Genomic DNA, 72089 nt, shown 5'->3' on the forward strand with positions numbered 1-72089 from the left:
AAGATCCATTTAATCTCAATGTCTCGCCGATCATTGGGCAAGTCAATCAAAGTCCATACTTTGTTTTCATACATGGATCTTATCTCAGATCTCATGGCCTCAAGCCATTTTGCGGAATCTGGGCTCACCATCGCTTCTTCATAGTTCGTAGGTTCGTCATGGTCTAGTAACATAACTTCCAGAACAGGATTACCGTACCACTCTGGTGCGGATCTTACTCTGTAAGACCTACAAGATTCTGTAGTAACTTAATCTGAAGTTTCATGATCATCATCATTAACTTCCTCACTAATTGGTGTAGTAGTCACAGGAACAGATTTCTGTGATGAACTACTTTCAAATGAGGGAGCAGGTACAGTTACCTCATCAAGTTCTACTTTCCTCCCACTCACTTCTTTCGAGAGAAACTCCTTCTCTAGAAAGGATCCATTCTTAGCAACGAATGTTTTGCCTTTGGATTTGTGATAGAAGGAGTACCCAACAGTTTTCTTTGGGTATTCTATGAAGATGCACTTCTCCGATTTGGGTTCGAGCTTATCAGGTTGAAAACCTTTTTCATATAAGCATCGCAACTCCAAACTTTAAGAAACGACAGCTTAGGTTTACTTCTAAACCATAGTTCATACGATGTCGTCTCAACGGATTTAGATGGTGCCCTTTTAACGTGAATGCATCTGTCTCTAATGCATAACCCCAAAACGATAATGGTAAATCAGTAAGAGACATCATAGATCGCCCCATATCCAATAAAGTGCGGTTACGACGTTCGGACACACCATAACGTTGTGGTGTTCCAGGTGGCGTGAGCTGTGAAACTATTCCACATTGTTTTAGTTGAACACCAAACTTGTAACTCAAATATTCGTCTCCACGATCAGATCGCGGAAACTTTATTTTCTTGTTACGATGATTTTTCCACTTCACTCTGAATTTTTTTGAACCTTTCAACTATTTCAGACTTATGTTTCATCAAGTAGATATACCCATATCTGCTCAAATCATCTATGAAGGTCAGAAAATAACGATACTTGCCACGAGCATCAACACTCATTGGATCGCATACATCGGTATGTATTATTTCCAATAAGTCAGTAGCTCGTTCCATTGTTCCGGAGAACGGAGTTTTTAGTCATCTTTCCCAAAAGGCACGGTTCGCAAGCATCAAATGATTCATAACCAAGTGATTCCGAAAATCCATCTTTTATGGAGTTTCTTCATGCGCTTTACACCAATATGACCTAAACGGCAGTGCCACAAATAAGTTGCACTATCATTATTAACTTTACATCTTTCGGTTTCAATATTATGAATATGTGTATCGCACGATCGAGATCCAACAAACAATTTTCATTGGGTGTATGACCATAGAAGGTTTTATTCATGTAAACAGAACACTAATTATTCTCTAACTTACATGAATAACCGTATTGCAATAAACATGATCAAATCATATTCATGCTCAACGCAAACACCAAATAACATTTATTTAGGTTCAACACTAATCTCGAAAGTATAGGGAGTGTGCGATGATGATCATATCAATCTTGGAACCACTTCCAACACACATCGTCACTTTACCCTCAACTAGTTTTTGTTTATTCTGTAACTCCTGTTTCGAGTTACTAATCTTAGCAACCGAACAAGTATCAAATACTCAGGGGTTACTATAAACACTAGTAAGGCACACATCAATAACCTGTATATCAAATATACCCTTGTTCACTTTGCCATCCTTCTTATCCACCAAATATTCAAGGCATTTCCGCTTCTAGTGACCATTTCCTTTGCAGTATAATCACTCAGTTTCAGGCTTTGGTCCAGCTTTGGGCTTCTTCGCGGGAGTGAAAACTTGCTTGCCATTCTGCTTGAAGTTCCCTTTCTTTCCCTTTACCCTTTTCTTGAAACTAGTGGTCTTGTCAATCATCAACACTTGATGCTCTTTTCTTGATTTCTACCTTCATCGATTTCAGCATCACGAAGAGCTCGGGAATTGTTTTTGTCATCCCTTGCATACTATAGTTCATCACAAAGTTCTACTAACTTGGTGATGGTGACTAGAGAATTCTGTCAATCACTATCTTATTTGGAAGATTAATTCCCACTTGATTCAAGCGATTGTAGTACCCAGACAATCTGAGCATGTGCTCACTAGTTGAGCGATTCTCCTCCATCTTTTAGCTATAGAACTTGTTGGAGACTTCATATCTCTCAACTTGGGTATTTGCTTGAAATATTAACTTCAACTCCTGGAACATCTCATATGGTCCATGACGTTCAAAACGTCTTTGAAGTCCCGATTCTAAGCCATAAAGCATGGTGCACAAAACTGTTGGAAATATGCCCTAGAGGCAATAATAAAAGTGTTATTATTATATTTCTTAGTTCATGATAATAGTCTTTTATTCATGCTATAACTGTATTATCCGGAAATCGTAATACACGTGTGAATACATAGACCACAATATGTCCCTGGTGAGCCTCTAGTTGACTAGCTCGTTGTGATCAACAGATAGTCATGGTTTCCTGGCTATGGACATTGGATGTCGTTGATAACGGGATCACATCATTAGGAGAATGATGTGATGGACAAGACCCAATCCTAAGCCTAGCACAAAGATCGTGTAGTTTGTTTGCTAGAGCTTTGCCAATGTCAAGTATCTCTTCCTTTGACCATGAGAGCGTGTAACTCCTGGATACCGTAGGAGTGCTTTGGGTGTATCAAACGTCACAACGTAACTGGGTGACTATAAAGGTGCAATACAGGTATCTCCGAAAGTATCTATTGTTTTATGCGGATCGAGACTGGGATTTGTCACTCCGTGTAAACGGAGAGGTATCTCTGGGCCCACTTGGTAGGACATCATCATATGCGCAATGTGACCAAGGAGTTGATCACGGGATGGTGTGTTACGGAACGAGTAAAGTGACTTGCCGGTAACGAGATTGAACAAGGTATTGGATACCGACGATCGAGTCTCGGGCAAGTAACATACCGATAGACAAAGGGAATTGAATACGGGATTGATTAAGTCCTTGACATCGTGGTTCATCCGATGAGATCATCGTGGAACATGTGGGAGCCATCATGGGTATCCAGATCCCGCTGTTGGTTATTGACCGGAGAACGTCTCGGTCATGTCTGCATGTCTCCTGAACCCGTAGGGTCTACACACTTAAGGTTCGATGACGCTAGGGTTATAAAGGAAGCTTGTATGTGGTTACCGAATGTTGTTCGGAGTCCCGGATGAGATCCCGGATGTCACGAGGAGTTCCGGAATGGTCCGGAGGTAAAGATTTATATATGGGAAGTCCTGTTTTGGTCACCGGAAAAGTTTCGGGCGATATCGGTAATGTACCGGGACCACCGGGAGGGTCCCGGGGGTCCACCAAGTGGGGCCACCTGCCCCAGAAGGCTGCGTGGGCCAAGTGTGGGAGGGGACCAGCCCCTAGGTGGGCTGGTGCGCCCCCACAAAGGGTTCCAAGGCGCAAGGGAGAGTGGGAGGGGGCAAACCCTAGTCCAGATGGGCCTTAAGGCCCACCTAGTGTGCGCCTCCCCTCTCTCCCCCTCTTGGCCGCCTCCCCAAGTCCCATCTAGGGCTGGCCGCACCCCTTGGGGTGGGAAACCCTAAAGGGGGCGCCGCCCCCTTCTCCCCTATATAAATAGAGGCCTGGGGCTGCCCATAACACATGAGAACTTCTCCTCTCGTTGGTGCAGCCCTGCCTCTCCTCCTCCTCCTCTCCCGTGGTGCTTGGCGAAGCCCTGCTGGATTGCCACGCTCCTCCATCACCACCACGCTGTTGTGCTGCTGTTGGATGGAGTCTTCCTCAACCTCTCCCTCTCTCCTTGCTGGATCAAGGCGTGGGAGACGTCACCGGGCTGTACGTGTGTTGAACGCGGAGGTGCCGTGCGTTCGGCACTTGATCATCGGTGATTTGAATCACGACGAGTACGACTTCATCAACCCCGTTCACTTGAACGCTTCCACTTAGCGATCTACAAGGGTATGTAGATGCACTCTCCTTCCCCTCGTTGCTAGTTTCTCCATAGATAGATCTTGGTGATACGTAGGAAAATTTTGAATTTCTGCTACGTTCCCCAACAAAAACTATCAAGTAGTCATCATATTGAGCTAGCCAAACGTTCATAACGTTTGCATCTGCTCCTGCAATAGGTCTGTCACCTAGCGGTGCATTAAGGACATAATTCTTCTGCGCAGCAATGAGGATAAACCTCAGATCACGGATCCAATCCGCATCATTGCTACTAACATCTTTCAACACAATTTTCTCTAAGAACATATCAAAATAAACATATGAAAGCAACAACGCAAGCTATTGATCTACAACATAATTTGCAAAATACTACCAGGACTAAGTTCATGATAAATTAAAGTTCAGTTAATCATATTAATTAAGAACTCCCACTTAGATAGACATCCCTCTAATCCTCTAAGTGATTACGTGATCCATATCAACTACACCATGTCCGATCATCACGTGAGATGGAGTAGTTTCCACGGTGAACATCACTATGTTGATCATATCTACTATATGATTCACGCTTGACCTTTCGGTCTCTGTGTTCCGAGGCCATATCTGTATATGCTAGGCTCGTCAAGTTTAACCTGAGTATTCCGCGTGCGCAACTGTTTTGCACCCGTTGTATTTGAACGTAGAGCCTATCACACCCGATCATCACGTGGTGTCTCAGCACGAAGAACTTTCGCAATGGTGCATACTCAGGGAGAACACTTCTTGATTATTAAGTGAGAGATCATCTTAAAATGCTACCGTCAATCAAAGCAAGATAAGATGCATAAAGGATAAACATCACATGCAATCAATATAAGTGATATGATATGGCCATCATCATCTTGTGCTTGTGATCTCCATCTTCGAAGCACCGTCGTGATCACCATCGTCACCGGCGCGACACCTTGATCTCCATCATAGCATCGTTGTTGTTACGCCATCTATTGCTTCTACGACTATCGCTACCGCTTAGTGATAAAGTAAAGCAATTACAGGGCGTTTGCATTTCATACAATAAAGCGACAACCATATGGCTCCTGCCAGTTGCCGATAACTTCGGTTACAAAACATGATCATCTCATACAATAAAATATAGCATCACGTCTTGACCATATCACATCACAACATGCCCTGCAAAAACAAGTTAGACGTCCTCTACTTTGTTGTTGCAATTTTTACGTGGCTGCTATGGGCTTAGCAAGAACCGTTCTTACCTACGCATCAAAACCACAACGATAGTGTGTCAAGTTGGTGTTGTTTTAACCTTCGCAAGGACCGGGCGTAGCCACACTCAGTTCAACTAAAGTGAGAGAGACAGACACCCGCCAGTCACCTTTAAGCAACGAGTGCTCGTAGCGGTGAAACCAGTCTCGCGTAAGCGTACGCGTAATGTCGGTCCGGGCCGCTTCATCTCACAATGCTGCTGAACCAAAGTATGACATGCCGGTAAGCAGTATGACTTATATCGCCCACAACTCACTTGTGTTCTACTCGTGCATATAACATCAATGCATAAAACTTAGGCTCGGATGCCACTGTTGGGGAACGTAGTAATTTCAAAAAATTTCCTACGTACATGCAAGATCATGGTGATGGCATAGCAACGAGAGGGGAGAGTGTGCGTCCACGTACCCTCGTAGACCGTAAGCGGAAGCGTTATGACAACGCGGTTGATGTAGTCGTACGTCTTCATGATCCGACCGATCCAAGCACCGAACGTACGACACCTCCGAGTTCAGCACATGTTCAGCTCGATGACGATCCCCGTGCTCCGATCCAGCAAAGCTTCGGGGATGAGTTCCGTCAGCACGACGGCGTGGTGACGATGATGATGCTCTACCGGCGCAGGGCTTCGCCTAAACTCCGCAACGATATGACCGAGGTGGAATATGGTGGAGGGGGGCACCGCACACGACTAAGGAACGATCCGTAGATCAACTTGTGTGTTATGGGGTGCCCCCTGCCCCCGTATATAAAGGAGGGAGGGGGAGGTGCACCCGGCCCCCTTGGGGTGCGCCTGGAGGAGTCCTACTCCCACCGGGAGTAGGACTCCCCCCTCTTGCCTTGGTGGAGAAGGAAAGGGGGGAGGGGAAAGAGGAAAGGGGGGCGCCGCCCCCCGCTTCCTTGTCCTATTCGGACTAGGGGGGGAGGGGGCGCGCGGCCTGCCCTGGCCGGCCCTCCTCTTCTCCCTCATGGCCCACTAAGGCCCATTAACCCCCGGGAGGGTTTCGGTAACCCCCCGGTGTTTCGGTAAAATCCCGATTTCACCCGGAACCTTTCCGATGTCCAAACACAGGCTTCCAATATATCAATCTTTATGTCTCGACCATTTCGAGACTCCTCGTCATGTCCGTGATCACATCCGGGACTCCGAACAAACTTCGGTACATCAAAACTTATAAACTCATAATAAAACTGTCATCGTAAAGCGTGCGGACCCTACGGGTTCGAGAACTATGTAGACATGACCTAGAACCATTCTCGGTCAATAACCAATAGCGGGACCTGGATGCCCATATTGGTTCCTACATATTCTACGAAGATCTTTATTGGTCAAACCGCATAACAATATACGTTGTTCCCTTTGTCATCGGTATGTTACTTGCCCGAGATTTGATCGTCGGTATCCAATACCTAGTTCAATCTCGTTACCGGCAAGTCTCTTTACTCATTCCGTAATGCATCATCCCGTAACCAACTCATTTGGTCACATTGCTTGCAAGGCTTATAATGATGTGCATTACCGAGAGGGCCCAGAGATACCTCTCCGACAATCGGAGTGACAAAAACCTAATCTCGAAATACGCCAACTCAACATGTACCTTCAGAGACACCTGTAGTACTCCTTTATAATCACCCAGTTACGTTGTGACGTTTGGTAGCACCCAAAGTGTTCCTCCGGTAAACGGGAGTTGCATAATCTCATAGTTACAGGAACATGTATAAGTCATGAAGAAAGCAATAGCAATATACTAAATGATCAAGTGCTAGGCTAACGGAATGGGTCATGTCAATCACATCATTCTCCTAATGATGTGATCCCATTAATCAAATGACAACACATGTCTATGGTTAGGAAACATAACCATCTTTGATTAATGAGCTAGTCAAGTAGAGGCATACTAGTGACACTATGTTTGTCTATGTATTCACACATGTATTATGTTTCCGGTTAATACAATTCTAGCATGAATAATAAACATTTATCATGAAATAAGGAAATAAATAATAACTTTATTATTGCCTCTAGGGCATATTTCCTTCAGGTTTCACAATTAATACCACCTGGAACACCATAGTGTGATGGTGTGTCCGAACATCATAGTTGCACCCTATTGGATATGGTGCGTACCATGATGTCTCTTATCGAATTACCACTATCATTCATGGGTTAGGCATTAGAGATAACCGCACTCACTTTAATAGGGCACCACGTAATTCTATTGAGACGACACTGTTTGAACTATGGTTTGGAGAAACCTAAGTCATCGTTTCTTAAAAGTTTGGGGCTGCGACGCTTATGTGAAAGAGTTTCAGGTTGATAAGCTCGAACCCAAAGCGGATAAAATGCATCTTCATAGGACACCCAAAACAGTTGGGTATACCTCCTAATTCAGATCCGAAAGCAATAGGGATTGTTTCTTGAATCGAGTCCTTTCTCGAGGAAAAGTTTGTCTCAAAAAGTTGAGTGGGAGGATGGTGGAGACTTGATATGGTTATTGAACCGTCACTACAACTAGTGTGTAGCAGGGCACAGGAAGTTGTTCCTGTGGTACCTACACCAATTGAAGTAGAAGCTTATGATAGTGATCATGAAACTTTGGATCAAGTCACTATCGTACCTCGTAGGGTGACAAGGATGCGTACTGCTTCAGAGTGGTACAGTAATCCTATCTTGAAGGTCATGTTGCTAGACAACAATGAACCTACGAGCTATGGAGAAGCGATGGTGGGCCCAAATTCCGACAAATGGTTAGAAGCCATGAAATCCGAGATAGGATCCATGTATCAGAACAAAGCATGGACTTTGGTGGACTTACCCAATGATCGGCAAGCCATTGAGATAAATGGATCTTTAAGAAGAAGACAGACGTGGATGGTAATGTCACCATCTATGAAGCTCGACTTGTGGCGAAGAGTTTTCACAAGTTCAAGGAGTTGACTACGATGAGATTTTCTCATCCGTAGTGATGCTTAAAGTCCGTCGGAATCATGTTAGCACAAGCTGCATTTATGAAATCTGGCAGATGGATGTCAAAACGAGTTTCCTTACCAGTTTTCGTAAGGAAAGGTTGTATGCGATACAATCAGAAAGCTTTTGTCGATCCTAAGGATGCTAAAAGGTATGCTAGCTCTAGCGATCCTTCTAAGGACTGGAGTAAGCATCTCGGAGTTGGAACGTACGCTTTGATGAGATGATCAAAGATTTTGGATTTATACAAAGTTTATGAGAAACTTGTATTTCCAAAGAAGTGAGTGGGAGCACTATAGAATTTCTGATGAGTATATGTTGTTGACATGTTGATGATCAGAAATGATGTAGAATTAAAGCATATAGGGTTATTTGAAAAGTGTTTTTCAATAGAAAAACTGGATTAAGCTACTTGAACATTGAGCATCAAGATCTATGAGGATAGATCAAAGACGCTTAATGGTACTTTCAAATGAGCATATACCTTGACATGATCTTGAAGGTGTTCAAGATGAATCAGTCAAAGAAGGAGTTCTTGCCTGAGATGTAAGGTATGAAGTTAAGAGTTAAAGCTCGACCATGGCAGAAGAGAGAGAAAGGACGAATGTCGTCCCCTATGTTTCAGACGTAGGCTCTATAGTATGCTATGCTGTGTACCGCACCGGAAGTGTGCCTTGCCATGAGTCAGTCAAGGGGTACAAGAATGATCCAGGAATGGATCATTGGACAGTGGTCAAAATTGTCCTTGGAGTAAAATAAGGACATGTTTCTCGATTATGGAGGTGATAAAGAGTTCAGCATAAAGGGTTACGTCGATGCAAGCTTTAACACCTATCCGAATGACTCTGAGTAGCAAACCGGATACGTATAGTGGAGCAACCATTTGGAATAGCTCCAAGTGGAGCGTGGAAGCAACATTTACAATATGACCTAGAGATTTGTGAAGTACATACGGATCTGAATGTTGCAGACCCGTTTACTAAAACCTCTCTCACAAGCAAAACTTGACCAAACCCCAGAATTCATCGAGTCTTAATCACATGATGATGTGAACTAGTTTACTGACACTAGTAAACTCTTTGGATGTTGGTCACATAGTGATGTGACCTGTGAGTGTTAATCACATGGCGATGTGAACTAGATTATTGACTCTAGTGCAAGTGGGAGACTGTTGGAAATATGCCCTAGAGGCAATAATAAATTAGTTGTTATTATATTTCCTTGTTCATGATAATCGTTTATTATCCATGCTATAATTGTATTGATAGGAAACTCAGATACATGTGTGGGTACATAGACAACACCATGTCCCTAGTAAGCCTCTAGTTGACTAGCTCGTTGATCAATAGATGGTTACGGTTTCCTGACCATGGACATTGGATGTCATTGATAACGGGATCACATCATTAGCAGAATGATGTGATGGACAAGACCCAATCCTAAGCCTAGCACAAAGATCGTAGTTCGTATGCTAAAGATTTTCTAATGTCAAGTATCTTTTCCTTAGACCATGAGATTGTGCAACTCCCGGATACCATAGGAATGCTTTGGGTGTACCAAACGTCACAACGTAACTGGGTGGCTATAAAGGTGCACTACAGGTATCTCCGAAAGTGTCTGTTGGGTTGGCACGAATCGAGACTGGGATTTGTCACTCCGTGTAAACGGAGAGATATCTCTGGGCCCACTCGGTAGGACATCATCATAATGTGCACAATGTGACCAAGGGGTTGATCACGAGATGATGTGTTACGGAACGAGTAAAGAGACTTGCCGGTAACGAGATTGAACAAGGTATCGGCATACCGACGATCGAATCTCGGGCAAGTACAATACCGCTAGACAAAGGGAATTGTATACGGGATTGATTGAATCCTTGACATCGTGGTTCATCCGATGAGATCATCGTGGAACATGTGGGAGCCAACATGGGTATCCAGATCCCGCTGTTGGTTATTGACCGGAGAACGTCTTGGTCATGTCTGCATGATTCTCGAACCCGTAGGGTCTACACACTTAAGGTTCGATGACGCTAGGGTTATAAAGGAAGTTTGTATGTGGTTACCGAATGTTGTTCGCAGTCCCGGATGAGATCCCGGACGTCACGAGGAGTTCCGGAATGGTCCGGAGGTAAAGATTTATATATGGAAAGTTGTTGTTCGGGTTCCGGGAAAAGTTCGGGTTTTTTCGGTATTGTACCGGGAAGCTTCCAGAAGGTTCTGGAGGATTCCGGAGGGGTCCGGAGGTCCGGAAATTGCTCCACCACGTCCAATACAGTAGCATGGGCTGCAAGGGGGCGCCCTAGCCTTAATGGGCCAGGGGCACCAGCCCCCCAAGGCCCATGCGCATGGGAAGGGGAAAACCCTAAGGAGGAGGGCCTCCACTTGACTTGGGAGGCACTCCTCCCCCCCTTGGCCACCGCCCCCTCCTCAGATTGGATCTGAGGGGGCCGGCCCCCCTCTCCCTTGCCCCTATATATATGTGGGGGGTGGGAGGGCAGCCGCACCACAAGTTCTGGCGCAGCCCTCCCCCTCTCCCAAGTACTCCTCCTCTCCCGCGGTGCTTGGCGAAGCCCTGCAGGATTGCCACGCTCCTCCATCACCACCACGCCATTGTGCTGCTGCTGGATGGAGTCTTCCTCAACCTCTCCCTCTCTCCTTGCTGGATCAAGGCATGGGAGACGTCACTGGGCTGTACGTGCGTTGAACGCGGAGGTGCCGTCCGTTTGGCACTAGGATCTCCGGTGATTTGGATCACGACGAGTACGACTCCTTCAACCCCGTTCTCTTGAACGCTTCCGCTTAGCGATCTACAAGGGTATATAGATGCACTCTCCTTCCCCTCGTTGCTGGTTTCTCCATAGATAAATCTTGGTGACATGTAGGAAAATTTTGAATTTCTGCTACGTTCCCCAACACCAACAACTCCTACAAAGTACTTCTAGTTTCATACTTGTACTAGGTAAAGCGAACGTCAAGCGTGCGTAGAGTCGTATCAGTGGCCGATAGGACTTGAGAGAGTATTTGTTCTACTTTTAGCTCCTCGTTGGGTTCAACACTCTTGTTTATCGAAAGAGGCTACAACTATCCCCTATACTTGTGGGTTATCAGAGACCAGGGTTCGATCCCTGGTTCCTTCCCCTTTTTACTCCTTATAGGAAGCGCGCCTCCTCCTCCCGCACGAAGTAATGGCTATGTGGGTGGTGGCGCCCCTTGTTTTTTATTCCGTTTTTTCTTTCTGCTTTTGTTTTTCCTTTTTTAAATTAATTCAGGATTTTCAAAAGAACCAAATTTTAAAAATTTATGAGTTTTAAAAATATACATTGAGAAATCATAACCTTTGTGTGAATTCAAAAAATATTTGAAAAATCATAAAATGTACATGATTTCAAAAAATTGTACGCACCTTATAAAAAATTTAATGATTTCAAATATATGTTCATGAAATAAACTTTTTTAAAATAATCATGTATTTAAAACATATCTGGGAATTTTAAAAATGTACATGAATTTTTTGAAAATGTTCACAAAAATTAAAACCGATCCATGAAGAATGAACAAAATGAATCGTCCCTTGCATAGAAGTTTTATTAGGGGATCTATAGAGGTCGTTCTATGATTTTATTTAGTCCCTGGCGTCAGATAAAAAAAGATTTCCATGTTTTGTACAATATATTTTTTGTAAGCTATATAAAAATGACTAAAAGTCTATTTTGACACACCTTCCTATGGGTTAGTTTTTGTAAGCTATATAAAAATGACTAAATCTCTATTATGCCTTCATACACAACTATGTTTATTTTGGTGCCATAGTACTCGTTATGGTAAACACCGCTATCCTAGGCCAAGACGAGACACATGATTCATCAGTCTAGCTTAGGCAGGGTCCATCAATGCAGTTTGCTCAGCAATTTTTTTATTGTGGCGCTTTAAGAAATCAAATCATGATCAGACCATCACATTTTTAGTTTTTGAAATGACTTTTTTAAAGTCCCTTATCTCATCATGACATCACTCAAACACCGTTTGTAAAACGACATTTTAAAAGTCCTTATCTCATCCAGACTTTGATTCAGACCTTTTTTACATCCACCACACCTGCATAATCTGATAGTTTTTCTCCCGTTGCAACACACAAGCATATTTATTAGTGTGAATCAGTTTTAGTATACATTTACTCTTTTAGCAATGATATTTTATATATTTTTCAAAATGTTGTGTGAAATAACTCATATTCAAAGTTATACGCTTATAAGTGAGTGAATGCTTTGACCATATTAGTTCTTTAGCTATAAATTGTTTGTAAATTAGGGCCCCCATTTTGTATATCGCATCGGGGTCCCGAATTTATGAAGACGGCCCTGGTGCTCTTGTTGCAAGTTTATCAGCTCCAAGCTTCCTATTCGAAAAGAAAAAATGGGGGATTTTCAATCATTTGATTGTTCTAAATACAAATCTTTTTAAATTAGCACTATTATTATAATTTCAATACATTTTCTACAGATTAGTACGTTCTTACTAGTAAGAAACAACTTTATAAATTTTAATGCAAATGCAAAGAAACAATTAATTAACTTTAATCAATGCTTTCACTTCGCCATCTAGTCGAACCAAGCGCGACCCATCCGGCCTGGCCTGCCTTATCAGGCTTGTCCATCCCAGAAAGCAACGGCCAGGATTCCCCGAAGCCCTCCGCCCTCACCACCCCACCACCAAGCCTCTCCACCACGCCGCATCGGCGACTCAATCCAACGCCACCTTGCCTTGCCGCAAAACCCCACCGCGCCCGCCCCTGTCTATATATACGCCATTCCACCGGCTTCGCCCCCAAGCCGAAGGTAACCTCACAAGCGACACGCCGTCCTCGAGGCCGCGGGCGCCGCGCGAACCCTAGCCGCCACTACGATCGCCCGCACCGGTAAGGTCCCCCCACCGCCGATTCGGATCGGCTCCGATGCTTCGATCCGTGCGCCCCGATCGCCATTTCTGGGGTTTTAGGGTGCGGGTTTTGGCGTCTGATTTGGTTTTATGTTGCGCGATGCAGGGGGCTGCGCTATATGCTTCCGACGAAGAGAGCGGACGGCGCTGAGGACAGCGGCGACGCGGCGGCGAAGAAGGCACGGGTAGGGGAATCGGCGGCGGAGGCGGGGTCGGAGGCCATGGTTGCCGGGGAGCCGGTCGGCGGGGGCAGTAACGGGAACGGGGTGGCGGAGATCGATGAGGACCTTCACAGCAGGCAGCTCGCCGTGTACGGGAGGGAGACGATGCGGCTGCTATTTGCGTCCAACGTGCTCGTCTCCGGCTTAAACGGGCTTGGGGCTGAGACCGGTGCGTGCCTCCTTCAATATGTGATTTAGTGCTTTATTTAGGAGTACATGGATATCTAATGTTGGCGTTGGTGGCGTTACTGTTGCGTTCTTATTTTGCTGCTCTTAAGTATTTGTTGGTAATTTGGAATCTGTAATTACTTGCTTAGTTGCTGGATTGAGAAACATGGATCTGCGATTACTTCAATTTATCCCATATATATGTGCAGACAGGGCTGAGTTGCTGGATAGAGAAATACATTTTGTATAGCTATCTGATTATCTGATGTCTTATATTTGTTCAAACAGAGTGAACCCTTAAATTACTGACATATGCTGCTATGATCATCAGACTGTTTGCTGCATCCTCTGTTTGTTGTGTTACATAGAGAAATGCAAATCAAATGTGTCCCTTTTCTGCTTGTTATGCAGATTGAATTATATTTTTCTGCCTAGAATTCCCAAGGCATGCCTTTATTGTAATACAAAAAGGCTGACTACTTCTATTCACTATGTGTTGTTGATTGTTTTGTGATCCTACTTCATGTTTACATTGGTAGCTTTTGTAATTGCCACTAGAAATAGGCGAGAAAATGGTACACACAGTTGATAGAATTACTGGTTTTGCAAACTGTGATAAGCGCTGAACTGCTTGTTGCCTTAGTGAAACTGTTTAATGTAATAGTTATGGAGCTGCAGCTACTAGTTCTGACTTATCGACTGACTGACATTATGGAAATCAGATTTGGGTGTCAGAATGATCTAGCCCAACATGTATTTTTCTGGCACTTTAGGCATGGATCTCTTGCAAGTCCTTTTAGAGGGGAGTGAGCACCCAGCGATTCTGTGGAATCAAACCTGAGATGTCCGAGGGACACACGCTGCATGTAGCAACCGAGCTATGGTATGCAGCACCGGTAACAGGACAAAAACCAATCTGAGTACCCTGGTTTGATAGGCGGTAGTTGCACAAGCAGATGAGCCTCCTGGAAAAGGAAATGCACAAGCAGATAAGCCTCCTGGAAAAGGAAAAATCTAGTTATTATACTGAGTTGGTAAAATTAGTGGATTGTTATTCTGTTCTTTTGCTCCTGTTCAGCCCAGGAACACGAGCTATGTAGCTAGCATTTTTATGTCTAATTGGGCAAGTAATATGGTTATAAATGAGCAATTATTTGCCTTTCTTCTCCTGCTCAGCCCAGGAACCTGAGTTATTTAGCATTTTCATGTCTCATGGGCAAAGTAATATGGTCCGTAATGAGCAATTATTTTCCTTTTTCCTGTTTGCCCATGCACACATCCTAATGCATGGTTTGTTTATTGTTATTTGTATGGTATTATCATACTCCTATGCGTGTGGGATTACATGATTTTTATAACTAATATATTTCTTCTATACAGCAAAGAATCTTGCTCTGGCGGGTGTTAAATCTGTCACCCTACATGATGTAGAAAATGTGGATATGTGGGACCTATCTGGCAATTTCTTTCTATCTGAGGATGATATTGGGAAGAACAGGGCTGCTGCTTGCGTTGAAAAGCTGCAAGAACTTAACAATGCTGTTCTTATATCTGCTCTGAAGGAAGAACTGACTACTGAACACCTTTCTAAGTTCCAGGTCTGTTAACTGTATTCTGTGTTAAATTTTGTTAGTACCATTCTTGTTCAATAGCAGTGACCATCGAGGTTAATAAAATAACTTTACTTATTTGAACTGTGCCTGAAATCAAGTGGGATGGTATTATGTGTTTAAGCTAATTTCTGTTTCGGATGGTAATAAGTAAATTCGCGCAGACCATATTCTGCATTTGATGTCAATATACTGACGAGTAATTGTTCCTCCTAATAGTGCCAAACTATTTTTCTTTCATAATACCCAGTAGAACTCCCCCTTTTTTTAGCTGAGAACTCATTTGTTTCACTGCATGTGTCATAGCTGATATATGGATGATCTATATATGCAGTGTACTTACTTGATCTTGTCAAGTGACCTGCATTCAGCTGTCCAGTTAGTAAGCTTGTGGGACTGAAGCTAATGTGAATAACTAAAGCTACATAGTTGGTCATCATCACACACTAATTAGTTGATAACATTTGCTGAATTTTTTGTTGCGGCATGTTTGTGTTTTATTATGAAACATGTACTCCTTAATGCGTATATGCTGACCGTGCCTCTTATTTGCAGGCTGTTGTTTTCACCAACTTAAGTCTAGACAAGGCGGTTGAATTTAATGATTACTGTCGTAGCCACCAGCCTCCAATTCCATTCATCAAAACAGAAGTCTGTGGTCTTTTTGGTAGCGTATTTTGTGACTTTGGGCCTAAGTTTACTGTTCTTGATGTTGATGGTGAAGATCCCCATACTGGTATAATTGCATCCATCAGCAATGACAATCCTGCAATGGTTTCCTGCGTTGATGATGAGCGCCTTGAATTCCAAGATGGTGATCTTGTTGTTTTCACAGAGGTCAGTGGGATGACAGAACTGAATGATGGCAAGCCCAGGAAGATAGTAGATGCAAGGCCATTTTCATTTTGCATCGAGGAGGATACACGTAACTTTGGCATTTATGCAAAAGGTGGGATTGTCACACAGGTGAAAGAACCAATGATCTTAGAGTTCAAGAGTCTGAGAGAATGTATAAAAGAACCAGGGAACTTCCTTTTGAGTGATTTCTCAAAGTACCAGCGTCCTCCGCTGCTTCACTTCGCATTTCTAGCCTTGGATAATTTCAGACAAAAGTTTGGGCGCTTCCCTGTTGCTGGTTGTGACCAGGATGCTCAAAAATTTGTGGAGTTTACTGCTTCTATTAACGAGGCTGCAATTGATTACAAGATGGATGAACTTGATGAGAAGCTGCTGCAACATTTTGCAAGTGGTTCTAGAGCTGTTCTGAACCCAATGGCTGCAATGTTTGGTGGTATTGTTGGTCAAGAAGTTGTGAAGGCTTGTTCCGGGAAATTTCACCCGCAGTACCAGGTCTGTGTGTCATGAACTGTAAAATATTTACGTTTATGATGTTCTGTTGGTTTTTGTCTGATTTTCTTCTCTTTTTTGCCAGTTCTTCTATTTTGACTCGTTAGAATCTCTGCCAACCTATGCATTGGACCCTAAAGACTTGAAGCCATTGAATAGCCGCTACGATGCTCAGATTTCTGTTTTTGGTTCTAAGCTTCAGAAGAAGATGCGGGACTCTAATATTTTTGTTGTGGGATCTGGTGCTCTTGGATGTGAATTCTTGAAGAACTTTGCTTTAATGGGGGTTTCTTGTGGCCGTAAAGGGAAGCTAACTATAACAGATGATGATGTCATTGAGAAAAGCAACTTGAGCCGGCAATTCCTGTTTCGTGATTGGAACATTGGACAGGCAAAATCTACAGTAGCCGCTACAGCTGCTAGTGCTATCAACTCCAGCCTCCATATTGATGCTCTTCAGAATCGTGCCTGTCCAGAGACTGAACATGTTTTCAATGATGCATTCTGGGAGGGCCTTGATGCTGTCATCAATGCACTTGATAATGTCAACGCTAGGATGTACATGGACATGCGATGCCTGTACTTCCAGAAACCACTCTTGGAATCTGGAACACTGGGTCCGAAATGTAATACACAGATGGTGATTCCTCACCTTACTGAAAACTATGGAGCTTCACGTGATCCTCCTGAGAAACAGGCACCAATGTGCACAGTTCATTCTTTTCCACACAATATTGACCATTGTCTAACATGGGCTCGCTCAGAGTTTGAGGGTCTGCTAGAGAAAACTCCAAATGAAGTGAACTCATTTATGTCTAATCCTGCTGAATATGCTGCTGCTATGAGAAAGGCAGGTGATGCTCAAGCCAGGGAATTGTTGGAGCGTGTACGTGAATGCCTTGACAAGGAGCGATGTGATAAATTTGAAGACTGCATAGCCTGGGCAAGACTGAAGTACGATATATCTCTTCTACATGCCCCTTTTGAATACAACAATTTGTTATTGGCTTTCTTCCACTTTCTTTTCGTCTTCCGCTATTTGAAGTTAAAATGGTTTCATTTTGATTATATTGCCATCAAATAGGACAGTATTTTTTGTGCTCCAGATGTCATGTCATAACATCTGGTTTCTTTTGGCAGGTTTGAAGATTACTTCTCTAATCGTGTGAAGCAGCTAACGTTCACATTTCCTGAAGATGCTGCCACTAGCACTGGTGCTCCTTTCTGGTCAGCCCCTAAGCGTTTCCCTTGCCCGGTGCAATTCTCAGCTGTTGATTCATCTCACATTCAATTTATACTGGCTGCTTCCATATTGAGAGCCGTGTCTTTCGGGATCCCCATACCGGACTGGGCGAAGAACATGGGTAATCTGGCTGATATAGTAAGTAAGGTTGCAGTGCCTGAATTTGAGCCAAAGAGTGGGGTTAAGATTGAAACAGATGAGAAGGCCACTAACCTCTCCAGTGCATCAGTTGACGATGCCGCTGTTATCGAAGACCTTTTAACCAAGCTGGAAGCATGTGCCAAGAAACTACCTTCAGGATTCCAAATGAAGCCCATTCAGTTTGAGAAGGTTAGCCTCTTTTTAACTACTTCTGATGTGTTAGAATAAGACTGTTTTCCCTTGCCCAGGCTGTTTAAGAACATCCTTAGTCGTTTCACACTAGAAAACAAACATACATCACTAATGCACATAGGTGCATTTTTGGTAAGCAAAAACATCAACAGGGATTATGTAATTCAGTCACGTTTCTTTCTGTTATGCATTGAGTTACAGAACTTAGTTGCTAGTACCTGTCTTCTCCCTTGTTGCTAGTAGTAATATATTCTCCACTTCTGCCCAGATACATTGAGGATAAGTAACTTCACAGTTCTTTAAGAACAAGTGTTTTCTGTATGCGCCTCTCCACTTATCCTTCCATGTTGGTCTATATTCTATTTGTGTGCGCTTCTGTTTTATGTGCTGGTACCGTAAAGATGGTCAATACTGTGATTGCCTGTGTCAAATAGCTGCTGTTGACTATATTCTTAATAACTTACTTCCTTATTTCTGGTATGAGGCATGAGGCATGCAATTATAACTTATGGGCATTTGTTTAATTTCAGTTCTCAAAATATCTTCTGACGTACCACTGTAAAAGGGCAGAAATAATCAAATATTTAAGGCTATGCTCTTTCTTCACTAGTTCTGGTTACACACCACATGTTTCTTTTGCAGGATGATGATACAAATTTCCACATGGACTTGATTGCTGGTCTTGCTAATATGCGTGCGAGAAACTATGGTATTCAAGAGGTTGACAAGCTGAAGGCCAAGTTCATTGCAGGAAGAATCATTCCAGCTATTGCAACTACGACAGCCATGGCCACAGGCCTTGTGTGCCTTGAGCTGTACAAGGTTCTGGCAGGTGACCACCCAGTTGAAGACTACCGCAATACGTTTGCCAACCTGGCACTACCAATGTTCTCCATGGCTGAACCTGTACCGCCCAAGGAGATGAAGCATCAAGACATGAGATGGACAGTATGGGACCGATGGTCTATCAAGGGCAACATTACTGTCGCAGAACTCCTGAAGTGGTTAAGCGACAAGGGCCTGACTGCTTACAGCGTCTCCTGTGGCACATCCTTGCTGTACAACACCATGTTCCCGAGGCACAAGGATCGACTGAAGAGGAAGATGGTGGATGTCGCCCAGGAGGTGGCTAAGGTAGATGTTCCAGCATACAGGAAGCATTTTGATGTTGTTGTGGCTTGCGAGGATGATGACGGGAACGACATTGATATTCCTCTTATCTCCATTTACTTCCGATAGGCAGGCGCTGTCACTCTATTGTGAGGATAGATGATGAGTGTGAAAAGAATTCCTGTGGAGAGATGTTTGAAACTTTCCTAAACTCTTCTTAGTCGGCTTATGCATTGGTAGCCTAGTGATCGCTGATGGTGTTAGCGTCCATCTCCCTAGCGTTTTGTGTGGGTCGTTCCGCTCTGTTTTGTTGCATGCCAACTATTTGCAGGTGTGCGATGCTGTCTGATGATGTTTTAATGAATGGATCAAAACCTCAGGGTAACATTGGGTTGATGTTTTGGGATGGCTACATGCATATGGTAGTTCAGTTGTCTTTTACCTCATCATCAGTTTCACTTGCAAATAGTTTTCTAAATAAAAAGAAAGCTTCTTGCTAGTTATCCCATTATGCATTTGTCCTCGCAACTCTTTATCCTTGAGTTGAGGTGTCATGTAGTTGTGCATAGATAGGTTAGGGTACACTGGTCAGCTGGCAGTTTTAGTTTTGCTACAACCTTTACGTGTTTAGAGCATCTCTACAAACAGCTAGAGGAGGATAAATTATACCCCTCGGCCTCAAAAGTGAGGTCAACTCCCCCAAATATACTTGCCCGGTGCCTCCCGGAGTAAAAGTTTTGCTCCCCTGTCTCCCGTTCGAGTGGCCACCACCGATGCCCTTGATATTGGCCGTAATGGAGAGGCAAGACCCTTTCGCCACCCCGCCAACCACCACCGCTGGCGCGACCCCACCGGAAACGACCCCTGCTTTGCTGCCCGCACCAAGAGGTTGGGCACCAAAAACCTTCTTCGTGCCACCACATAGCCAACCAGTGCCGACAGGAAGGTCGGCGGCCAAGGCCGCTCGTCTCCGGCGACGGTTGGTCACCTTCCCGCTGCTTTGGTCGCAGGCAAGCGAGCAAGGAAGCCGACTGCGTTGCTCGCTGAGGAGGTGGTGAAGAAGAGGAAGAAAGAAGGCGGCTCCGGTGCCTCCTCACCTGTCGCTTCGTACCCCGTCTTCGGCCACCCCTACGCCCGTTCCTCCGGCCGCGACAGCCATCACCAAGGGCCGTGGCCGCCAACTGGTCGATGAAATGCCATCAAGGTAATTTTTTTTTGCACTTCTCATTTTGGCCAGTGCATTGTTTGGTGATTGCTTACGGTCGTAGGGTGATGAGATTGTTGTTGTTGTCCTAGTGCGGAGATGAAGGTTGTTGAATCCTTGTTGCCTTTGGAGGAGTAATGTATGCTTTGGCTTGAAGATCTCAATTATGACTCGGTGTTCGATCAACAACCAGAGCGCGAGGAGAATTATGAGCTGAAGTGGAGGAGGAGGCTGAAGAGGTTGATGATCCCATGGAGACACAATCAATTGTGAAGGCACCATCAAGATCAAGGGCTCACAATTATTGCCAAGATGGAGATATTGCTTTGTGTCATGCATCGGTTGGAATGGATCAATTAAAGGACCGGTTTTGGGGTAGAATTGCCGAGTACTACAACAACATCGTGGAAGTAAATTTTACCCAAGGTTCTCTTGGACACCGTTAGGGTACCATCCAAGAACAATGTGTAATGAACCCAAGGAAATCAAGGACCGAAACCAGAGGTGGGGATGAGAGATCAGAGCTCTGGGTATTTCTTGCTGAGGAAGAAGGCGAGATATGGAGAAAGTAGGTGAGATTCAGAGAGAGAAAGTGGCAGGTGAGGTTCAGAAAGCACATACACATGCTCCTCTCGCTGTCCACCCTTGCCTATTAGGCACACACGCACCCTAGCCCATGGGCCCTATGCTTATAAGGCTCGACGAACCACAGTTTCCATGTCCACTACATCGTCGTCAGGTTCCGCCTGTTCTTGGTTTGTCGCCGTGTCTTGCCAGATGCTCGTGGAGGGAAAATGCTGACGGAGTGTGTCGTAGTCCTCCTATGCCGCGCTCATTGATGAAGAAGACTAGTGAATTCGTACCTGGACGATCACCTGATCATCATGCTTGACCATCCTGTGCTCAAGGATTTCCTCCGGCTCGATGTCGCTGGCGGACAAGTTAGGTGGTAGAGGTACCTTAGGGAACACCGATGTATAATTCGGCGTAAATGGATTCAACTGGGAGACATGGAAGACATCGTGGATGCGGCTGTCTTGAGGCAGCTCCAACTTGTAAGCGAGCTTGCCGATGCACTCGATGATCTTGAACGATCCGAAGAATTTTAACGCCAATTTTGCGCACGGTCTGTTAGCGACTAAAGATTGCACATATGATTGCAGCTTGAGCAGCACCGAATCGCCCACCTCAAAGTTGTGCTTGGTCCGATTGTAGTTGGCTTGTTTCTTGAACCTGCGCCGCGCACGAAGAATTTGCACGTGAAGGCACGCGGTGTGCTCTCCCCAGTCCTAATGCCCAAATTCGAGGACCGGGCAACCCTGTGGTCCCATAGAGCCATGCCTCCCAGATTGGGCTCCACCAGGTACAAAGCTTTGAATGTAGTACAATTGATGGAGGAATGGAAGGATGAGTTATACCAGAATTCCACCGTCGGGGCATCCAGTGATGCCAGCGGTGTGGATGGTGCATCGATGGTACATTTCCATGCACTGATTGACGTTCTCACTTTGTCCGTCGATCTGGGGGTGGTACATCATTGGATACAACAATTTTTTGACCGCCATGGTGAATAGCTCTAGCCAGAGCGCATTGGTGAAGACACGATCGTGATCGGCGATGATGGAGTTGGGGAGGCCGTGAAGGTTGATGACATTGTCCCAGAAGACTCGTGCCACCTATGCGACATTGAACGGGTGGAGAAGAGGGATGAAGTGTGTGGATTTTGTCAGCCTGTCGACGACCACCATGATTGTGTCGTGGCCTTCAGATTTGGGCAGCCCCTCGACAAAAAGTCCATTGTGAGTTCCTACCATGGTGATGTGGGCACTGGGAGGGGCGCCAGCAGTCCGAATGGTCGTCGATGCTCGTTCTTGGCCTGTTGACACACCAGGCATTGCTTCACATAATCCTCCACATCACACTTCATGCCAGTCCAGAGGAAGAGCCTCTTCAAGCACTGGTAGGTGGCCGTGTTGTCGGGGTGCCCACTGATAGCGTTGTCGTGCAAATCAGTGATAAGTTTGGTGCAGAGCGTTGTATTGCTTCCAATTCAGAGCCTATCTTGGCGACGGATCAGGCCCTTGTGCAGTTCAAATCCTTCCTCGTTTGGACTGTGGATGGCGTGGCTTGTTAATTTCTCCTGTGCATCGGCATCCTGGCGTAGGAGTTCGCCACTTCTTGTACCCATGCTGGCTGGCAGAGCGAGAGCGTGACAATGCCAGAACTGCTCCCACCCACGATAGTGCATCTGCCGCGCCATTGTCCATGCCACGCATGTACTGAAATTTAAACTCTAGGCTGGCCAATTTGGGCATGGCCTTCAGCTGCAAATCAGTTTCCACGTGCTGATCACCAAGGTTGCAGAGGCTTTTGTGGTCAGTCACAATGGTGAACTAGTCGCGCTATAAGTATGCTCGCCACTTGTTGACTACCATCATCACCGCTAGGAACTCCTTTTCGTATGCTAACACCTTCTAGTTGCACACACCCAAAGCCTTGTTGAAGTATGCCACCAGGTGTCCGTCTTGGATGAGCATGGCGCTGATGCCCATGTCACACACATCGGTCTCGATGTTGAACGGCTTGGCGAAGTCCGGCAGAGTGAGCACCGGTGCACTGGCCATGGGATACTTGAGGAGGTGGAAAGCTATTTGTGCCTATGCAATCCACTTGAATCCCTTCTTCATCAGAATATTCTTCAGCTGATTGGCAATGATGTCTTAACGCGCCACAAATCTCCTTTAATAGCCAGTGAAGTCGAGGAATCCACACAACTCTATTTGTGTGGACGACATTGGCCCATTGAGCATGGCCTGGGTCTTCTCCATGTCCGTGGCAATGCCGGCATGCGAGATGATGTGGCTTAGGTACTTGATGCTCTCTTGTGCGAAGGAGCACTTGGACAACTTGGCATAGAGCTGGTGCTGGCGAAGAAGATCGAACACTAGCCCAAGATGTTCCTCATTTTCCTGCAGCATCTCACTAAACACCAGGATGTCATCCAAAAATATGATCACAAATCTGCGTGCATGCTTGGCGAATATCTGGTTAATCAGACAATGGAAAGTTGCTGGTGTGTTCGTCAGGCCGAACAGCATGACACGAAAGTGGAAGTGGGAGTGGTGGGTTTTAAAAGCCATCTTCTCTCCATCGCTTTCCCTCACACGGATTTGGTGGTCGCCCAAACAAAAGGATTACATCGAATATAACTCCGAAGAGAGAGAGAGAGAGAGAGAGAGAGAGAGAGAGAGAGAGAGAGAGAGAGAGAGAGAGAGAGAGAGAGAGAGATCTAGCTACTCCTAAGGACGTCGACCTGTGGGAACTACTCACACATCATCATGAAGGCATCAAGGTTGATGAAGATGGCCTTTGTGATCGATTCCCCCTCCGACAGAGTACCGGCGGAGGTCTCCAAATGGGATCGCGGAAGAACAAAGGCTTGCGGCAGCGATAAAATTGTTCTGGGTCTCGCTCTGGGGGTTTATGGAATTTAGGGAATTGATAGCGTTGGAATTAGATCAAACGGAGGCTTGTGGGTCCCACCAGCAGGTCTTTTGGCCTTCCCCCAAAGCTTTCATGGTCTCTTATGGTCCAAAGGATCACTGCAAAGTTTCATCATGTTTGGACTTCGTTTGGTATGGTTTTTCTGCGAAATAAAGAAATAGGCAAAAAACAGGAACTAACACTGGGCACTGAGTTAATAGGTTAGTTACCAAAAATGATATGAAATCGCATATAAAGCATACAAGATTGATAGTATAATAGCATGAAACAATAAAAAAATTATAGATACGTTGGAGATTTATCAATCATCACGGAGCCCAAGCAAAAACCGAGTGAGAAAGAACCTCGTACTGAGAATCGCATCGAGTTTCGACAGATGATACATGTTGAAAGGATCGATATGGTTGTCTAGAGGGGGGGGGGTGAATAGGCAACTAACAATTTTTAGACTTTTCTTTAACAAATTAAAACTTGCAATGAAATAGGTTGTCTAGATGTGCAACTACGTGGTCAACCTATATGATGCAAAGACAATAAGCACACAAGCAAGTAATGGATATAACTCAAGTAAGCTTGCAAAAGTAAAGGGACAAGATAACCAAGAGTGGAGCCGGTGGAGACGAGGATGTGTTACCGAAGTTCCTTCCTTTTAAAGGGAAGTACGTCTCCGTTAGAGCGGTGTGGAGGCACAATGCTCCCCAAGAAGCCACTAGGGGCACCGTAATCTCCTCACGCCCTCACACAATGCGAGATGCCGCGATTCCACTATTGGAGCCCTTGAAGGCGGCAACCGGACCTTTACAAACAAGATTGGGGCAATCTCCACAACACTTGGAGGCTCCCAACAACACCACGAAGCTTCACCACAATGGAGTATGGCTTCGAGGTGACCTCAACCGTCTAGGGTGCTCAACACCCAAGAGTAACAAGATCCGCTAGGGATAAGTGGGGGGAATCAAATTTCTCTTGGTGGAAGTGTAGATCTGGGCCTTCTCAACCAATCCCGAGCAAATCAGCAAGTTTGATTGGCTAGGGAGAGAGATCGGGCGAAAATGGAGCTTGGAGCAACAATGGAGCTTTGGGAAAAGAGGTGGGTCAACTTTGGGGAAGAAGACCCCTTTATATAGTGGGAAGATCAATCCAACCATTATCCCACTTACCAGCCCCGCACAGAGCGGTACTACCGCTGGGGAAGGGCGGTACTACCGCTCGACCCAGCGGTACTGCCACGCTGCCTGGGGCCCTGACCCCAGGGCGGTACTACCGCCAGGGAAGAGCGGTACTACCGCTCTGGGCGGTACTACCGCTTAGACCCAGCGATACTGCCGCGCTGCCCAGGGCCCTGTCACCAGGGCGGTACTACCGCTAGGGAAGGGCGATACTACCGCTTAGAGCGGTACTACCGCCCCTACTACCTCCCTTAGTGCCGCAAAACCCGACACGAAAAATTCGTCCGAGAATCGAGGCGGAAGTAGCCCAGACGCACAGCGGTACTACGGCCGAAACACCCAAGCGGTACTACCACTCTGAGAGCGGTACTACCGCTCTGAGAGCGGTACTACCGCTGTGGAGTTTCGACGGTACTACTGCTGTGGACGTGGTACTACCGCTAGGGCAAAGCAGAGCATAGTAAGGGGAAAACAGCAGCTCCAGAGATGCAGAAGGAAAGACGACGGGTGTGATAATGATGTGTACGTGTGATTCCACCCAAGTCTTACCAAAACGGATCCCCTCTTGATAGTACGGTGACTCCTACGAAACTAGTCCACCAACAACGAAACGAAGGAGCTACACCGTCTTGAATTACAACACCGAGGGGAGGAAATCGTCTTGTGCCAATGGATGAATCTCTGAAAGAACTAACGCACACGATTAGACCGCACAAGCATTGTCATCAATCACCAAAACATATTGGGAATAAATATGCCCTTACAATCTCCCCCTTTTTGGTGGATTGATGACAATACGGGATTTGCACAATATGAAAGATATAGGATAAGTGCAAAAGTACAACCGTCCTAAAATGTAGAAGGGCTCCCCCTGGATGTGTGCTACCTAGAAAAGTGCTTTGGACTGCACGACACAGATGCCAGGAACAATGCTCCCCCTACATTTTAGAGACCAACTACCTAAGCATGATATGAGAGCAACATATATATAACAAGATAAGCATGGAACTCATAAGCTAGATAGACATAGATAAAGATACGAAGAGATAAGGTAGCATATGTCTCACACCATATGACTCGAGCTTAGGTCTTACGGACAGAACCAGAACTTAGGTCTCACAGACACAAACCAAATAAAACAACAAGCGAAAGCACAAACACAAACGACGGAAGACACAAAACGCAAATCCCTAAACTCTCTCCCCCTTTGGCATCGAGACACCAAAAAGGAGAGGGAGTGATGCTACGGCTCCAGGTGAAGGTAAACGATGGACACCCATCAGATCTCAGAGGGATCATCTGCGGTGCCATCGTCAGCCGGGAAGTGCTCAGCATCAGAATCAGTCCAGGGGCAGTGCTGCTGAATCCACTCCTCCTCCTCGGTAAGCTGATCCTCAGAACCACTAATCACAATAGCACCCATCTGACGCATGAGCTCCTTGTGGCGACCTCGGGTCTTCTTCTCAGCCACATGAGTCATGTACTGACCATGAGACTCCATGCAGAACAACTTCTTCACCTTGATCTTGAGCTTCTTGGCCCAAGAGGGCTCTGCCTCAGAAGGCACGTAGTTATCATCTTCATCCTCAGCCTCATCCCCAAACTCCTCCTCAGTCTCCATGGCAGCAGCAGATGAAGGAACTCCAGTCCTAGGGGCCTGAGTGCCCCAGTTATCCTTCTTCCTCAGACGCTTGACATCGTGAGAAACCAAGTCTCCAATCTCCAGCACCACCTTGGGATAGACACGATCCCAGGCCTTCTCAATGAGCAGCATAATGAACGGACCATAAATCGGGCACTTGCGCTCGGAGATAGCAGAAACCAGCTCAGACCACATAACATGAGAGATATCCAAGGACTCTCCGGTGCTCTGCCCCTTCTCCCGCTGACAGAAGAGAAGCATGTCCATGAGATAAGAGTGAACCTGGTCCAGATTCCCGATGCGAGGGAAAAGAGTTTCTCTGAAGATACGGTGAAGAATGTCCAGATAGGCAGGCAGCTCATAGGTCTCCTTCTTCGTCTCATGGTTGATCCTCAGAGTGCAGTAGGGCCACAGAGCTTGCTTGTGAGTGGCATTGGCTCGACGGTGGGGGCGAAAGCCGACAGCAGACTCAAGTCCAAGATCTTCCACCCCAATCAACTGCATGAAAGCTTTCCACTTGACTGACAGCAACTTGCCATTTGTCATCCAAGTTAGAGTCCTGTCCTCATCGGTCCCAAGGTGAACCGTGGCATAGAATTGGGCCACAATATCAGCATCATAGTCCTTGTTGAATTGCATGATCCCGAGAATGTTCAGCTGAGTGCACATCTGAAGAGCTTCACCAAAGTTGTCAGGATCATTCTCCATATGCTCGGTGTCGATGGAGTGCATGTTGACATAGAGATTCTTCTTGGCTTTGAGGACATCAAAATAGATGGCAAACTGGAACCTGTTCCAGAACGGACGGTTGACCAAAGTGGGATGTTGGTCGACCTCATACGGGTTGCGGCGGCGCCTTGCCCAGAACTCCTTGGGCGGCATTTCTGGCACGGTTTTGCTTTGCTTTGGCTTGACCCTAGGCTTCTTCTGCAGTTGGGGAGGAGGTGGAGCACTAGAAGATCCTCCGGCAGGCTCAGAGGGCTCAGTGGTGCGGTAGCACTTGGACGAAGCACGACCGGGGTTGACACGACGAGCCTAATGCTCAGGAACATCATCACCTGGAACCACACACACAAACACGCAAACAACCAGAAAGAACGAGCGTAAGCCACAAACACGAACAAAGAGATCACTGAGAGGTTGGAGGATGATGGAACTGGGTAGAGGGCGGTAGTACCGTGACCCTTGAGCGGTAGTACCGCTCTGGGAGAGCGGGTAGTACCGCTCGAGGCGGGGAAACAGCAGTTTCCAACTACCGTGGTCAGATCCGGTACTACCGTCCTACCAAATTCAAAAATACTCCAACCAAACACTAATCCAAACAGTCTAGAAGCATTCTCCATCCTACTCAAGCCTAGATCTGGACAAAAATCTAGAGATGCAACTGCTATTGCCCCAAGAACGCTAGATTGCAAACCTAGACAAAAGGAAACAGGGAATGGGGGCAATACCAGCATCCATGGCAAGAGGACAAGGTGGGGATCGATTCCACCGAAGGGAACGGAGAGGAGCGCCCCGGAGAGGGAGATCCGCCGGAGCCCTCCCACGGGTCCGGTTGCTGAAGATAGAGACGAACAGGGCGAAGGGTGAGCGAATGGGTATGGGGGAGAAGAAACTCCCCTGCCCCCGATATAGCCCCCAGCCCGTGCCTCACAGCGGTAGTACCGCTCTGGAGGGCGGTTGTACCGCTTCAGCAACCACGCTGCTTCTAGACCAACGACTAACGCTCAAAAAGAAACGGAAAGCAAAGCCAAAAGAACGAGAGGACTGACGCGACAACACACACACACAACAGACCAGAAACAACTCAAACACACACAACCACACGAAACAGAGCAAGCTCTGGCCTCTCTCAGGAGAGGGCGGTGGCCGGAGCCACCTATGTTTGAGTCAAATGGTATGGCACCGCGAAGAATTATCCTTGGGCCCATGACCAAAACTCGTCTTTGAAGCACAAGTACCATCAAAAATGGCTATTGTGAAAGAGTTGATCGTTTTATGCATAATGGGGGGAGGGAAAGTTCATTGAGAGAACAACACTCCCCCTATGTCCATGCCTACATCTAAGCAGGATACCAAGTTGAGTGGGGTGGGGTGTGCCAGGGTTCAAGTCACATTGCTCGAATCAATGATATTTAGCTCATGCCTTAACTCGCGAAATCTTGCTTCATCCAAGGGCTTCGTGGAAATATCTGCAAGGTTATCATGAGTGTTGACATACTTGAGCTTGATCTCTCCTTGCCTAATGTGATCCCGGATGAAGTGATACCGAATCTCAATGTGTTTCATCTTGAAGTGTTGCACCGGGTTGAGAGAAATCTTGATGGCACTTTCGTTGTCACACCACAGAGGCACTTTGTCACAAATGACACCATATTCCTTTAAAGTTTGCCTCATCCACAAGAGTTGTGCACAACAACTACTGGCCGCCACATATTCTGCTTCGGTGGACGAGAGAGACACACAACTTTGCTTTTTGGAAGACCAACTCACCAAAGAGCACCCAAGAAACTGGCACCCTCTGGAAGTGGACTTCCTACTTCCTATCCACTTTGTCTCCAGCCCAATCGGAATCCGTAAACCCTTCAAGCTTGAAGTTTGCCCCTCTTGGGTACCATAAGCCAAAGTTTGGGGTATGAGCCAAATATCGAAATATTCGCTTGACCGCCACATAGTGACTTTCCTTCGGTGCAGCTTGAAACCGTTCACACATCCCCACACTCAACATGATATCTGGTTTAGATGCACAAAGGTAAAGCAAGGAGCCAATCATGGAGCGATATACCTTTTGATCCACTGCTTTACCATTGGGATCAATGTCAAGTTGGCACTTGGTGGGCATTGGAGTAGAAGCCGGCTTGACATCACTTAACTTGAATCTCTTGAGCATGTCTTGAGTGTATTTGGCTTGGTTGATGAAGGTTCTTTCTCTTCTTTGTTTGATGTCAAAGCCAAGGAAGAACTTCAACTCTCCCATCGAAGACATCTTGAACTTGGAGGTCATGAGAGCGGCAAATTCCTCATTGAAAGCTTTGTTAGGAGAACCAAAGATAATGTCATCAACATATAGTTGGCATACAAACAACTCCCCTTTGACCTTCTTAGTAAAAAGAGTGGGATCGATTTGTCCTACTTCATATCCACGATCTTGTAACAACTCGGTAAGGTGGTCATACCACGCACGTGGGGCTTGTTTAAGGCCATAGAGTGCCTTATCGAGTTGATACACATGATCCGGGAAGTAGGGGTCCTCGAACCCGGGGGGTTGCTTGACATAAACCAACTCATTAATGGGACCATTAAGAAAAGCACTTTTCACATCCATTTGTTGCAACTTAAAGTTGTGATGGGAAGCATAAGCAATCAACAAACGAATGGATTCAAGACGAGCAACGGGAGCAAAGGTTTCACCGTAGTCGATACCCTCGACTTGGGAGTAGCCTTGTGCTACCAATCTTGCCTTGTTGCGAATGATGTTCCCATGAGCATCTTGCCTGTTCTTGAAGATCCACTTTGTTCCAATGACGTTGTGGTTCCCCGAAGGTCTTGGCACCAATCTCCACACCTTGTTGTATTCGAAGTTGTTGAGTTCTTCATGCATGGCATTGAGCCAGTCCGAGTCTTCGAGCGCCTCATAGACCTTATGGGGTTCAACACAAGAGACAAACGCATGATGTTCACAATAGTTTGCTAACTGTCTACGAGTGCTTACCCCCTTTCTTAGGCTTCCAACCACATTCTCCATGAGATGACCTTTGGTGGTGAGTTTGGAAGCAATCTTCGCGGCACGACGCTCCAATTCCTCCTCGAATGTCGAAGGAGGAGGGTTCACTTGATCATCTTGAGCGTCGTCATGAGCTTGTTCTTGACCTTGAGCTTGCTCATGATCTTGAACTTGCTCGAGGGGAAGAACTTGACCTTGGGCATCATGAGGAGGTCCATCACCATCTTGTGATTGATCTTGCCCTTGGTCTTGTTCCTTAGGTTGAGGGCCTTCACTTTGTTCTTCGAAAGCGTGTGGGTCTTGGGGAGGTGATGGCTCCACTTGAGTGGAGCATTGTCCTTCTCCTTCGGCCACAAGGGGTTCCTCAATGGGTCGGATATGACCAATACCCATTCTTCTTATGGCTTGGGGAGGAATTTCATCACCTACATCACAAGTACCACTTTGCTCCACTTGGGAGCCGTTATTTTCATCAAACTCTACGTTACACGTCTCCTCAATGAGTCCGTTGGACTTGTTGAGAACACGGTAAGCATGAGAGTTTGTAGCATAACCAACAAATATGCCCTCATGAGCTCTAGCTTCAAACTTAGACAAACGAACACCTTTCTTGAGAATGAAACACTTACACTCGAACACCCGGAAGTACTTGAGATTAGGCTTGTTCCCGGTGAGTATCTCATACAGAGTCTTGTTCATGCCTTTGCGGAGATAGAGCCGATTGGATGCATGACAAGCTGTGTTGATGGCTTCGGCCCAGAAGTTGTATGGAGACTTGAACTCTGCCATCATGGTTCTTGCCGCATCCATCAACGTCCGATTCTTCCTTTCCGCAACACCATTTCGTTGAGGGGTATATGGTGCAGAATATTGATGCTTGATCCCTTCATCACTAAGAAACTCATCCAAGGTGTAGTTCTTGAACTCGGTGCCGTTGTCACTTCTTATTGTCAAGATCTTTGCATCGTGTTGACGTTGAGCTTCATTTGCAAAGTCGATGACGGTTTGTTGAGTCTCACTCTTCCTCTTGAAGAAGTATACCCAAGTGCATCTTGAATAATCATCCACTATCACCAAGCAATACTTTCTACCCCCAAGACTATCAAAGGATGGGGGCCCAAAGAGGTCCATGTGGAGGAGCTCCAAGGGTCTCTTCGAGTAGATGATAGTCGTGGGAGGGTGAGCCGTCTCATGAAGCTTTCCTTCGATACAAGCACTGCAAACATGATCTTTGGCAAAACTAACATTCGTTAGTCCATGAACATGGTCCCCCTTGAGAAGACTTTGCAAAGATCTCATATTGACGCGGGATAAACGGCGATGCCAAAGCCATCCCACATCAACTTTAGCCATTAGGCATGTCGCGGTCTTAGTGGGTTGCTCCGAGAAGTTAACCACATATAGACCATTCTCGACATGCCCAACAAAGGCTACTTTAAGAGTCTTGCTCCACAAGAGGGCCACGGTATCAATATCAAAGAAGGTGGCAAAACCCATGAGTGCGAGTTGACGAACGGAAAGTAAATTGAACGCGAGGGACTCAACAAGCATGACTTTCTCGATCGTTAGATCATGAGAAATGACAACCTTGCCACGACCCAATACCTTGGAATGTGAGGCATCACCCCATTCGACATTGGTGGGCATAGATGGGATATTGTGCACGTCCACCACCAAGTCCTTGCTCCCGGTCATATGATTTGTTGCTCCACTATTGAGCAACCATGATCCCCCACCGGAAGCAAACACCTACAAGAGATCAATGCTTGGTTTTAGGTACCCATTGAGTAATGGGTCCTTTGATGTTAGTAACAAGGGTCTTAGGAACCCAAATAGACCATTCAATGTACTCATAAGGAGAACCAACAAATTTAGCGTAAACATGTCCATCACTAGCACGACACAACACATAAGAGGGGTTAAAGTCGCCGGCTTTGTTGGGAGAGATGGCATTGCGCTCTTTGGCTTCACCACTCTTCCCATAGTTCTTCTTCTCCTTAGGAGCACCTTCTCCCTCCTTCACAAAGGTTTGCGTGAGCGGAGGAGGTCGATTGGTCTTGCTATTCTTCTCCTTGTTCTTCTTCTTGTTCTTGGACTTGGGTGCGAACCCAACTCCCTCCTTTCCCACAACTTCCTTTTGATTGCTCAAAAGGTCATTTAGGTTCTTCTCGCCTTGTATGCATGACACAAGACCTTTCTCGAGTTGTTCCTTCAACTTGGCATTTTCCTCCACAAGATGCACATGCTCACAACATGGGTTAGTAGCATTTGCATTATCAATTAAGACCATGTGAGGAAATGTGGCCTTTTCCTTAGTTAGCTTAACTTGGAGTTGAGCATGAGACTCCTTGAGGGTGGCATGAGCACTTTTCAAGACCGTGTGGGCCTTGTCAAGTACATCAAACTCCTCCGTGAGTCTAACATGATCAACCCCAAGTTTAGCCTTCTCGGAAGCTAGAACACGAGACACAACAAGAGCATGATCAAGATCTTTCTTTAGTTTAGCATGACCATCGTTGTGTGACTCCTCAAGAGCCAAATGATGCTCACGCTCTTCCTCAAGAGCATTAGAGAGATCCAATATCTCATCGGCATAGTCACGACTATGACTTTCCATCTTAGTGATGGTTTCTTCATGAGCCTCGATCATGTCATTGGCCTCACCAAGTTGTTCCAAGAGAGCAACGAAATGCTTCTTGGATTTGCCCTTGAGCTTACTCATGAAGGACTCAAATTCATTGATCTCCTCATTAGACCCCTTACCATTATCAAAGTCATCCGTTGAAGGAGGGTTAGGAATAATGGTGGTTTTGATGTTGGGGGTTACCTTGTTGGTGGCCTTAGCCATGAGGCACTTGGCGGTGATGTTCTCATTAGGTGCATCGAATAGCGACACCCGAGGAGTTGAGACAATGGCAACGGATGCCATGGCCATTGTTTCACCATCTTCATCATCATCGTCATCCTCACGGTATTCTTCTTGAACCACCAACCCGTGAGAAGGAGTGTTCTTGGTGAAGTTGTTCTTGTTGGGGAAGGACTTGGCTTTGTCTTTTCGAATGAACTTGCCACCATTGTCTTCCCGCTTCTCGTATGGACAATCCGCAACGAAATGACTGACATTGCCACAGTTGAAACAAGTTCTAACTTGTTGCTTCCCTTTGAGGCCACTTGAGTTGTTCTTGTTGAAGTTGGGTCTTGTAGTCTTCTTACTCCAAAACTGTCTTGAGGCGAGAGCCATGTGCTCATGATAATCATACTTCGTGTCCTCGGGGTTGCTCTCCTCATCTTCCTCTTCTTCTTCTTCTTCCACACTAACCTTGGCCTTCAAGGCAAGATTGGGCTTCTTTGCCCTTTGGGAACGGAGCACCGCATTGTCGGCGGTCTTATCCAAGATGTTCATTGCAACAAACTCATCCAACACTTCACCAGAGGTCATGGAGTGGAAGTCCGGTCTTTGGCGGATGACGGAGGACATGGCTTGTTGCAGGGCATCATGGCCTTGAGGAAGTTGCGCTTGATCCAGTTGTCATCCGTGTCCTTACTCCCATGATCTCGGAGTGCGACCGCAAGTTTGGTCACTCTTCGAAAGAGCTCACGAGGTTCTTCATCCTCTTTCATTGCAAACTCATCGGCTTCATCTTGCACCACTTCATAGTTGGAGCGTTGAATGCTAGCACTATACATACGCTCGACACACTTCCATGCTTCTTTAGCCATGACATGAGGTCGAAGATGAGGGAGATCTTCGGGAAGGATAGCATCTTGGATGATGAAGAGAGCACTCTCATTGAATTGATTGTCCACTTCTTCTCGAGGGGTGAAGTTGCTTGGATCATGAGGATAGAAACCTTCTTCAATAATTCTCCAAAGGTTAGTATTCACATGTTTTAAATGACGCTTGAAGCGATAAACCCAAGAATCATAATCTTCATTTTTCACATATTTAGGAGGAGGACCGGCATGATTCAAATGAGTAGAGGGGATCGGTCCTCTATACACCGGGGGTTCCACATGGGCAAAGATGCCGGTGCCATTTCTACCACTAGTAGAAGGACTCTTTTCATTGTTAGCTTCCCCCTTATCGGAGTTAGCATCCGTCACCTTGTCAGTGGGATCACCCACTTTCATTGGTGAGGTAGATAGTTTAAGTCCCTCTAGAAATTCAGTAAACATGCTTTTAACCTCGGTCGTCATGGAGGTTTTCAATGTGTCTAAAGCCACATTGAATTCCTCACGTGAGACCGAGGTCCCCCCTTCGGCCAAAGACGAGATGGGATTCACACCGGAGTGTTCCTCCGCACCGTCGTTGACGTCAACCATACTCTTCGGATGGCAAAGTCCTTAATAAAGAACCGAGGCTCTGATACCAATTGAAAGGATCGATATGGTTGTCTAGAGGGGGGGGGGTGAATAGGCAACTAACAATTTTTAGACTTTTCTTTAACAAATTAAAACTTGCAATGAAATAGGTTGTTTAGATGTGCAACTACGTGGACAACCTATATGATGCAAAGACAATAAGCACACAAGCAAGCAATGGATATAACTCAAGTAAGCTTGCAAAAGTAAAGGGACAAGATAACCAAGAGTGGAGCCGGTGGAGACGAGGATGTGTTACCGAAGTTCCTTCCTTTTAAATGGAAGTATGTCTCCGTTAGAGCGGTGTGGAGGCACAATGCTCCCCAAGAAGCCACTAGGGCCACCGTAATCTCCTCACGCCCTCACACAATGCGAGATGCCGTGATTCCACTATTGGAGCCCTTGAAGGCGGCAACCAGACCTTTACAAACAAGATTGGGGCAATATCCACAACACTTGGAGGCTCCCAACAACACCACGAAGCTTCACCACAATGGAGTATGGCTTCGAGGTGACCTCAACCGTCTAGGGTGCTCAACACCCAAGAGTAACAAGATCCGCTAGGGATAAGTGGGGGGAATCAAATTTCTCTTGGTGGAAGTGTAGATCTGGGCCTTCTCAACCAATCCCGAGCAAATCAACAAGTTTGATTGGCTAGGGAGAGAGATCGGGCGAAAATGGAGCTTGGAGCAACAATGGAGCTTTGGGGAAAAGAGGTGGGTCAACTTTGGGGAAGAAGACCCCTTTATATAGTGGGAAGATCAATCCAACCGTTATCCCACTTACCAGCCCCGCACAGAGCGGTACTACCGCTGGGGAAGGGCGGTACTACCGCTCCGGGCGGTACTACCTCTCGACCCAGCGGTACTGCCGCGCTGCCTGGGGCCCTGACCCAGGGCGGTACTACAAGCAGGGAAGAGCGGTACTACCGCTCCGGGTGGTACTACCGCGCTGCCCAGGGCCCTGTCACCAGGGCGGTACTACCGCTAGGGAAGGGCGGTACTACCGCTTAGAGCGGTACTACCGCCCCTACTACCTCCCTTAGTGCCGCAAAACCCGACACGAAAAATTCGTTCGAGAATCGAGGCGGAAGTAGCCCAGACGCACAGCGGTACTACGGCCGAAACACCCAAGCGGTACTACCGCTCTGAGAGCGGTACTACCGCTTGGAGCGGTACTACCGCTCTGAGAGCGGTACTACCACTGTGGAGTTTCGGCGGTACTACCGCTGTGGACGCGGTACTACCGCTAGGGCAAAGCAGAGCATAGTAAGGGGAAAACAGCAGCTCCAGAGATGCGGAAGGAAAGACGATGGGTGTGATAATGATGTGTATGTGTGATTCCACCCAAGTCTTACCAAAAGGGATCCCCTCTTGATAGTATGGTGACTCCTATGAAACTAGTCCACCAACAACGAAACGAAGGAGCTACACCGTCTTGAATTACAACACTGAGGGGAGGAAATCGTCTCGTGCCAATGGATGAATCTCTGAAAGAACTAACGCACACGATTAGACCGCACAAGCATTGTCATCAATCACCAAAACATATTGGGAATAAATATGCCCTTACACATGTGCATCTCGAACACGAGGGGGGAGTCTAACGGAGTTGTAGCAATTTATGCATCTCCATCTCAAATTCGTCGAGGCCGAATTTGTCCTTGAGAGCACGACAGAAGGCGTCCCACGTGAGCGCACGCCTGGAGCCAGCGTGTGGCGTGGCCCTCGATGTAGAGTGATACGTCTCCAAAGTATCTATAACTTTTTATTGTTCCATGCTATTATAGTATCAATCTTGGATGTTTTATATGCAATTACATATCACTTTTTGGGACTAAACTATTAACCTAGTGCCTAGTGCCAGTTGCTGTTTTTTTGCCTGTTTTTGGCTTTTCAGGAAATCAATATCAAACAGAGTCCAAACAGACAAAAAAAAATTGGATTAATTTTTTATGGACAAGAAGTTATCCTAGAAGGTTCGGGAGAAGACCCGAAGAGCCACGAGGGATCGACAAGCTCAGGAGGCGCGCCCCCAGGCTTGTGGGCCCTTCGTGGCACCTCTTGACCTAATTCCACCTCTATAAATTTATCAAATATTCTCCTGACATCAGAGAGCCACCCGAAATACTTTTTCCACCGCCGCAAGTTTCTGTTCCCACGAGATCCCAACTGGAGGCCTTCTCTGGTACTCTGCTTGAGGGGGAATCGATCACGGAGGGGCTCTACATCAACCTTGCTACCCTTCTGATGATGTGTGAGTAGTTTAGCATAGACCTACGGGTCCATAGCTAGTAGCTAGATGGCTTCTTCTCTCTCTTTGATCTTCAATACAATGTTCTCCTCGATGTTCTTGGAGATCTATTCGATGTAATGACTTTTTACGGTGTGTTTGTTGGGATACGATGAATTGTGAATTTTATCAGATTATCCTTGCATCTCATTTGAGTTTTCTCTCAACTACTTTATGCATGATTGTTATAGCTTTGTATTTCTCTCCGATCTATTGATTTGGTTTGGCCAACTAGATTGATTTTTCTTGCAATGAGAGAGGTGTTTTGTGATGGGTTCGATCTTGCGGTGCTCAACCCCAGTGACAGAAGGGGACATGACACATATTTGTATCGTTGCCATTAAGGATAAAAACATGGGGTTTATTCATGCGTGAGTTTATTTTGTCTACATCATGTTATTTTGCTTAAGGAGTTACTCTGTTCTTTATGGACTTAATAATCTAGATGCATGTTGGATAGCGATTGATGTGTGGAGTAATAGTAGTAGATGCAAAATCGTATGATGTAGTCATACACCTTCACATACCCTTGTAGATCGCTAAGCTGAAGCATTTATCAACGCGGTTGATGTAGTTGTACACCTTCACAATCTATCCCGATCAAGCACTGAACGCACGACACCTCCGTGTTCAGCACACGTTCAGCTCTATGGCGTCCTCGCCTTCTCGATCCAGCAAGATAGGTGAAGTAGTATATGAGTCCCGGCAGCACGGCAGCATGATGACGGTGGTGGTGAAACTATCTCCACAGGGCTTCGCCAAGCACAATGGTTTTTGGACGGAGGATGAACTAGAGGGAGAGGGGGCGCCGCACACGTCTTGGGGATTCATTGTGTATGGCAACCCTCCCCTCCTCACATATATATATAGGTGGAGGGGGGGGGGAGGGGAGGTAGCCTAGGGCGTGCCCCAAGGGGGCCGGCGGCTGCCCTAGGCGCGTGCCTAGCTGCGCCCACCCCTTCCATATTTGGTGCGCGTGGGGGGAAGTGGGGGGGGGGGAGGAAAAGGGGGGCTGACCTAGGGCACCCCTCCTTCCTTTGGCGCATGGGCAGGGGAGATGGAGCGCGCCCAGCCCCTTGTGGGCAGGTGCGCCTCCCTCCTTTGGCCAAGTAGGTAAAACCTACCGTTGGCCTCCCGGAACCCCTTGCGGCACTCCTATAATTATCCGGTGCATTCCGAAACTCATCTCGAACCCGAATACCTTCGTCCTATATATCAATCTTTACCTCCGGATCATTCTAGAGCTCCTCGTCATGTCCGTGATCTCATTCGAGACTCTGAACAACATTCGGTCACCAACATACATAACTCATATAGTACTATATCGTCAATGAACGTTAAGCGTGCGGACCCTACGGGTTCGAGAATGATGTAGACATGACCGAGACACCTCTCAGGAAAATAACCAATAGCAACACCTGGATGCTCATATTGGTTCATACATATTCTACGAAGATCTTTATCGGTTGAACCTTTATGACAAGATACGTAGTTCCCTTTGTCTGTCGGTATGTTACTTGCCCGAGATTCGATCGTCAGTATCTCCATACCTAGTTCAATCTCGTTACCGGCAAGTCTCTTTACTCGTTCCGTAATACATCATCTTGTAACTAACTCCTTAGTCAGTTTGCTTGCAAGTTGCTGTATTACCTTGAGGGCCCACAGATATCTCTCCGTCATACGGAGTGACAAATGCCAATCTCGATTCGCGCCAACTCAACAGACACCTTCAGAGATACCTATAGAGCACCTTTATGATCACCCAATTATGAAGTGACTTTTGATAGCACACAGGGTATTCGTCCGATATCCGGGAGTTTCATGATCTCATGGTCAAAGGAATATGTATTGGACATAAAGAAAGCAGTAGCAATAAACTGAACGATCATATGCTAAGCTTACAGATGGGTCTTGTCCATCACATCATTCTCCTAATGATGTGATCCCATTATCAAGTGACAACTCATGTCTATGGTTAGGAAAATTTAACCATCTTTGATCAACGAGCTAGTCTAGTAGAGGCTTACTAGGGACACGGTATTTGTTTAAGTATCCACACATGTATTTAAGTTTCAGATTAATACAATTATAGCATGAACAATAAACACTTATCATGATTAAGGAAATATAATACTAACCACATTATTATTGCCTCTAGGGCATATTTCCAACAGTCTCCTACTTGAACTAGAGTCAATAATCTAGATTACATAGTAATGAATCTAACACCCATGGAGTCTTGGTGCTGATCATGTTGTGCCCACGGAAGAGGTTTAGTCAACGGGTCCGCCACATTCAAATCCGTATGTATTTTGCAAATTTCCATGTCTCCACCCTTGACCTTTTCACGAATGGAGTTGAAGCATCGCTTGATGTGTTTGGTTCTCTTGTGAAACCTGGAATCCTTGGCTAAGGCAATTGCTCCAGTGTTGTCACAAAGATTGTCATTGGACCCGAAGCACTGGGTATCACACCCAGATCGGATATGAACTCCTTCATCCAGACTCCTTCATGCATTGCTTCCGAAGGAGCTATGTACTCCTCTTCACATGTAGATCCCGCCACTACGCTCTGCTTAGAATTGCATCAACTGCAGCTCCACCATTCAATATAAATACGTTTCCGGTTTGTGACTTAGAGTCATTCGGATCTGTGTCAAAGCTAGCATAAACGAGAAACATATCCTTGGTCCTTTTCAGGTACTTTAGGATATTCTTGACCGATGTCCAGTGATCCACTCCTGGATTACTTTGGTACCTCCCTACCAAACTTACGACAAGGCACACATCAGGTCTAGTACACAGCATGACATACATTATAGAACCTACTAGATCATGAAGACGCGCGTTGCCGCGCCCGCAATTTTTTTATAGAAAATAAATATATAAATTAAAGTTGGTTGAAGCATATGATAAAATTTAAATTAGGATAAATATTGTCAGAAGAACGAACTTTGCATTTCTGATTTGGATTTATGAGTCATGACAAATAGAGTGAGAAGTATCACAAATAATATTATTTTACTCATGCCAAGAAACTGGTAACAACAATGAATAGTTTAAATGTTGATCAAATTCAACATTTTTTGTAGATGAGTCATTACCCGCATTGTTCATGAGATATTAAATGACAAAGATAGCAGACCTCGTACATTGAAGAGACAAGCCTCATCCAAGCATTCAGCTTCATCTATACAGCTGATGGTCATTCTAGCATCACTTGGTCACGGCATGATGTGCCGAGTTTCAATAAGATAGGATCTGCTCCAAGATGAATATGCAGGATGGGCAGTGCAGCTGCATCACGGGAAAAATATGTCTATATTTCCATGACCAGAAGAACTCAAACCACGACTGCCTGTAGCCGGTCTCCTCCACCCCTATTCTCGCCATCGATCGAGATCAACATGTGAGAACGGCTGCCCTTCTTCCCTGTTGGGGAGACAATCTCAAACGGTGACTGGGTTAGGATTTGGACAAATGAGAAGAGGAGATAAAGGTTGCAATGAAGAGGACATAACACACCTCCGCGAAGGCCTTCCTCAATGTCTGCACGAGCCGATGAAAAGGTAGGAGCAGGTGGGCGAGATCAGCTGCTGGGGCAAGGAGGGAAGCCCCGTCTTGCATCGATGATGGATACCGGCTGCTCCTCTTGCGTTCTTGTGCAACGCTGCATAATTCCCCTACTTCAGCGTTAATGGAGTGGAGCGGGAGGACACGGCGGCGGGAGGAAAGAGTAGCAATCTAGAGGGTCAAGCGGGTCTCCTATCTACTCCCTCCATTCCAAAATAGACGACTCAATTTTGTACTAACTTACTACATATACAAAGTTGAGTCATCTATTTTGGAATGGATGGAGTACTTTTTTTTTGGAATCTGGGTCTCCTCTCTACTACTAACCCGCTTATTATCAAGCCCGCTAACCCAAATTAACGAAAATCAAGCCTAGTTGGTCCACGGAGCAGCAGCCCGTTTAGGTCGCAGGTAAGCGTAGCACGTGATATGTCTCCAACATATCTATAATTTTTGATTGCTTCATGCTACTTTATCTACTGTTTTGGACTATATTGGGCTTTATTTTCCACTTTCATATTATTTTTGGGACTAACCTATTAACCGGAGGCCCATCCCAGAATTGCTGTTTTTTTTTTGCCTATTTCAGTATTTCGAAGAAACATAATATCAAACGGAGTCCAAATGGAATAAAACCTTCGGGAACGTGATTTTCTCACCGAACATGATCCAGGAGACTTGGACCCTGCTCCAAGGAACAACTGAAGAGGTCACGAGGGTGGAGGGCGCGCCCCCCTGGGCGCGCCCCCTGCCTCGTGGGCCCCTGTTGCTCCACCGACGTACTCCTTCCTCCTATATATACCTACGTACCTCCGTCAGATCAAACACGGAGCCAAAAACCTAATTCCACCGCCGCAACTTTCTGTATCCGCGAGATCCCATCTTGGGGCCTGTTCCGGAGCTCCGCTGGAGAGGGCATCTACCATGGAGGGCTTCTACATCAACACCATAGCCTCTCCGATGAAGTGTGAGTAGTTTACTTCAGACCTCCGGGTCCATAGCTAGTAGCTAGATGGCTTCTTCTCTCTTTTTGGATCCAATACAATGTTCTCCCCCTCTCTTGTGGAGATCTATTCGATGTAATCTTCTTTTTTGCAGTGTGTTTGTTGAGACTGATGAATTGTGGGTTTATGATCCAGCTTATCTATGAACAATATTTGATTCTTCTCTGAGTTCTTTTATGTATGATTGAGTTATCTTTGCAAGTCTCTTCGAATTATCCGTTTGGTTTGGCCAACTAGATTGGTAGTTCTTGCAATGGGAGAAGTGTTTAGCTTTGGGTTCAATCTTGCGGTGTCCTTACCCAGTGACAGAAAGGGTTGCAAGGCATGTATTGTATTGTTACCATCGAGGATAACAAGATGGTTTTTTTATCATATTGCATGAATTTATCCCTCTACATCATGTCATCTTACTTAAGGCGTTACTCTGTTTTTAACTTAATACTCTAGATGCATGTTGGATGGTGGTCGATGAGTGGAGTAATAGTAGTAGATGCAGAATCGTTTCGACCTACTTGTTTTGGACGTGATGCCTATATACATGATCATACCTAGATAATCTCATAATTATTCGCTTTTCTATCAATTGCTCAATAGTAATTTGTTCACCCACCGTAGAATACTTATGCTCTTGAGAGAAGCCACTAGTGAAACCTATGCCCTCGGGTCTATTCTCATCCTATCAATCTCCATTACTTTATTACTTGCTTTGTTTTTACTTTTCCTTTTACTTTTTACTTTGCATCTCTATATAAAAAATACCAAAAATATTATTTATCATCTCTATCAGATCTCACCCTCGTAAGTGACCGTGAAGGGATTGACAACCCCTAATCGCGTTGGTTGCGAGTAGCTATCATTTTGTGTAGGTACGAGGGACTCGTGCGTGATCTCCTACTGGATTGATACCTTGATTCTCAAAAACTGAGGGAAATACTTACGCTACTTTACTGCATCATCCTCTCCTCTTTTGGGAAATCCAACGCAGTGCTCAAGAGGTAGCAAGAAGAATTTTTGGTGCCGTTGCCAGGGAGTTTGCGCAAAAGTTAACCATACCAAGTACCCATCACAATCCCTATCTCTCGCATTACATTATTTGCCTCTCGTTTTCCTCTCCCCCACTTGGCCCTTACCGTTTTATTCGCCCTCTCTTTCCCAATCTCCTCCTCTCTTTATCTTTTGCCTTTTTTTCGTTTGTCTTTTTGTTGCTTGTGTGTTGGATTACTTGTTACCATGGCCGAATCAAAAATAACTAAGGGATTTCTCCCGAGTTCTAGTGCCTTGGATAATCTTTCTATCCTTTCTAAGCTCATAAACAATGATGCTACAGAGAGACCCACCGGGATCACCAATAAGAATTTAGATGATTTTGATGATGATGACTCCGGAATCTTTCGCTATTTACTTGATGAATCTTTAAAAGATGCTTGGGATAGGTTATTAAGGATTCGGGCTAGTTATGTGCCACAATATCAAATCGAAGGTTTCTATGTTGGCTTGCCCGCCTCTTTCAAACAAGTTCTAGATTCTATTTTTGAAGAAGGTTTTCTTGAAGGGGATGCTACAGATACCTATGAAAAAATGAAAACTATATTTGGGCACCCTTTAAATGATAAAGTTGAATCAACTACTCTCTTATGCTTTTTTCAAAATGAAATTATTAAAGAGATGAAGTCTAGCTTGGATGCAAATTTCCGTAACATGCTTAATCTCACCTCATCCATTAATGGAAATGTTCTTAATCTGAATAGAAGGATGAATGACTTAGAAAGGAGATGTTCTCTTGCTACTTACACATCCGGTGCCAAGGATGGCACACGTTAGATCTTTCTTCGCTTTTATGCCTAGCTAGGGGCGTTAAACGATAGCGCTTGTTGGGAGGCAACCCAATTTTATTTTGTGTTTTTTGTTTTTTCTTCTGTTTAGGAATAAATAATCCATCTACTTACTGTTTAGATGTGGTTTTATGTTTTAATTAGTGTTTGTGCCAAGTAGAACCTATAGGATAAGCTATGATGATAGTTGATTTGATTCTGCTAAAAAACAGAAACTTTGCACTCACGAGAAAAAAATCAATAAATCACAGGAACGAGATTTTGCATTGATTCTTTTTGATGCTGATCAATAAACAAAATTTTCAGTACGTCCTATTTTGGTAGAATTTTTAGAATTCCATAAGTTTGAGTTAGTTACAGATTTCTACAGACTGTTCTGTTTTTGACAGATTCTGTTTTTCTTGTGTTGTTTGCTTATTTCAATGCATCTATGGCTAATAAATTAGTTTATAAACCATAAGGAAGTTGGAATAAATTAGGTTTAACACCAATATAAATAAAGAATGAGTTCATTACAGTACCTTAAAGTAGTCTTTTGTTTTCTTTCACTAATGGAGCTCACGAGATTTCTATTGAGTTTTGTGTTGTGAAGTTTTCAAGTTTTGGGTGAATTCTTTTGATGGATTATGGAACAAAGAGTGGCAAGAGACTTAGCTTGGGGATGCCCATGGCACCCCCAAGATAATCCAAGGACACCAAAAAGTCAAATCTTGGGGATGCCCCGGAAGGCATCCCCTCTTTCGTCTACTTCCATCGGTAATTTACTTGGAGCTATATTTTTATTCACTACATGTCATGTGTTTTGCTTGGAGCGTCTTGTATTATTTGTGTCTTTGCTTGTTAGTTTTCCATAATCATCCTTGCTGTACACACCTTTTGAGAGAGCCATACATGATTTGGAATTTGCTAGAATACTTTATGTGCTTCACTTATATCTTTTGAGCTTGATAGTTTTGCTCATAGTGCTTCACTTATATCTTTTGAGCGTAATAATTTTTGCTCTAGTGCTTCACTTAGATCTTTTAGAGCACAGTGGTGGATTTGTTTTAAAGAAACTATTGATCTCTCATGCTTCACTTAGATTATTTTGAGAGTTGTTAATAGCATGGTAATTTTTTTAAAGATAATATACTTGGTATTCAAGATTTGTGAAACTTTCTTTTGAGTGCGTTGAATACCAAGATACGTTTGATGCTTGATAATTGTTTTGAGATATGGAGGTGATAATATCAAAGCAATGCTAGTTGGGGTGATTATGAATTTAAAGAATGCTTGTGTTGAAGTTTGTGATTCCCGTAGCATGCACGTATGGTGAACCGCTTTGTGATGAAGTCGGAGCACAATTTTATTTATTGATTGTCTTCCTTATGAGTGGAAGTCGGGGATGAGCGATGGTCTTTTCCTACCAATCTATCCCCCTAGGAGTATGCATTTAGTGCTTTGGTTTTTGATGACTTCTAAATTTTTGCAACAAGTGCATGAGTTCTTTTGATTAATGTTGAGTCCATGGATTATACACACTCTCACCCTTCCACCATTGCTAGCCTCTCTATTACCGCACACTTTTCGTCGGTATCATACACCCACCATATACCTTCCTCAAAACAGCCACCATACCTACCTATCATGGCATTTCCATAGCCATTCCGAGATATATTTCCATGCAGCTCTCCATCGTTCCGTTCATATGACATGCATTACTTTTGTCATATTGCTTTTTGCATGAACATGTAGTTGACATTGTATTTGTGGCAAGGCCACCTTCATAATTTTCATACATGTCACTCATGATTCATTGCATATCCTGGTACACCGCCGGAGGCATTCATATAGAGTCATATTTTGTTCTAAGTATCGAGTTGTAATTGTTGAGTTGTAAGGAAAATAAAAGTGTGATGATCATCATCATTAGAGCATTGTCCCAGTGAGGAAAGGATGATGGAGACTATGATTCTCCCATAAGTCGTGATGAGACTCCGGACTTTATGAAAAATAAAAGAGGCCAAAGAAGCCCAAATAAAAAAAAGAGTGGCCATAAAAAAAGAGAAAGGCCAAATAAAAAAATGAGAGAAAAAGAGAGAAGGGACAATGCTACTATCCTTTTTCCACACTTGTGCTTCAAAGTAGCACCATGATCTTCATGATAGAGAGTCTCATATGTTGTTAATTTCATATACTAGTGGGAATTTTTAATTATAGAACTTGGCTTGTATATTCCAATGACGGGCTTCCTCAAAAGTTCCCTAGGTCTTCGTGAGCAAGCAAGTTGGATGCACACCCACTTAGTTTCTTTTTGAGCTTTCATATACTTATAGCTCTAGTGCATCCATTGCATGGCAATCCCTACTCACTCACATTGATATCTATTGATGGGCATCTCCATAGCCCATTGATACACCTAGTTGATGTGAGACTATCTTCTCCTTTTTGTCTTCTCCACAACCACCATTCTATTCCACCTATAGTGCTATGTCCATGACTCACGCTCATGTATTACATGAAAGTTGAAAAAGTTTGAGATTTCTAAAGCATGAAACAATTGCTTGGCTCATCATCGGGGTTGTGCAGGATTAAATACTTTGTGTGATGAAGATAGAGCATAGCCAGACTATATGATTTTGTAGGGATAACTCTCTTTAAACATGCTATTTTGAGAAGACATGATTGCTTTAATTTGTATGCTTGAAGTATTATTACTTTTATGTCAATATGAACTTTTGTTTTGAATCTTTCGGATCTGAATATTCATGTTAACAATTAAGAAGATTTACATTGAAATTATGCCAAAGTATCACTCCGCATCAAAAATTCTTTTTTATCATTTACCTACTCGAGGACGAGCAAGAATTAAACTTGGGGATGCTTGATACGTCTCCAACGTATCTATAATTTTTGATTGCTCCATGCTACTTTATCTACTGTTTTGGACTATATTGGGATTTATTTTCCACTTTCATATTATTTTTGGGACTAACCTATTAACCGGAGGCCCAGCCCAGAATTGCTGTTTTTTTGCCTATTTCAGTATTTCAAAGAAACATAATATCAAACGGAGTCCAAATGGAATAAAACCTTCGGGAACGTGATTTTCTCACCGAACGTGATCTAGGAGATTTGGACCCTGCTCCAAGGAACAACCGAAGAGGTCACAAGGGTGGAGGGCGCGCCTCCCTAGGCGCGCCCCCTGCCTTGTGGGCCCCCTGTTGCTCCACCGACGTACTCCTTCCTCCTATATATACCTACGTACCTCCGTCAGATCAAACATGGAGCCAAAAACCTAATTCCACCGCCGCAACTTTCTGTATCCTCGAGATCCCATCTTGGGGCCCTGTTTCGGAGCTCCGCCGGAGAGGGCATCTACCATGGAGGGCTTCTACATCAACACCATAGCCTCTCCGATGAAGTGTGAGTAGTTTACTTCAGACCTTCGGGTCCATAGCTAGTAGCTAGATGGCTTCTTCTCTCTTTTTGGATCTCAATACAATGTTCTCCCCCTCTCTTGTGGAGATCTATTCGATGTAATCTTCTTTTTTGCGGTGTGTTTGTTGAGACCGATGAATTGTGGGTTTATGATCCAGCTTATCTATGAACAATATTTGATTCTTCTCTGAATTCTTTTATGTATGATTGAGTTATCTTTGCAAGTCTCTTCGAATTATCCGTTTGGTTTGGCCAACTAGATTGGTAGTTCTTGCAATGGGAGAAGTGTTTAGCTTTGGGTTCAATCTTGCGGTGTCCTTACCCAGTGACAGAAAGGGTTGCAAGGCACGTATTGTATTGTTACCATCGAGGATAACAAGATGGTTTTTTTATCATATTGCATGAATTTATCCCTCTACATCATGTCATCTTACTTAAGGCGTTACTCTGTTTTTAACTTAATACTCTAGATGCATGCTGGATAGCGGTCGGTGAGTGGAGTAATAGTAGTAGATGCAGAATCGTTTCGATGTACTTGTTTTGGACGTGATGCCTATATACATGATCATACCTAGATAATCTCATAATTATACGCTTTTCTATCAATTGCTCAACAGTAATTTGTTCACCCATCGTAGAATACTTATGCTCTTGAGAGAAGCCACTAGTGAAACCTATGGCCCCCGGGTCTATTCTCATCATATCAATCTCCATTACTTTATTACTTGCTTTGTTTTTACTTTGCCTTTTACTTTTTACTTTGCATCTCTATATCAAAAATACCAAAAATATTATTTATCATCTCTATCAGATCTCACCCTCGTAAGTGACCGTGAAGGGATTGACAACCCCTAATCGTGTTGGTTGCGAGTAGCTATCGTTTTGTGTAGGTACGAGGGACTCGTGCGTGATCTCCTACTGGATTGATACCTTGGTTCTAAAAAACTGAGGGAAATACTTACGCTACTTTACTGCATCATCCTCTCCTCTTCGGGGAAATCCAACGCAGTGCTCAAGAGGTAGCAGCGCGCGGAAGGAGGCTTTGGATGACCAGAAGATCTAAGGTGTTTGTAGTATAATCCGACGGTTGACAGTGCCAAATCACTGTGGTGGCTTCTAGGTGGCTCCATCTTACTGTTTAGTAATGGTTGAGGCATAGGGAATGACTTCCATTCTCTCTCTATCTTCTACCGTGGTTGGACTTTGAATCTGACGCAATTTCACATTTGCAACACAGGTAAGAACCCTTTCTTTGACTGGTCCATTTTGAACTTCTTTAGAACTTTGTCAAGGTATGTGCTTTGTGAATGTCCTATTAAGCGTCTCGATCTATCCCTATAGATCTTGATGCCCAATATGTAAGCAGCTTCACTAAGGTCTTTCATTGAAAAATTCTTATTCAAATATCCTTTTATGTTATCCAGAAATTCTATATCATTTCCAATTAGCAATTTGTCATCCACATAAAATATCATAAATGCCACAAACCTCCCACTCCATTTCTTATAAATACAGGCTTCACCGTAAGTCTGTATAAAACCAAATGCTTTGATCACCTCATCAAAGCATATATTCCAACTCTGAGATGCTTGCACCGGTCCATAGATGGATCCCTGGAGCTTGCACACTTTGTTAGCACCTTTAGGATCGACAAAATCTTCTGGTTGCATCATATACAACTCTTCTTTAAGATACCCATTAAGGAGTGCAGTTTTGATGTCCATTTGCCAGATTTCATAATCATAAAATGCGACAATTGCTAACATGATTTTGATAGACTTAAGCATCGCTACGGGTGAGAAAGTCCCATCGTAGTCAACCCCTTGCATTTGCCAAAAACCTTTTGCGACATGTCGAGCTTTGTAGATAGTGATATTGCCATCAACGTCTACCTTCCTCTTGAAGATTCATTTATTCTCAATGGTTTGCCGATCATCGGGCAAGTCCACCAAAGTCCACACTTTGTTCTCATACATGGATCATATGTCAGATTTCATGGCCTCAAGCCATTTGTCAGAATCTGGGCTCATCATAGCCTCTTCATAGTTTGTAGTTTTGCTGTTGTCTAACAACATGACTTCCACGATAGGATTACCATACCACTCTGGTGTGGTACATGTTCTGGTCAACCTACGAGGTTCAGTAGTAACTTGATCTGAAGTTTCATGATCATCATCATTAGCTTCCTCTCTTGTTGGTGTAGGCATCACGGGAACAATTTTCTCTGATGTGCTACATTCCAATTCAAGAAAAGGTACAACTACCTCATCAAGTCTACTTTCCTCCCACTCACTTCTTTCGAGAGAAACTCCTTCTCTAGAAATGACCCATTCTTAGCAACAAAGATCTTGCCTTCGTATGTGTGGCAGAAGTTATACTCAATTGTTTCTTTAGGGTATCCTATGAAGATGCACTTCTTCACTTTAGGTTCGAGCTTATCAGGCTGAAGCCTTTTGACATAAGCACCGCATCCCCAAACTTTAATAAATGACAACTTAGGTTTCTTGCCAAACCATAGTTCATATGGTGTCGTCTCAACAGATTTAGATGGTGCCCTATTTAACGTGAATGCAGTTGTCTCTAATGCATAATGCTACTTCTTGAGGTTGCGTTGGTTTTTCCCTTGAAGAGAAAAGGGTGATGCGGCAAAGTAGAGATAAGTATTTCCCTCAGTTTGAGATCCAAGGTATCAATCCAGTAGGAGACAATGTACAAATCACCAATACCTGCATAAACAATCAAACAACTTGCACCCAACGCGATAAAGGGGTTGTCAATCCCTTCATGGTTACTTGCAAAAGTGAGATCTGATGGAGATAGATGAAACTTAACAAACGGTAAAGTAAATATTTTTGGTATTTTTGGTTTATAGATCGGAAAGTAAAAGATTGCAAAATAGTAGATCGGAAACTAATATGATGGAAAATAGACCCCGGGGCCATAGGTTTCACTAGAGGGTTCGCTCAAGATAGCAGATAATACGGTGGGTGAACAAATTACTGTCGAGCAATTGATAGAAAAGCGCAAAGTTATGATGATATCTAAGGCAATGATTATGAAATATAGGCATCACGTCCGTGTCAAGTAGACCGAAACGATTCTGCATCTACTACTATTACTCCAAACATCGACCGACTCCTGCTTGCATCTAGAGTATTAAGTTCATGAAGAACATAGTAACACATTTAGTAAGATGACATGATGTAGAGGATTAACTCAAGCAATATGATGAAAACCCCATCTTTTTATCCTCGATGGCAACAATACAATATGTGCCTTGCTGCCCCTGCTATCACTGGGAAAGGACACCGCAAGATTGAACCCAAAGCTAAGCACTTCTCCCATTGCAATAAAAACCAATCTAGTTCGCCAAACCAAACCGATAGTTCGAAGAGAATTACAAAGGTATCAAATCATGCATATAAAAATTCAGAGAAGATTCAAACAATATTCATAGATAAGTTGATCATAAATCCACAATTGATTGGATCTTGACAAACACACCGCCAAACAATATTACATCAGATAGATCTCCAAGGACATCGAGGAGAACATGGTATTGAGAATCGAAGGTAGAGAAGAATCCATCTAGCTACTAGCTATGGACCTGTAGGTCTGTGGTAAACTACTCACGCTTCATCGGAAGGGCAATAGAGTTGATGTAGAAGCCCTCCATGATCAAATCCCCATCTGGCAGGGTGCCAGAAAAGGTCCCTAGATGGGATCTCACGGGTACAGAAGGTTGCGGTAGGGCGCGCCCTCCACCCATGTGGCCGCCTCGTGGCTCTTCCGACTTCATCTCCAAGTCTCCTGGGTGTCTTCTGGTCCAAGGAAAATCATCGCGAAGGTTTTATTCCGCTTGGATTCTGTTTGGTATTTCTTTTCTACGAAACTCAAAAACAAGCAAAAAACAGGAACTAGTACTGGGCTGTAGGTTAATAAGTTAGTCCCAAAAAATATAAAATAGCATATTAATGCATATAAAACATCCAAAACTGATAATATATTAGCATGAAACAATCAAAAATTATAGATACGTTGGAGACGTATCACATAAACCCAAAATAATGAAGGTAAATCTGTAAGAGACATCATAGAACACACCATATATCTAATAAAGTACGGTTATGACATTCAGACACACCATTACGCTGTGGTGTTCTAGGTGGCGCGAGTTGTGAAACAATTCCATATTGTTTTAGATGAAGGCCAAACTCATAACTCAGATATTCACCCCCGCGATCAGTTCGTAGAAATTTTATTTTCTTGTTACGATGATTCTCCACTTCACTCTTAAATTCTTTGAACTTTTCAAATGTTTCATACTTATGTTTCATCAAGTAGATATACCCATATCTACTTAAATCATCCACGAAGGTTAGAAAATAACGATACCCGCCGTGTGCTTCAATACTCATCAGACCGCATAGATCGGTATGTATTATTTCTTATAAGTCATTAGCTTGCTCCATTGTCCCGGAGAATGGAATTTTAGTCATCTTACCCATGAGGCATGGTTCGCATGTACTCCAACTGAGGATTGATGCCCGGGAAGAAATGTGTCACAACCGCTGGATGAAAATTCGATGGTGCGGGAGTACAGATTGGAGCACAGCAGCAGAACAGGCAAACCGTGTCCAATCGGGTGAAGTTGATGGTTGCCGCAGTTCAGCTGGCCCGCATGTCATGCACACAAAGGCAGAGGAGCGGTGGGGCCGAGAGGGATGAGGCGATGGTCGGGAGGATGAGGATCCCCTGACGTGAACAATCCTACCATTCTGTCACTGACATGTGGGTCCCTCCAAGCGTGGGTCCCACCTATCAGCGAAGGAAAGGCAGGGTAAGGCAATGATAGCCACGTCAAAGGATCCATGTCCACGTCGCGGGACGTCGTGCCGTGGGTTGGAGCGGCGTCGTGGGAATCGCGTGTGGGTGTGGCATCGGTAGAAACAAGAAACACGATGGTCACCGTGGTTCAACTTCCATGGACAAGCTATCATGTCTGCTGACACATGTATATCAAAACTAGAGTGTTTATATTTCAAGCATGTGAACAAGTATTATTCTACTACTTTGGATCCATTGCAACACACGGGCCAGCACATTGGTAGTAGTAGTCTCTATCTCTATCTCTAGAGGCCTTCCCTCATTCATCCTTTTCCCTCACAAGATAAACTACTCATACAAATGCATCTTGATGTTCCGTGGAATGCACGAGGATGTTTCCTTGGGGGTCTCTCTAGCATGGCGTGGCCGTAGTTGCAAGTTGACTCCCCTTGAGATGCCGACATTGAGGGGCACTCGGATTTCCTCCAATGAGCAGTAAGATGAGTTTGATCATGTAGTAAATGCATTCTAAAGACTACTTCCGTGTCCATTTCCTAATTCTCCCTCTGCCCACTGTTTCATAGGTTAGGCTCGGTGCAAGTGGAGATTGGCTTGCATATGTACAGGAGGGTACCAACATCAATTTGCACAACATTTACAACGGTGACACCGTTCCCGTAGAACCTTTCTCCAACATTGGGATCAGCCATGCAACGGGCCACCGCATAAATTGGTACGATGGAACCATGGTGAGATTGAAGAAGATAGCACGGACCTTGAACATGGCGGTCAATGGTGGACCATGCTGTCTGCGGCCGACTTGTTGCCGTACGAGTATGAAGACGATGTGCTCCTTTCTAACCGCATCTTCGCGGTGACAAACCAGGGGACTTGTTTCGTATGGGACACATTCTATGATATACTCCCTCTCTCCCAGTTTATTTGTTTGAATCTTTTCATTTTATGAGTTTCAAATTCAAATTTAGAGCTCCCCATCACATGTTGAGATTACAATGTCCATTAAATCATTGCGTGCATGTATAGTAAAGAAACAAATCTCGAGTTTGGCATGAGTTCGTGCAGCGGTAGCACCACAAGGCCTGGCGCAGGAGTTACATTTCCCTCTCACGGCCCTCGAGACTGAGCTTCAACGCCTTACTACACCTACCTTTGAGTCAATAACATGTGGACCTGATAGGTGGCTGGTCCACATGTAATGCTCCCGAAGGCAGAGGGGCCGTGGGGCCGAGAGGGGTGAGCCGCAGGTCGGGGGACGTGTGGTGTCATGGTTTTGAGCGGAGTCATGGGAATCGCGTGTGGTTGTGGTAGAAACTTGATGCTCGCCGCATTTAAGGTGGCCCACATGTCATGCACACAAAGGCAGAGGGGCGATGCGGCCGAGAGGGGTGAGGCGCATGTTGGGGGACGTGGTGCCGTGGGTTGGAGCGGCGTCGTGGGAATCGCGAGTGGCAGTGGATGAAATGTGATGGTCGCCGTAGTTGAACTTCCATGGACAAGCTGTCATGTCTACGGACACATGCATTGCATACCGATCACTGGAAGGAGTAGTAGAGAAAGCTAGGGTGATAAATAGTTCCTTATAGTCAAGCGGACCCATGCTACTACTTGTTCCAAAGACATGCACACCATCGAAATAGTCCATCTATATCAATATACACCGAGAGGGAATTATTTTTTTTCTTCTACGGCGACATGATCTTCTTCTTCTTCTTCTTCTTCTACGGCGAGTGGCAGAGGGAATAATCTTCTTCTTCTTCTTCTTCTTCTTCTTCTTCTTCTTCTTCTTCTTCTTCTTCTTCTTCTTCTTCTTCTTCTTCTTCTTCTTCTTCTTCTTCTTCTTCTTCTTCTTCTTCTTCTTCTTCTTCTTCTTCTTCTTCTTCTTCTTCTTCTTCTTCTTCTTCTTCTTCTTCTTCTTCTTCTTCTTCTTCTTCTTCTTCTTCTTCTTCTTCTTCTTCTTCTTCTTCTTCTTCTTCTTCTTCTTCTTCTTCTTCTTCTTCTTCTCATTTTCTGTGGGAGACGGCTTCGCAACAAGCTCTTTGGACCTTGCAGCTATCTCGAAACTCACACGGGCATCAAGGGCAACATATTTTATCCGCTCGTACGTCAAGCGATAATTCTCCCATCCAGACGACCTTAATGCCAGCGTCTTTTCACCCTTCTGAAGATTTGTACCGAGCACAAAATTTGCTACGTCGAATAGGGATGGTGTCTATTTATCACAATCTTCTATAGGAATTTTGATTCTAGTTTGTAGGTCAGTGATGCTTTTCAAATCAAGGTTGTACGTCTCCAGCTTCTGTTTGCCCCCTTCGATGGCTGCCCCACAGAAGTATATGTCCTCCCGAGACAAGAAATCGTTAAGCTCACCTGGTATTGAGGGCACGTGTATGATGTGGTACACCAAAACATCATCTTCAAGGCACAGCTGAAGGACGGCGGCACATTGGATCTTCCCAGTGGCACGCTTCGTGTAGTCTGCATCGAGACCAATGACCCTCATCTCTACCTTTTCGAGGGAGTTGGATACATTGTTGATCCACTTCTGAACAACACTTGGGTGGACGGTGACGGTGGCAACTATGCTCAACGAGCCTTCGACGAGGACATGTTGGACGCTAAAACCTGCATCTCGATCTCTTTCGCCATTTGGAACCGCTGGAACGGAGGGCTACGGTTTGGAGAATTAGGATTAGATGGCTAGTCTAACTGAAGTAGATGATTATTTAAAGGGGCTTTGGAATTACTCCAGGAGTATGTGAAGAGGTTAAAACAATGTGAACGCAGTGGGGTTTGGATGCAAATAAAGATGCAGGGGAGGTGAAGAAGGCGAGGAAAATCGGTCCCCGATGGAGAAGTAAATGGGAGAAGTGGCGTGCAGGCAGTTGATTAGACGGCTAGGTAGACTAAACAAAAAGGCTATACGGGTAGATTAAGGACTCGTACCTGTTCGTGTACATGCCCATCCTTCCTGATAGGTGGGACCTATGCAAACATATAAAAAATTTGTAGTAGCTGGTTCAGATGGATATTGGCGCGTGCATGGGAGACACAACATTCTCTGGTTAAGGAATACACGGTTATCCTCTTCAAAAAAGAAAAGGCCCATCTTTGTGCTTCTGCGTGCACGAGAATTTGGTTCTGCTTGCAATATGGATGATACCTGGAGGATGAGGTGAACATGCATCCTAGCACGGGAGACCTATTTCTGCTATACAATACTGGAGTACTCATGTTCCTACTACTACTAGTAGTAGTACAACTGTGGTACACTTGATGGTCAAAATACTATTCATCCAGTCCTCACGGTGAAGTGACAACACCCTGCGCCTGACACTAATCCAGGCGGCGTGTTCGGGTTACCAAAGCCAGCCTCACCCTGTGCACTGTGCAGTCTGTCACCGCTGCTCTACAACACATTAGCATGCCTCGCCTCGTCTCCCTCTCCCCTCCCATAGCACCACTCCATCTCCTTCTCCATCTCACTGTGCCCCCGTGTATGGTCGCCTTGCTCGCCTCCTCCAGTACCACTATTCCCTCGCTAGCCGCTCCAGCACCGACAGCCTTCTCCCCCGTAAATCAAGCCCCCCAAAACCCCCACCTTCCAAACTCCACCATGGCCGAACGCGAACCGCGCAACATCCATATGAGCCGCGATTGGAGCAATCTCCTCAGTGACATCCTCGACCTCTGTTGTTCGTGTATGGATATGTTGAGCGCCCTGCGGCTGGCTGCATGCTCGAGGGACATGCACACGGCCATCATCGAAGCAAGCCCTAAGCTTTTCAAGACACAGTGCTTGCTGCTATCTGGTCTTGCGAGATTGGCTCACCATGATATGGAGGCGTACATGATTCCCCTCGACTTCATTCCGATCTCCATTAGCCAAAACTTCTTTGCAGGTATGTAGTGGGTCGCCGTACATCATTTACCTCGACTTTGATCCGATCACCATCGCCCGAAACTTCTTGGCAGGTATGTACTGGGTCGGCATGAAGTCCCACTGGATGGCTGCCTTTAGAGAATACGGTAAAAAGTTGGTGCTCGTGAACTTCCAGACCTCCCATGAGATTATCCTTCCTCTGTTGGATTATATAGAGTTTTACCATCGCGGTCCAAGTCATCTAGATTACCACATCAGTTGGACGGACCTTGTTTTCTAGAAGATTGTAATCTGCCAAGTGCCCACATGACATGCGAATTACGCAGACTTCAAGCTAATTGCCTTGTTCGACCGCAGACTCGCCTATCTTTACATCGGTGCCTTCTTTAGCTGGAGACAACTCAGCTCATAGTGGATCATCGTCAAAGCTGATACACACTTCTGTGATGCTATTGAACACAATGGCATCATCTACGTGATCGACAAAGCAGATGTCACCACATATTGCTGGGACGGCACGTGTAAGTTGTTTCCGTCTCATGTTAATGATGATGCCATGACACTGTTTGAACTTTTTGTGATGATTGACATATCCCTGTTTGAGCAGAATTTGAGTAGAACTATGGCAATGTATTAGAGACACCATAAATTAGCTATATTTGGAATGAGTTAATTCATGCGATTGTGGCCCTGTCATTACAGCCAATTTGTACCCCTGAATAATCAAACGATTAGGAATATATGGATATTCTCCTTATTTTACAGTAATCTATATACTACTACTAAATATGAGTGTGTATCAATGGCCATGTTAGTTTCCTCATTTTCATGATGTAGAAACATGCACCACACTGTTGGTTTCATCTAACCATACATTAGGGAAGTAAATGTGCATACGGAGAACTCTATATTTGGAAGTAGTGAAATCCTGTAATGCTTACCATGTGTACATACCTATATTCGCCCTTCAACAATCAGTGGCTAGAATAATATCCTCACAAAAAATTTGCCCACAGAACATGAGTATATAACAATGCATGGTCTATTAGTTACCTTGAAGAATTTGTTTGTGATGACAGAACATGATTACATAACATGCATGACATGGTAGTTTCCTATGAAGAATCGATTGCGAGATAACATGAGTATAACCATGCATGGCACTTCTATATTTTTGAACCCAGTATACATTTCCGTGTATTTTCCTCCCACTTCCAACAGTGACATATCAATATTGTTTCTTGCATTATCCTACTCATACTCTGAACAATGCTGATCTTACATTAACAATGCCTGTCCTTTTTGATATGATGCAGTGTCCCTACAGTTACTGCCCTTTGTAATCACACCACCTTTGCCAAAAAACGGGAAGCACAACTGGTTCCTTGCTCGATCAGATGATGGCAAAAGACTAATGATCATTCAGACACATGAGCCAGAAAAGTTGTATTGCAAAAACCCCACTGTATACAAGCACCGTGAAATACGTGAGTATCCGGACAGTGGCTGTTACGTACCAGCTTGTTGGGGCCTTCAGGATTTTTTAGTTGGAGGTGGGTAAACAGCCTTGGTTCACACTCTCTATTTCTCGGACTCAATTATCCGATTAACTAGGAGATCACCGTTGGCAAGGACCTTGATGGCAGAGAGGCTCTGTTTGCTATGGAAAACGGTGTCTACACGGTGAGTCCTAGGAGTTCAGGAGCAAACTCCCCTGATTGTCAACGATACAGCCTGCAGCCAAAAGAAGCTGAGAATGACAAAGGCATCCGGATTAACTTTGATCCTTGGATGTCTCCATTATGACAGGCAGTGATGTGGTTCAAGCCTTCGGGTTGATAGGTAATTAGGCTGTTGCGTCAAAAGGGTGGAGTACTGGTGTATCCGGATCACTGGTCGTTGAAGCGGGGCTGCAAATTATGATGGTGTTGGATCATCTCTTCGAATGAGTTTGTTGTCATTGCTGCTTGTTTTGGATGGGTAGTTCTTTCTTTTGTTATGCATATTCCTTGTCATTTGGTCATCCTCGTCTATGTTACTCTTACTATGTAATAGTTGCCTCTGTTTAGAATGTCATTCTCGTCTGGATCACGAGAGTCTGAGCGGTGCAGATGGGTGTGTTTTGGTGGTGTAGCAAGACTTCTTATGAACTATCATGTCTTGCTATTTATGTCAGCAGTAGTCACTAGTCAGTGTTTGAATGTTGTATATATCGTTGTTTCGAACTGTTTATTGTCTCGAACTACTGGTGGGCTAAATGAGGGCATCACCATTCTCCAGTGTTTAGAGTATATCTCCTTTTTTCAAGTTATATAATTTGAGCTTAGTGTATTTTCGATGATGTACACTTGTTTGGGCTAGTGAGGTGTCGTTGAATATGAGCCGAGTAGTAACGCAATGCCAAACAGGTCAAATATGACTCTCAAGCCGGGCTCTCAAAAGATCCTCAAAAAAAGGTCGGGCTCTCCAAAAAAGAAAGAATAACGACTCTTAGGCCGACATGTGGGCGCCACCGGTGCTTTCATGCGCTTGCGCGTGGAGAGCATATTGGCGCGTGTCCGAAATTCATGCTACCTTTTCATTCCCAATCTCCCGGCCCTCCCCCACCTCTGGAATCTCGATTCCTACTCCAGTTCCCCCAAATCCCCCTCGTGTACTTCCTATACTCAAGCGCACAATCATGTCGCCGGTCAACGCGGATCTCCGAGCCAGAGATCCTGAGGTCCGTCCTGCCTTCGATCGCTGCATGCTGTCGCTCAACAGTGGCATGGCGGCGCTTGACGACTAGTTTGCCAGCGAAGTGCTGATGGTAACCATTGAAAGGATCGAGAAGAGGTGTCTAGAGGGGGGTGAATAGACCCACAACACATGAAGTTGGCAGATTTTAAGTTTTTCAAGTTGAGATGGAGTTTAAGCACAAGTTTAACCATTCACAATACATATCAAACAAGCATGCAAGAGTATATGGGCAGCGGAAAGTAAAGCATGCAACTTGCAATAAAGTAAAGGGATGGGATTGGAGTGTGCAAATGCAATTGGAGATACAGATGTTTTTGGCGTGGTTCCGATAGGTGGTGCTATCATACATCCACGTTGATGGAGACTTCAACCCATGAAGGGTAACGGTTACGCGAGTCCGCGGAGGGATCCACCCACGAAGGGTCCATGAAGAAGCAACCTTGTTTATCCCACCATGGCCATCACCCACGAAGGACTTGCCTCACTAGGGTAGATCTTCATGAAGTAGGCAATCTCCTTGCCCTTACAAACTCCTTGGTTCAACTCCACAATCTTGTCGGAGGCTCCCAAGTGACATTTAACCAATCTAGGAGACAACACTCTCCAAAAGGTAATAGATGGTGTGTTGATGATGAACTCCTTGCTCTTGTGGTTCAAATGATAGTCTCCCCAACACTCAACTCTCTCTCATAGGATTGGATTTGGTGGAAATATGATTTGAGTGGAAAGCAACTTGGGGAAGGCTAGAGATCAAGATTCATATGGTTGGATTGGAATATCTTGGTCGCAACACATGGGTAGGTGGTTCTCTCTCAGAAAATGAATGCTGGAAGTGTAGGCATGTTCTGATGGCTTTCCTCACAAATGAGGAGAGGGTGGAGGGGTATATATAGCCTCCACACAAAATCTAACCGTTACACACAATTTACCAAACTCGGTGGGACCGAATCATAAAACTTGGTCGGACCGATTCAGTTCATAATGTGACCGTTAGGCATTTCGGTGGCACCGCTATAATCAACTCGGTGGGACCAATGTGCAAGGGTTAGGGTAAAACCTCATCTCGGTTTGACCGATTACACAAACTCAGTTGGTCCGATTTGGTAATAAGCAAAACAGAGAGTTGGTCAAGCAAACTCGATGTGACCGATTACATCTTCTCAATGAGACTGAAAATATTGAAATAGGCAACAGGGAGTTTGCAAGCCCATCTCGGTGAGACCGAGATCCCATCGGTGAGATCGAATTGACTAGGGTTTCTGGCAGTGGCTATGTCAAATGAACTCGGTGGCGCCGGATGGATCTAATCGGTGGGGCCGAGTTTGACTTTTGGTTTGGGACATATGTGGATATGAGAAAGTGGTTGAGGGCTTTGGATCATATCACTAAGCACTTTTAGCAAGCAAGCCATTAAGTAACACCTCATCCCCTTTTAATAGTATTGGCTTTTCCTAAAGACTCAATGTGATCTTGGATCACTAAAAGTAAAATGTAGAGTCTTGAACTTTAGAGCTTGAGCCAATCCTTTATCCTTAGCATTTTGAAGGGGTTCCACATCCTCTTGTCCATGCCACTCCACCGTTGGACTTATCTGAAATACACCAGATAAAAGTATTAGTCCAACAAGAGATATGTTGACATTAATTACCAAAATCACCCAGGGAGCACTTGTGCTTTCAATCTCCCCCTTTTTGGTAATTGATGACAGCATACATCAAAGCTTTAGATAAAGATATAGAGAAAGGTAGGTAAAGCTTTGGAACGACATGTAACATGCATAGGCTCCCCCTACATGTATGCAATCATGCAAATATGGAACATAAAATCATGTGAGTGCATAATCATGACAGACCAAGCAATGAGTTACATGTATCTTGGCTATATGCATCAGAGCAAATGATGTGAATGAGGAAAATGTACCTTCATACTCACGAGTCCTGCTTGCAAACAATATGTACAACAGCAAGAGATCCTCATGCACATGAGTGTGATGCATATACTTACCTTGTGGTCTTGAGCTAGCTTTGGAAGAGATGAGCCTGAGAAAACAAGGTTAGACAACACAAAAACATCTACTAAATAGAGCAAGCAGCAAACCACAAAAGTACCAAGATTGGGATGACATGTAGAGAGTGAGTACTAGGTACTCTATTTGAGTGTAGACATGTCCCCAAAGGTAAAGATATGCAATGAATTCGAAAATTTCCTTCCCTTTGTCTTGCTCCCCCTGAATCTTATATGGGATATTGGGAGAAGATAAGGAAAAGAAAATCAGAGTAAAGCAAACATACAAACAACATGAACATGTCTTTCCCCTCTAAAGACATGTGACTTCTCTCCTCTTTGAATACCAAGCAACTGGGGTCTCTCTTTGATGTGATTATTTATCTCTCTTTCCCCGTTTTGATATGATTAAGCTTTGATGTGAACTCTCTCCCCTTTGACATCAATTTCCAAGAAGGGTCTTCTCTGGAGTGTGAGTCAAAATAGGATTGGTCCTTGAGTCACATGGCAAAGTAGCAGGAAAAAAATAAGGTACTGGTAGAGGATAAGAATCATCGAGTGGAGCTGGAGCAAAAATGTGCAGGATGCAAATGACAAAGTGTTTTCTCAGCATTGAGATCGGCTACACCGAGTTGTTTCCTTCGGTGGTACCGAAAAGTTTCGGTTTGACCGAAAGAGGCAAGTCGGTGTGTCCGAGTTCATCACAGAGAAAAAAACACTAGTCAACTCATCTCACTAAGCAAATAAGATCTCACAAGGATTTGCAGAGAATGAACTAAAGGATTTGCAATGAATTGGATGCAGAGAAATGCAGAAAAGAAAAGAAATCTAGATGAAGTTTTTTTGAAAAAGGTAACAAATATGCATGAGACAAATGCAAGAACGGGGAGAAACACTAGAGAACTTCATCTAGAATTGGTCGGCGACAAAGTCACCTATGTTAGAGTATATTGACTTAGGAGTCAAGTGAAGACACTTGATCATAGGTCATACTCATTGTTTAAGCTCAAAATGGGGTTGCCATTTTTCGTTTAAATATTTTGATGTATTCACATCTTGTTGAGCTGCTTTGACCCATGTCTTGGGGTAAAGCTTCTCTAAGAAGGAATAACATACCTTGGGTGGTGGTGTTGATCTTGATCATGTAGTTGAACTTGTGTGGGATGCTCAATGTTGATGTGGTTCATTGGGAGGACCACTTGTAATTGGAGTTCATCTACCTACATGAGTTTGCCTTGCAAGGAATATCACTTGTATATCCAAGATGACATTCATGAAATATGATATTTAAATTTTTTCAAAGGATATGTTTGAAGGGTTTCAGACTTCCTTGTCTTCAACCACCGTAATGTACAAACTTGGTGATGTAGAGATTGCTCAAGATGTGAGTGAGTTGCAATATCATAGATTTAGATTCCTCCAAGTACCTACAAGGATTAGATGACATGCAAGAGTGCAAGTATATCCAAGACATATGATTTTCATCATAAGAGAAATATCAAGGATTAGTCATAGGCTCATGTCTTGTATGTATCCAAATGGAGTCCCTACTCCAAGTTTGAAGCATCAATGATGTTCAATTCACCTCTCAACCTGCAAAACGCTTTATCATCAAGTGGTTTAGTTAATATATCCGCCAATTGCTTGTCGATACGAACATGCTTAAGGTTGATATCACCCTTAGCAACATGATCTCGACTGAAATGATGACGAACTTCAATATGCTTAGTTCGAGAATGTTGCATGCGATTGTGAGCAATTTTAATAGCACTTTAGTTGTCACAAAGCAATGGAACATGTTTCACATATATCCCATAATCTTTAAGAGTTTGGGTCATCCAAAGTAATTGAGCACAACATGAACTAGCGGCAATGTATTCCGCTTCGGCGGTGGATAAGGATACCGAGTTTTGTTTCTTGGAGGACCAAGACATAAGAGATCTACCAAGAAATTGACAAGTACATGAAGTGGACTTTCTATCAACCTTGTCACCGGCATAGTCCGAGCCGGAGTAGCCAACAAGATCAAAAGAAGACCTCTTTGGATACCAAATGCCAAAAATTGGTGTATGTATTAAGTATCTCACTATCCTTTTCACAGCCTTAAGATGACATTCTTTGGGAGCTACTTGATACCGCGCACACATGCACACACTTAGCATGATATCAGACGAGAGGCACATAGATATAACAATGAACCAATCATAGAGCGGTAAACTTTCTGATCAATGGGTTCTCCATCTTTAGTCAAGATGTCCACTATGTAGGCATGGGTGTACTCATACCTTTGCATTCTTGCATATTGAACTTCTTGAATAAGTCCTTGGTATACTTTGTTTGAGAGATAAAGGTTCCCTCCTTAGTTTGCTTGATTTGCAAACCAAGAAAGAACTTGAGTTCACTCATCATAGACATCTCAAACTTCTCCGACATAAGCTTCCCAAACTTCTCACTAAAATGAGGGTTAGTTGAACCAAATATAATATCATCAACATAAATTTGACACACAAATAATTCTCCATTAACCCTTTGTCACACCCCGGACACACCCGCCGGTGGTCGTTACTCCTGGCGGGATCTAGACTGGCCCCACAGATTAATACTAGTCTTTTCTGCGCACTTTGTCCTCACTCGTGCGCACCCGGGAGCAACTTCCTGGTTGGTCACCCATACTGAAATTACTCCAAGCTGAGCACACTTAACTTTGGAGTTCTATCTGAATGAAATAAAGAATTCCTTATTGATATGAGTAGTCTATCATCCCTAATAAGCCAGGCTATCACATACACCCCCACTCAAAGGAACCGACGTCCTCGTCGGGCCACAGGAACGTTCCCTCTTGGCACATACATCTGTGCATCCAGTCCGGCACATGTGCCATGCCGTGTGCCGCGACGGGTCACAAACGTCATGACCAACATGACCGTGCACTTGTCCGCAAACATCCGTGTAACCGTGAGGGTCAGCTCTGATACCAACTTGTGATGCCCCGGACACACCCGCTGGTGGTCGTTACTCCTGGCGGGATCTAGACTGGCCCCACAGATTAATACTAGTCTTTTCTGTGCACTTTGTCCTCACTCGTGCACACCCGGGAGCAACTTCCCGGTCGGTCACCCATCCTGAAATTACTCCAAGCTGAGCACGCTTAACTTTGGAGTTCTGTCCGAATGGGCTTCCAGAAAAGAAGGAATTCCTTATTGATATGAGGAGTCTATCATCCCTAAAGTTATGTGATAGCCTGGCTTATTAGGGATGATAGACTACTCATATCCATAAGGAATTCCTTCTTTTCCAGAAGCCCATTCAGACAGAACTCCATAGTTAAGCATGCTCAGCTTGGAGTAATTTCAAGATGGGTGGCCGACCGGAAAGTTGCTCCTAGGTGCGCACAAGTGAGGACAAAGTGCGCAGGAAAGACTAGTATTGATCTGTCGGGCCAGTCTAGATCCCACCAGGAGTAACGACCACCGGCGGGTGTGTCCAGGGTGTGACAAGTTGGTATCAGATCCAGGTTACTTGTCACACCCCGGACACACCTGGCAGTGGTTGTTACTCCTAGCGGGATCTAGACTGGCCCCACAGATCAATACTAGTCTTTTCTGCGCACTTTGTCCTCACTCGTGCGCACCCGGGAGCAACTTCTCGGTCGGTCACCCATCCTGAAATTACTCCAAGCTGAGCATGCTTAACTTTGGAGTTCTGTCCGAATGGGCTTCCGGAAAAGAAGGAATTCCTTATTGATATGAGTAGTCTATCATCCCTAATAAGCCAGGCATCACACCCTTTTAGTGAAAATAGTAGAATCAATTTTTCCAATCTCAAAGCCTTTTTCGATAAGGAACTTGGTCAAGCATTTATACCATGCTCTAGGAGCTTGTTTAATACCATAAAGAGCTTTGTGAAGTTTGTAAACATGATTGGGTTTCTTAGGATTAATAAAGCCGGGAGGTTGTTTAACATAAACTTCATCCTCAATTTCATTATTTAGAAAAGCACTTTTAATGTCCCTTTGGTACAATGTGATATCATGCTGATTAGCATATGCAAGCAATATGCGAATGGACTCAAGTCTAGCAATGGGGGCATATGTCTCACCATAGTCCATACCTTCGACTTGAGTGTAGCCTTGGGTGACGAGACGTGCTTTGTTGCGAACTACTTGTCCATCTTCATCTTGCTTGTTGCGAAACACCCATTTGGTACCGATGATGTTGTGGTTGTTGTCGGGCTTCTCGACTAATGTCCACACTTGGTTTCTCTCAAATTTATGTAGCTCTTCATGCATGGCATTTATCCAATCCGGATCTTCCAATGGTTCTTCAACCTTCATGGGTTCAATGCTAGATATGATGAATAATGTTCATAAAAATTAGCCAAACGAGATTTAGAGCGAGTGATTCTCCCGGTTTGGATATCATTGTAGATTTGCTCAACGGGATGGTATTTGGGAACTCTCGCTCGAACTCGTGAGAGCTTTTGCTTTGATCGGGGTGGAACATCTTCTTCATCATCTCGTTCTTCTTCTTGGCCTTCTTCATTGTTGACGTTGTCGTTCTCTTGTCGTGGTGGAGAAGGAGGTTGATGAGGTTCATCTTGGTGTACTTCCTCATTTTCTTCATCTTGGTGTGTCCCACTTGTGGATGCTTCCATATCAACTCTTAGTTCACCTTGTCGTGAGGTAGAAGCTTCCACTTGGACGGAGGAGGTACTCTCCTTCACCTCCGTTGGTCGGATCTTGCCAATAGACAAGTCTTGGATTGCTTCTGAAGGGTCTTTATCTCCTACATCAATTGGCAATTTCTCTACTTGCGAGCTGTTAGATTCATCAAACTTCACATCTACCATCTCTTAAACCTTTCGGGTGAAATTGTTGTATACACGGTAAGTGTGAGAGTTTGAGCCATAACCAAGTAGGAAACCCTCATGAGATTTAGGAGCAAATTTAGAACGATGATGCTTATCAAGAATGTAGCACTTTGAGCCGAATACTCGAAAGTATCCAACTTGGGGTTTGTTACCGGTGAGGAGCTCGTATGCCGTCTTGCCGAGTAGCTTGTGAAGATATAAGCGATTTGTTGCATGACAAGCTGTCTCAACCGCTTCTGGCCAAAAGTGCGTTGTCGTCTTGTACTCATCAGGCATTGTTCTCGCTATTTCAATGAGCATCCGGTTCTTCCTCTCAACAACTCCATTTTGTTTGAGGTGTGTACGTAGCCGAGAACTATGTGAGATACCTTCTTCGTCAAGAAAGGTGTCCACATTGGCGTTCTTGAACTCCATTCCGTTGTTGCTGCGAACCTTTTTGATCTTCACTTCAAATTTATTTTGGGCCTTCTAGCGGAGTTTTTGAAGATCTTTTGGACCTGCGGTTTATCATCAAGAAAGAACACCCACGTAAATCTTGAAAAATCATGAACTATAACTAGACCAAATGAGTTTCCACCAAGACTTTTGTAAGCGTTGGGACCGAAAAGGTCCATGTGAAGTAGCTCGAGCGGTCTCCTTGTGGTCATGATGTTCTTCACGGGGTGGCTTCCTCCAACCCGTTTTCCTGCTTGGCAAGCGCTGCAAAGTCTATCCTTATCAAATATGACATCTTTAACACCAAGGATATGATCACCTTTAATAAGCTTGTCAAGGTTTCGCATGCCCACATGACCTAACCGTCTATGTCATAACCAGCCTTTGGAAGATTTAGCAATTAAGCAAGTTCTAGGTTGAGCCTTTTTAGTGAAATAAACAATTTATAGATCACCTCTACGTATGTCGGTAAAGACCATTTTATGATTATCTCTACGAAACACTTGACAATGTACTTTAGTAAATAGGACATTGAAACCAAAGTCAGCTAGTCTAGATACAGAAAGCAGATTATAGCCAAGGGATTCAACGAGCATGACATTTTGTATGGAGCTATCATGTGAGATGGCCACCTTACCGAGGCCAACCACCTTACCCTTTGAGTTATCACCAAAAGTGGCATACTTTCGAGGGCCGTCATTTTTAGCAAGCTCACGAAACATATCTTTATCTCTGGTCATGTGATCGGTACATCCACTATCAAGGACCCATTCCTTTCCTCCTGCCATGTAGCCGCAAAGATTTGCCATAAGACCAAAGTGTCTCATTGCGTCATCAAGATCATAGTCACTATCATCATCCTCATCATAGTATCCATGTTCAACATCATCATGTGGTGGATCAAATCCTAGAGAGGGTGATTGATTAGATAAATGATCGTGACAATAATCATCTTTATGAAATCTAATGGCTTTGGAAATAATATTGCTAATAATTCCAACATCTCCATTGGCATGCATAAGATTGGTAAGCTCAAATAGATAATCACCAAACTTAGGATCATTGGAATTCATCTTATTCAAGGCAATAGACTTATGAAGGATTTCATCTAAGTTTTGCAAGGAATAGTTTGGAAATCATTCCTCAAGAAATCTCGATATAGTGTAGGCACAATCAAGAGTAGGCAAGCAACCAATCAAGTTTCTAGGCAAACCTCTAGTGATAAGATTAACAGTTCTAAGATTGCGAATCATGTCAATGGACTCATCAAGGGTAGGATGCATAGGATCAACATGAGGTGCACAAGGGCTAGTAATGTACTTGTTCAAATGATATTCATTGAAAATCACAAGCATCTCATTTTTCCACTCATGAAAGTACTCTCCATCAAGTATAGGCACTCTATGTCTAAGACTCCCCAACGTAGACTCATCCATCTTCCTCCAATGGTGATTAAACCAAAGCAATGGAGACCAAAGCTCTAATACCAATTGAAAGGATCGAGAAGAGGTGTCTAGAGGGGGGTGAATAAACCCTCAACACACAAAGTTGGCAGTTTTTATGTTTTTCAAGTTGAGGTGGAGTTTAAGCACAAGTTTAACCATTCACAATACATATCAAGCAAGCATGCAAGAGTATATGGGCAGCGGAAAGTAAAGCATGCAACTTGCAAGAAAGTAAAGGGATGGGATTGGAGTGTGCAAACGCAATTGGAGACACGGATGTTTTTGGCGTGGTTCCGATAGGTGGTGCTATCGTACATCCACGTTGATGGAGACTTCAACCCACGAAGGGTAACGGTTGCACGAGTCCACGGAGGGCTCCACCCACAAAGGGTCCACGAAGAAGCAACCTTGTCTATCCCATCGTGGCCATCGCCCACGAAGGACTTGCCTCACTAGGGTAGATCTTCACGAAGTAGGCGATCTCCTTGCCCTTACAAACTCCTTGGTTCAACTCCACAATCTTGTCGGAGGCTCCCAAGTGACACCTAACCAATCTAGGAGACACCACTCTCCAAAAGGTAATAGATGGTGTGTTGATGATGAACTCCTTGCTCTTGTGGTTCAAATGATAGTCTCCCCAACACTCAACTCTCTCTCATAGGATTGGATTTGGTGGAAAGATGATTTGAGTGGAAAGCAACTTGGGGAAGGCTAGAGATCAAGATTCATATGGTTGGATTGGAATATCTTGGTCTCAACACATGAGTAGGTGGTTCTCTCTCAGAAAATGAATGCTGGAAGTGTAGGCATGTTCTGATGGCTTTCCTCACGAATGAGCAGAGGGTGGAGGGGTATATATAGCCTCCACACAAAATCTAACCGTTACACACAATTTACCAAACTCGATGGGACCGAATCATAAAACTTGGTCGGACCGATTCAATTCATAATGTGACCGTTAGGCATTTCGGTGGGACAGATATGATCAACTCGATGGGGCCGATGTGCAAGGGTTAGGGTAAAACCTCATCTCAGTTTGACCGATTACACAAACTCGGTGGGTCCGATTTGGTAATAAGCAAAACATAGAGTTGGTCAAGCAAACTCGGTGTGACCGATTACATCTTCTCGGTGAGACCGAAAATATTGCAATAGGCAACAGGGAGTTTGCAAGCCCATCTCGGTGAGACGGAGATCCCATCGGTGGGACCGAATTTACTAGGGTTTCTAGCAGTGGCTATGTCAAATGAACTCGATGGCACCGGATGGATCAAATCGGTGGGGCCAAGTATGACTTTGGTTTGGGACATATGTGGATATGAGAAAGTGGTTGAGGGCTTTGGAGCATATCACTAAGCACTTTGAGCAAGCAAGCCATTAAGCAACACCTCATCCCCTTTTAATAGTATTGGCTTTTCCTAAAGACTCAATGTGATCTTGGATCACTGAAAGTAAAATGTAGAGTCTTGAACTTTAGAGCTTGAGCCAGTCCTTTGTCCTTAGCATCTTGAAGGGGTTCCACATCCTCTTGTCCATGCCACTCCACCGTTGGACTTATCTGAAATACACTAGATAAACGTATTAGTCCAAGAAGAGATATGTTGACATTAATTACCAAAATCATCCAGGGAGCACTTGTGCTTTCAACCATCAACAACAACCGGCCTCCCGTCTCGCTGGACGACCTTGTCAAAGCTCTTGGTATTGCGCACGGCATCCAAATAAGTGACTTGCTTGTCGAAGTCTGTCCGCCACCGGCTGATTTCTTTGTCAGGTTCCAGACAACTTTTGACTGGAGTCGTGTGTTCGAATCTTCCCGGCGTTTGTTCTGCGATGGCGCACTGGTGAGCTTTGGTCGGTGGCACCCAGGATGGGGCTCGGTGCCCTCTAAACTTGAGTTTTTAATAAAGCTTACCTTCCACGGCATGCCTCGACGTGCTTGGAACAACGATTCCATGAATGAGCTTATCAATGACCTTGGAGGTGAGCTCGTAAGTATGTTTGTTCCTCTAGACAGCTGGCTCTGATGGTTATGGCATGGATGAAGAAGCAGTCCACCATACCGAAGGTGATTGGTGTTGAGATATCGGTGCAGGAACCGAGGTTGTATTATTCATCACCACCAAGGCCGCCGCGGACCATGTTAGGGATGTACCTATATCGAGTGTTCGTGCATGTCAAAGAAGTGGTCAATCCATCAATCAAAGTCCTGCCGCCGCCGCTGGTGCCAGGGTCCGTCGACGACGTCCATTACAGGAGTCAACATCAGACTTTCCCCGTGTTGCTCGGAATGATGGATGGCACAGGGCCTACTCCATCGTGCGGCGGAGACCACTGCTTCTTTGGGAGAAGAGGCAGGGCTGGCTGCCTGGATGTGCTCTAATTTGAGGTAACAACTGAATCTTGTCAGATACTAGTTAAATCCGAGCTATGGGTGTGAAGCACTGATGTGCCAGTACATTTTATTGTGACATGTTCTAATTTTGTACCTGAACTTTTTTAAGAAAGGGCTATACGTCAACTTAATGTGCTAGCAGAACTTATTGTGTTGTCTGTCTGTTTTCTTTGCACAACATTCAAGATATTTCCCCGTCATTGATAAAGACGATGAACCGTTATGTACGAGTTCGTTGGTTTCAACATAGCCCTACCCGTAGCGATCCACTGCTTCCATCCTGATTGTGCCGCCTGCATGAAATTTTTGTATGCAAGTTCAGTGTGCTATGATGTTCTATATGATTGTGTCAACTATATAAGTTTTTACTGAGCATCAGCAATGCATATGGCTGAAAGATGTATTTACGAGCATCGACCGATGGGTCTCTCTCTCTCTCTCTCACACACACACACACACGCACACGCACAAGTGGGACCCGTTGAATTATTTCTTTGCTCGTGACAGATTTTAATTAGGTTCCACTGTAATCTAACTTTTTTCTTAAGTTATTATTTGAGCTCAGTGACTTCAAAAAGTTGTACAGAAGCCTTGTTTCGGCCTTTCCGGCGTCGCTGAATGTGGGCTGAGTTGCCATGTTAGGTTGTACTGTACTACACATGCCTTTTTTTTTCAACATCAGCAATGCAACTGGGCTGATAGTTGTACACAATATCCGGGTCAACTTGTTATTCTCCGCCCCGCTGGGCTACAAACTTTCCTAGGAGGTATGCATTAGGCTTAACAAGAAAATGGACTTTAAGAAATAATAAATGGGATGTAATTATAATAATTGGGCAGTAACTATAAAAAAATGCACCAAACACGTAATTAGTTTAAAAAATATATTATTTTTGGAATTTGAAAATTTTAATTTCATTACTTGTTGCGCACCCAATATTTCGTTAGATTTTAACGTAATACAACTTTATTTTGAAATTATATTTAATTTGACTAGAAATTTTGGATAAAAATATTTCGGATCCCATCAAAATGTGGGAATTTTTTTGAATTCTGTTTTGAGCGGTTGGTTGAAATTATTAATCATTGTCCTAGCTAGAAAATGGGATGTACTTTTAACAAACTATAAATGGGCTGTAGTAAATTCCATTAGAATTAAAAAATGGTCTATGCATTCTTACAAATCGCAAATGGGCTATATGTTCTCTGCCACACACTTGTGGACCTTCTAAGTTGACGCATCCCCTAAAAAAACTAAGTTGACGCGTATGCAAGGCTTTGTCAACAACACATGGTTCTAGTAGCTGTGGCCGTTGGATGTCCATCCAACGGATGTCGTGCTTCTTCTTTAATCTCGGATATTCTTGCTTCAGCCGCCCTAAAATGATTCCTCCCCCCTGACATCTGGGGCGCACCATTTCGGAGGCTGACCTATGGGCCTACTAAGTTGACGCGTACCAAGGGCTTTGTCAACTTAGTCAATATAAACGATTCTAGCTGCAGTGACCATACGATTTCCATCCAACGACCATAGTGCTTCTTCAACCTCTGGTCTTCTTGCTCCAGCCTCCCAAAGCAGCGCCGGTCATGTCGCGTGCTCCCGCCTCCCGTGGCCGTCTGTGATGCCACGGAGGCCTCACCGCCCCTACTACTCCCACCTCTAGCCAGGCCATCCCTCTACTCACCCACACCCCTGTTATTCTGCGGCGACGACAGCCTCACACCGCAGCCAAACCAGTGAACCCTCGTACTCCTCTTTGTGCGGGCTTCCACTGCCGTGTCTTCCCCGGCTCCATGTCGTCCCCTTCCTAGGCCTCGCCGTCGTCCACCGCCCTGATGCTCTCGGCGCGGCGTGGTCAACATGGTCAAGGAACGACTTCCATCAGAAGAGTAGTGTACATGGAGAGGATGACGGCTGGGTCCATGGCAGCCGCAAGGAAGTGCCTCCTTATTACACGCAAAATAATGATTCCTCCACCTAACAGCAGGGACCCACCAGACATGCCACCGTTTTTCGCGAAAAAAATGTTTCCCCCTGACTGCTGGGACCCACCAGCTACATCTTCGCATGCAAGGAAGTGCGTCCATATTACGGGCAAAAAAAAAATGATTCGCCTCCCTGACTGCTGGGACTCACCAGCTACATCTTCGCACGCAAGGAAGTGCGTCCATATTACAGGAAAAAAATGATTCACCCCCCTGACTGCTAGGACCCACCATCTACATCTTCGCACACAAGGAAGTGCCTAACAGTTGGGACCCACCTGGTCGAAGCATACGTAGCGTTGTCATTCTGGTCACGAACGTGTATGTACATACTGGTCGATGTAGAGGCACACACGTGTTTTAGTAGAGGCGCTCACGTAGCATGTACACATACATACATCGGCTAGGGTGCAAGAAATAAAATACGGCCACGTACGTACATACGGGAGGGGTCTCGAACGCCTACTCGCGCATATGTACGTCCAGGGCTCGTGTACATGGCTGGGTCGGAACGGAGAAACTACATCATCATCGTGTTCATGGGGAGGCAACGGAATGCATCATGTTGAT

At 44.6% G+C, this 72089-nt stretch overlaps 1 protein-coding gene across 1 annotated transcript; it reads left to right on the plus strand.

Annotated features, from left to right (window-relative positions):
- Positions 1-12906: 12906 nt before the first annotated feature.
- On the plus strand, positions 12907-19594 carry LOC123092437 (ubiquitin-activating enzyme E1 3-like). Its single transcript, XM_044514213.1, has 7 exons — positions 12907-13141; positions 13268-13551; positions 14931-15148; positions 15716-16510; positions 16593-17461; positions 17648-18080; positions 18726-19594. The coding sequence occupies exons 2-7, from the start codon at positions 13281-13283 to the stop codon at positions 19320-19322; spliced, it is 3183 nt and encodes a 1060-aa protein (XP_044370148.1). The 5' UTR covers positions 12907-13141; positions 13268-13280; the 3' UTR covers positions 19323-19594.
- Positions 19595-72089: the final 52495 nt, after the last annotated feature.

The sequence above is a fragment of the Triticum aestivum genome, chromosome 4B (assembly GCF_018294505.1).
Source record: "Triticum aestivum cultivar Chinese Spring chromosome 4B, IWGSC CS RefSeq v2.1, whole genome shotgun sequence".
Taxonomy (NCBI): Eukaryota; Viridiplantae; Streptophyta; class Magnoliopsida; order Poales; family Poaceae; genus Triticum; species Triticum aestivum.

Bases quoted from the DNA above. Each gene is read 5' to 3' on its own strand.
- LOC123092437 (XM_044514213.1), top strand. From the start codon at position 13,281: ATGCTTCCGACGAAGAGAGCGGACGGCGCTGAGGACAGCGGCGACGCG. The intron at 15,149-15,715 runs GTCTGTTAACTG...TCTTATTTGCAG, and splicing joins AACACCTTTCTAAGTTCCAG to GCTGTTGTTTTCACCAACTT. The intron at 18,081-18,725 runs GTTAGCCTCTTT...TTTCTTTTGCAG, and splicing joins AGCCCATTCAGTTTGAGAAG to GATGATGATACAAATTTCCA.